The sequence below is a fragment of the Pristiophorus japonicus genome, chromosome 11 (genome assembly GCF_044704955.1).
Source record: "Pristiophorus japonicus isolate sPriJap1 chromosome 11, sPriJap1.hap1, whole genome shotgun sequence".
Taxonomy (NCBI): domain Eukaryota; kingdom Metazoa; phylum Chordata; class Chondrichthyes; family Pristiophoridae; genus Pristiophorus; species Pristiophorus japonicus.
The window spans coordinates 70,646,078-70,718,166 of NC_091987.1; the positions used below are offsets into that span (position 1 = coordinate 70,646,078).

A 72,089-nucleotide genomic window follows, 5' to 3' on the forward strand; every position below is an offset into this window, starting at 1 on the left:
TGACATAATCACGGCTCTCCCCTTCACTTAAAGTGGGGAGCCTGCGTGATCTTTAAACCTTGGTCCACTGGGCCACCAGGGAGGGGATTCGGCCGGGCAAGCGGCCTAGCACCTAAAAAACAACATGGCGGCAGTGGCAGTGTGTCCTCCCCTTTAAGGGGAGCTGCACCGTCATTGTAGAGGGCCTCAGCCTCACTGCATCACCATGAAAAAGCTTATTTTGTCACCACTGCTCGGGCGGAAGATTTTCACGGTAGAATTTTACCGTTGTGGGGGGCGGGGGTAGATCGGCGATGCGCACTGTGATGACGCACTTAGCATGGATCGGCAGCAGTGGGGGGGGGGGGCGGGGGGGGGAGTGGGGCACTGCCGGAATAACACGGGAGCGGAATTTTGATATTTGATAATGGCAGCCATTTCATGAAAAGTCGTCAGCCATTGCACTCCACAGTGCGGCTGCCACTTTCTGGCATTAGAGTCCTTAAGGAAAGGGGCAATTTCAGCCCGTTAGTTTCGTCAGTTCAAGTGATTTCACTGATTGCCGGCTATGGGGAGCATGCAGAATAAACAAGTGCAGCCAGCGGAAGGAGCGTGCGGCAAACCAGCCTCCCCACCCACCCTTTCCTCCAATGACTGTCTGTCTCACCTGTGACAGAGACTGTAATTCCCGTATTGGGCTGTTCAGTCACCTGAGAACTCACTTTTAGAGTGGAAGCAAGTCTTCCTCGATTTCGAATGACTGCCTATGATGACGATGATGGTCAGTTTCAGAGGGATAATGATGACGAGCGCTGACAGTTTCGCCATCATTACCACCGCAAAATCCGGCCCATTAACACTAACCAGACTTCCATTCGCTGACAGTCATTGTGTTGATGAGGCAGTGAATATTTTGTTCAAAACAAGTTGAGAAAAGAAAATATTCTGAAAAAGTGAAAGACATCAATAACTTATTGTTTAGCAATTTTATTTACTTACGCTTTAAAATGTGATGACTTTGTTTTAAAATCACAATCATCAAATATACTCTACTGCCACAAAATAAAGTCCTTGGGCTATGTCTTTAAAAATGCTGAAGGTACAATGGCCAGTACTCATAGGTGGCCTAATTGGGTTTTTTTTTCAGAAAACAAGTCAGTCTTAATAGTTAATAGGCATCCATCTGAAGGATGAGATGGCAAGTTGTAAATGACTGTATGAACAGATGTTTAAGAGGAGGTTCTATGTCAGCAAAGGAACAATAAGTATGTCTGTAATTTAAATTGCTAGTTAGTACAGATATGACATGCAGACTGAACAATGTTTAAAATTTTCATATCCCTATTAAGTGAATGATAGAGGCTATATTAAGGATTTTCATGAATTTGCAGTGTATGGTTATCTGTAAACCAATGTGATTATTAGCCCTAGAGGTCACGTAGCATCAATGCCTTTTCAGACGCAGGTGTTGTAGACTATTTGGTTTGAAAAAAGCTAAGTAGAACTGGTTGAAAGGAAACAATGAATAGATGGCACAATAAGGAGAAATTCACGGTAGTCATTGGTTAAAATTCAAGCCACTAAGTGTCATGTGGTGCCACAAGTGGAGATTCTCGGGATGGCGATTCCAGTTCGTCCTCTGGTGTATGAACTGTCAGGGTACATGCTCGAATACCACCAAGTGATTCGGGCACATCAAAGACTTTCTGCCACTCATTCTTTTCTGGGTCGTACTTCTGGACAATTTCTACCATACACCGATTGTTCCACGAGTAGCCCCCAATGACGTAAATGTTGTTGTTAAAAACTGCTACACCAACGTCACTCTGTCCACGTAGCATTGGAGCAATGTCAGTCCACTGATCTGTGATGGGGCAATAGTACTCGCAACACAGTACGTCATCATAGTCATTTGTCCCTCGGAAATGGTTCCCTCCAATAACATAAAGGCGATCTCCAATCGCGCACATACAATGTAGCCCACGGACGGTAGACATGTCTGTTTTATGGGACCAGCTGTTATTTTCTGGATCATAGCACTGCAGTTCTTTCTGAAATGTATCATGGGTAATTCCACCTGTCAATAAAAGCAGAGGTCATAAGCAGTTATAATTGGGAAGACTAAGAGTTACTATGATAGCATTGGGTATTATGTTTGCAGACTCATCAATTTTGTTGTTCTTCCTGAAAATCAGATTCTTCCAGTTGACTTACCCATGCTTTAGTCTTAGATCATTCGTTTGCTGGTTTACACAATAAATTACCATTGTCCTCATATAACAATAGGAATAGTTACCATAGGGTTTATCTTATTGCAATTTCAGATACATCTATCATGGACATAAGAACCATCCACAATACGTTACAAGTAGAGGTGTAAAAAATGGAAAACGGAAAGTACACAATTTATTAATTGAAAAAATCCAATACCCTTATGAGAATCGTACCAATAAAATCAATTGAAAGTTCCTTATTGTCCATCTAGTTTGCACAACAGCTAAAATGCAGATACAACTAGGATTAAAAGTGTTAAAATATTGCATCTATGTATGCATAAACGGTGATATACACTTAATCACTTTGATGTTATGACATTAGAGAACAATTATATCCACATATGTAAAATAATTTTACTTCCATTAAGTTGTTATGCTGCCATACATCACACCATCTGGTTAGTTTTTATCTACCTGATATGTACATGTATCCCCCATGAACAGTCCCTGCATGTCCATAGTGAGGCTCATTCATTCGCGTGGCATAAGTCCATTCATTGGTTGCTGGATTGTAGCGTTCAACTGTGGCTGTTAAAATACCAGAATAATAGAGGACATTAGTAATTTCCATTTGTAATTAGATAATTCTCCAGCTCATTTTCTTGAAGAAGTTAATTAACACACCAATAACTTCTTTAATCCATTCCTCATATCCATAACGCTGGGGAAAGAAATCTTCTGATCGCTAGTTTTTTGAGGGTTGGTTGCTTTGAACCTGTGCCTGCTAGTTTTGTGTTCACAGGCAAGTTAACAACAACAACAACAACTTGTATTTTTATATAACGCCTTTAACCTAGTAAAATGTCCCAAGGTGCTTCGCGGGAGAATTATGAGATAATAAAATTGACACTGAGCAGCATAAGTAGAAATTAGCGCAGGTGACCAAAAGCTTGTTCAAAGAGGTATGTTTTAAGGAGCATCTTAAGGGAGGAAAGAGAGGTAGAGAGGCAGAGAGATTTAGGCAGGGAGTTCCAGAGCTTGGGGCCTAGGCAACAGAAGGCACGGCCACCAATGGTTGAGTGATTATAATCAGAGATGCTCAAGAGGGCAGAATTAGAGGAGCATTGACATCTTAGGAGTTTGTGGGGCTGGAGGAGATTACAGAGATAGGGGATGGGGGGCGATGCCATGGAGGGATTTGAAAATAAGAATGAGAATTTTGAAATCGAGATGTTGCTTAACCGGAAGCCAATGTAGATAAGCAAGCACAGGGGTGATGGGTGAGCATGAACTTGTTGCGAGTTGGGACATGGGCAGCCGCATTTTGAATCACCTCTAGTTTACGAAGGGTAGAATGTAGGAGGCCAGCCAGGAGTGCGTTGGAATAGTCAAATCTAGAGATAACAAAGGCATGGATGAAGGCTTCAGCAGCGATGAGCTGAGGCAAAGGTGGACACAGACGAAATTACGGGGGTAAAAATAGGCGGTGTTAGTTATGCTGCAGGTATGTGGTCGAAAGCTCATTTCAGGGTCAAATATGACACCAAACTTGCGAACAGTTTGGTTGAGCCTCAGACAGAAGTTGGGGAGAGGGATGGAGTCAATGGCTAGGGAATGGAGTTTGTGGCGGGGACCGAAAACAATGGCTTTGGTCTTCACAATATTCAACTGGAGAAAATTTCTGCTCATCCAGAACTGGATGTCGGATAAGCAATCTGACAATTTAGAGACTGTGGCTGGGTCAAGAGAAGTGGGAGTGATGTAGGTTTTAAGGAGCATCTTGAAGGATGAAAAAGATGTAGATAGTCAGAGAGGTTTAGGTAGGGAATTCCAGAGTTTAGGGCCTAGGCAACAGAAGGCATGGCCACCAATGGTTGAGCGATTATAATCAAGGATGCTCAAGAGGGCAGAATTAGAGGAGTGCAGACATCTTAGGAGGTTGTGGGGCTGGAGGCGATTACCGAGATAGGCAGGGGCGAGGCCAAAGATGAGAATTTTGAAATTGAGGCTTTGCTTAACTGGGACCCAATGCAAGTCAGCGAGCACAGGGGTGATGGGTGAGCAGGACTTGGAGCGAGTTAGGACATGGGCAGCCGAGTTTTGGATCACCTCTAGATTACGTAGGGTAGAATGTGGGAGGCCAGCCAGGAGTGCATTGGAATAGACAAGTCTAGAGATAACAAAGGCATGGATGAGCGCTTCAGATGAGCTGAGGCAAGGGCGAAGACGGGCGATCTTAGTTATACTGCGGATATGTGGTCGAAAGCTCATTTCAGGGTCAAATATGACACCAACGTTGCAAACAATCTGGTTCAGCCTCAGACAGAAGTTGGGGAGAGGGATGGAGTCAGTGGCTAGGGAATGGAATTTGTGGTGGGGACTGAAAACAATGGCTTCGGTCTTCCCAATATTCAATTGGAGAAAATTTCAACTCATCCAGAACTGGATGTCGGACAAGCAGTCTGACAATTTAGAGACCATGGAGGGCTCGAGAGAAGTGGGAATGTGATAGAGCTGGATGTCATCAACATACATGTGGGAACTGACACTGTGTTTTCGTATGATGTTGCCAAGGGGCAACATGTAGATGAGAAATAGGAGGGGGCCAAGGATAGATCCTTGGGGGACACCAGAGGTAATGATGCGGGGGTCGGAAGAGAAGCCGTTGCAGGTGATTCTCTGGCTACGATGAGATAGATAAGAATGGAACCAGGCGAGTATAGTCCCACCCAGCTGGACGACGGTGGAGAGGTGTTGGAGAAGGATCAGACAAGTCAAGAAGGACAAGGAGGGATAATTTGCCATATGTCACAGTCACAACGTTAAATAACTTGCATATATCTGTGTCATTCATGCAGTTCTTTATTTTAAAAACATTGATCACTCCTCAAACTTATTTTGCCTAAATCAAATATGATGAGCACAGGAGCTTCCTTCTCGTAACATAGAAACATAGAAATCTACAGTGCAGAAGGAGGTCATTTTGGCCCATCGTGTCTGCGCCGGCTGACAAAGAGCCACACCGCCCTCGTTCAATAGCCCTGAAAGTTACATGTAAACCTATGAACTGTGAACAATGGCAGACAGGTAAAGAGCATCTGGCCCAAGCAGTCCGCCCCACACAACTGTGATACCCCATGTATCGCAACATTTTACACTCCACCCCAACCAGAGCCATGTGATCTCCTGGGAGAGGCAAAAAAACAGATAAAAACCTAGGCCAATTGGGGGAAAAATCTGGAAAAATTCCTCTTCGACCCATCCAAGCAATCAAAACTAGTCCAGGAGATCACTCTGGCCATACTCGATTCCCTGCAGTACTTACCATCATATCTGCGCCAACAAGAGGTTATCCAATCTAATCCCACTTACCAGCTCTAGGTCCGTAATCCTGCAGGTTACGGCACTTCAAGTACCTTTTAAATGTGGTGAATGTTTCTGCCTCTACCACCTTTCCAGGCAGTGAGTTCCATACCCACTCTGCGTGAAGAAGCTTCCCCTCAATTCCCCTCTGAACTTTCCACCAATTACCTTAAAACTATGCCCCCTCGTAATTGACCCCTCCACCAAGAGAAATAGGCCCTTAATATCCACTATATCCAGGGAAACCAGAGGAAGAACGGCACCTCCACGGAGTCGGCTTCGCCATCAAAATAAGCTGGTCGACCACCTCAAAGACTCCCCCTGCAGGGTTAACAAATGCCTCATGACTCTTCGACTCACTCTATCCCGGAATCAATGCGCCACAGTCATCAGTGCATACGCCCCAACACTTGATGCAACAGATGAGACCAAAGAGGCTTTTAACTCCAGCCTCGCAAAATCCCTGTCCCGCGTACCCGCGGACGACAAACTGATCCTCCTTAGTGACTTCAATGCCAGGGTCAGCAAGGACACAACCCTCTGGGGAGGCGTGATTGCAGAGAGTGGGTAGGGAAAGCCAAATCCAGCGATACCCTACTGCTGACAAAATGTCAAGAACATGAACTCCTCATCACCAATACCTTATTCCGCCAGAGGGACAAATACAAGGCATCGTGGCAACACCCTCGCTCCAAACACTGGCACCTGCTCGACTATGTCATCGTCTGAGCCAGGGATCGCAAGGATGTGCGCATTACCATGACAGGAGCTGACGACTGCTGGATGGACCACCGCCTAATCCGATCCATCATTGACATCAACATAACCCTAAAGTGGAGGGGGCAGCAGAAGCAATGCCGCAAAAATGTCAATGCCAGGACACTTAAGGACCCAGCTAAGAGAGCCCTAGACAGTCAGTACCTCACAGCTAACCTGGCATGCCTTGATGACCTTGAGATGCAGAATGCCCACAACACTTGGTCTGCCCTCCAGGCATCCATAACCAGTGCTTGCAAAGAGACGCTCGGTCACTCAACCAGGAAACACCAGGACTGGTTTGATGAGAATGATCAGGAGATCCAAGAGCTAATAGATCGCAAGCGCAGGGCATTTATGAGCTTTAAACAACAAACCAACTCAGGAGCAGCAAAGCTGCATTACAGACGGCTCAAGGCTGAGGTCCAACAAAAAACCCGCGTCCGAAAGAACAGGTGGTGGATGGAGAAAGCACAGGAGATACAGCAGCTGGCCGACAGCCATGATGTGTGAGGATTCTTCATCGCAGTCAAGGCCACATATGGTTCAAACACCCAAAGCCCCACCCCACTACGGGCCAAGAATGGGGAAACACTCATCAAGGACAGTGAGGCAGTCAGGGCTTGCTCGAAGGAGCACTTCAAAGATCTCCTCAATCGAGACTCTGCCTTTGACCCAAGTGTTCTCGACTCCATCTTGCAGCATGCCATCTTGCCACCACCTCGGCAAAACCTCAACACTGCACGATGTAGAAAAAGCCATAAGACAGCTTAAGAGCAACAAGGCTATGGGAGTGGATGAAATCCCCGCTGAGGCTCTGAAGTATAAGAACATAAGAAATAGGAACAGTAGTAGGCCATATGGCCCCTCGAGTCTGCTCCGCCATTCAATAAGATCATGGCTGATCTGATCATGGACTCAGCTCCATTTCCCCGCCCACTCCCCATAACCCCTTATCCCCTTATCGTTTAAGAAACTGTCTATTTCTGTCTTAAATTTATTCAATGTCCCAGTTTCTACAACTCTCTGAGGCAGCGAATTCCACAGATTTACAACCCTCTGAGAGAAGAAATGTCTCCTCATCTCTTTTAAAGGGGCAGCCCCTTATTCTAAGATTATGCCCTCTAGTTCTAGTCTCCCCCATCAGTGGAAAAATCCTCTCTGCATCCACCTTGTCAAGCCCCCTCATAATCTTATACATTTCGATAAGATCACCTCTCATTCTTCTGAATTCCAATGAGTAGAGGCCCAACTTACTCAACCTTTCCTCATAAGTCAACCCCCTCATCCCCGGAATCAACCTAGTGAACCTTCTCTGAACTGCCACCAAAGCAAGTATATCCTTTCATAAATATGGAAACCAAAACTGCACGCAGTATTCAAGGTGCGGCCTCACCAATAACTTATATAGCTGCAGCAAGAATTCCCTGTTTTTATACTCCATCCCCTTTGCAATAAAGGCCAAGATACCATTGGCCTTCCTGATCACCTGCTGTACCTGCATACCATCCTTTTGTGTTTCATGCACAAGTACCCCGAGGAAGGGGGTACTGTGGCACTTTGCAATCTTTCTCCATTTAAATAATAACTTACTCTTTGATTCTTTCTGCCAAAGTGCATGACCTCACACTTTCCAACATTATATTTCATCTGCCAAATTTTTGACCACTCATTTAGCCTGTCTATGTCCTTTTGCAGATTTTTTGTGCCCTCCTCACATATTGCTTTTCCTCCCATTTTTGTATCGTCAGCAAACTTGGCTACATTACACTCAGTCCCTTCTTCCAAGTCATTAATATAGATTATAAATAGTTGGGGTCCCAGCACTGATCCCTGCGGCACCCCACTAGTTACTGGTTGCCAACCAGAGAATGAGCCATTTATCCCGACTCTCTGTTCTCTGTTCGTTAGCCAATCCTCTATCCATGCTAATATATTACCCCCAACCCCGTGAACTTTTATCTTGTGCAGTAACCTTTTATGGGGCACCTTGTCAAATGCCTTTTGGAAGTCCAAATACACCACATTCACTGGTTCCCCTTTATTCACTCTGTTCGTTACATCCTCAAAGAATTCCAGCGAAGTATGGCGGAGAGGCACTGTTGGCGCGAATACACGACCTCATCTCTCTTATCTGGAGGGACAAGAGCATGCCGGGAGATCTCAGAGATGTAGTGATTGTGACCATCTTTAAAAGATAGGACAAGTCTGACTGCAGCAACTACAGAGGAATCTCCCTGCTATCAGCCACTGGGAAAGTTGTCGCTAGAGTCCTCCTCAACCGTCTTCTCCCTGTGGTCGAGGAGCTCCTCCCAGAGTCGCAGTGCGAATCTTGTCCCCTACGGGGCACAACGGACATGGTTTTTGCAGTGCGACAGCTGCAGGAAAAATGCAAGGAACAGTGCCAGCCCTTATACATGGCCTTCTTCGACCTTACAAAGGCCTTTGACACCGTCAACCGCGAGGGTCTATGGAGCATCCTCCTCCGCTTCAGATGCCCCAAAAGTTCGTCACCATCCTCCACCTGCTCCACGATGACATGCAGGTTGTGATCCTTACCAACGGGTCCATTACAGACCCAATCCATGTCCGGACCAGTGCCAAACAGGGCTGCGTCATCGCCCCAACCCTCTTCTCAATCTTCCTTGCTGTCATGCTCCACCTCACAGTCAACAAGCTCCCCACTGGAGTGGAACTAAACTACAAAACCAGTGGGAACCTGTTCAACCTTCGCCGTCTCCAGGCCAGGTCCAAGGCCACCAAAACCTCTGTCATCGAGCTACAGTACGCGGATGACGCCTGCGTCTGCGCACATTCTGAGGCTGAACTCCAGGACATAGTTGACGTTTTTACTGAGGCGTACAAAAGCGTAGGCCTTACGCTAAACATCCGTAAGACAAAGGTCCTCCACCAGCCTGTCCTCACCGCACAGCAGCGCTCTCCAATCATCAAGATCCACGGCGCGGCCCTGGACAATGTGGACCATTTCCCATACCTCGGGAGCCTCTTATCAACAAGAGCAGGCATTGACGATGAGATTCAACACCGCCTCCAGTGCACCTGTGCAGCCTTTGGCCGCCTGAGGAAAAAAGTGTTTGAAGACCAGACCCTCAAAACTGCCACCAAGCTCATGGTCTACAGGGCTGTAGTAATACCCGCCCTCCTGTATGGCTCAGAGACATGGACCATGTACAGCAGACACCTCAAGTCACTGAAGAGACACCACCAATGATGTCTCAGCAAGATCTTACAAATCCCCTGGGAGGACAGACGCACCAACATCAGCATCCTCAGCCAGGCCAACATCCCCAGCATTGAAGCACTGACCACACTTGATCAGCTCCGCTGGGCAGGCCACATAGTTCGCATGCCTGACACAAGACTCCCAAGGCAAGCGCTCTACTCGTAACTCCTTCACAGTAAACGAGCCAAAAGTGGGCAGCGGAAACGTTACAAGGGCACCCTCAAAGCCTCCCTGATAAAGTGCAACATCCCCACTGACACCTGGGAGTCCCTGGCCAGAGACTGCCCTAAGTAGAGGAAGTGCATCCGGAAGGGCACTGAGCACCTCGAGTCTCAGCGCCTAGAGCATGCAAAAATCAAGTGCAGGCAGCGGAAAGAGCGTGCGGCAAACCAGTGCTACCCACCCATCCCGCAACGACTATCTGCCCCACCTGTGACAGAGTCTGTGGTTTTCGTATTGGAATGTTCAGCCACCTAAGAACTCACGTTAAGAGTGGAAGCAAGTCCTCCTCAATTCCGAGGGACTGCCTATGATGATGATGATATCTAGGCTCCTCAAAATGCTATACACTTCAATGAGGTCTCCCCTCGGCCTTCTCTGTTCCAAGTAGAACAAACCCAGCCTATGCAATCTGTCCCCTTAGCTAAAATTCTCCATTATGGGCAGCAACCTCGTAAATTTCCTCTGCACCCTCTCCAGCGCATTCACTTCTTTCCCATACTACAGCGACCAGAACTGCATGCAGTATTCCAGCTGTGGCCTAACCAGAGTATTATACAATTTAAGTATAACCTCTGTGCTCTTGTGCTCTATGCCTTGGCCAATGAAGGCAAGCTTTCTGTATGCCTTCTTAACCACCTTATCCACTTGACCTGCTACTTTCAGCGATCTGTGGACAAGCACTCCAACGTCCCTTTGTTCATCTACACTTCTAAGTGGCCTACCATTTGCTGTGTATACCCTTTCCTTATTAGCCCTCTCCAAGTACATTACCTCACACTTCTCCAAATTAAATTCCATTTGCCACTGCTCTGCCCATCTGACCAATAGATTGATATCCTCCTGCAGTCCATGACTTTCTTCTTCATTATCAACCACTCAACCAATTTTAGTGTCATCTGCAAACTTCTTAATCATACCCCCTATATTTAAATCTAGATCATTGATGTACACCACAAAAAGCAAGGGACCCTGTACCCTGTGGAACTCCACTGGATACAGCCTTCCAGTCACAAAACCATCCATCAACCATTACCCTTTGCTTCCTACCTCTAACACAATTTTTGATCAAACTTGCCACTTTGCCCTGGATCCCATGGGCTATTACTTTTGTGACCAGTCTACCATGTGGGATCTTATCAAAAGCTTTTCTAAAGTCCATATAGACTACATCGTATGCACTACCCTCATCAACCCTCCTGGTTACCTCCTTGAAAAATTCAATCAGGTTAGTCAAACACGATCTTCCTTTAACAAATCCATGCTGACTGTCCCTAATTAATCTTGCCTTTCTAAATGTAGATTTATCCCGTGTTCAGGATTTTTTCTAATAATTTTCCCACCACTGAGTTTAGGCTGACAGGCCTGTAACTACATGGTCTATCCCTTTCTCCCTTCTTAAACAAGGGTACCACATTAGCCGAAAGGTCTAAATCTAGAATTATCTCAGTAAATCTTCTCAGTCCTCTGCAATTCACAAATATCCTTTTGAAAATGGGTATTCAAAATTGTGGACAGTGTTCCAAATGTGGCCTCATCAGTGAGTTCTGCAAGAGTAGAATAATGTTTCATAACAAAATGGAGCTGATAATATCTTTCGGGCACAGCAGGGGGAACTGTTGCTCTTTACATGCTGCATGTGTGTGTAGCACTGTGAACTGCATTTGGGCTGTAATGTGAGGTCAGCTCATTTACATAACATTGTGCCACTCCCAGTGCACAATGCATGATGCCCTGAAAGCATACTGGGGTGAAGGAGTGGGTTATCTTGCTACTGAGGGGGGAAATGGCTGCAGCAAGGCTGAATGTGTGATTGTTGTTTCAAATGTTCCATAAACCTGGGAGCAGGAAGGTTGGCAAAGTAAGCCTGCCCACATTTCGGTTAGTTTTAAAATGTTGCCATACACGGCATTTTAGCAGCACTACGCTGTATGCTAGGAATGATCCAGGAGCACAAAATGTCAAGCAGCAGTCACTTTGTCAGCCACAGTACGAGCCATCCCTGTACTCAAAGTGGCTTCTAGGTCTGCTTGAAGGACATTGCCCAGTTCTGTCATGGCCTCCCCAGTAAATTGTGTTCTCTGCATACCGACATGTGCAGGTCTGAATGGCTTTGCCTATGTACATGGGTGGTGGTGTATGGATGACAACTTCTTGATTGCCTAATATATAAGGGCACCTGCCTTGCATGCCTCCATCTCCAGCAGCTGCAGATAAAGAGCAAATCCTCATGAGATACCTGAAGGCGCTGGATAGACAGAATAAATTAATTCTCTTCGCAAGCACCCACAGACAGATGGTGTGCAGCTTTAAAAAGGTGCTTGTAGCTTCAACAGTGAAAGGAAGAAGAAGCAGATTAATTGTTGGATCAAAATACAGCTGCTTGTTTAAACTGTAAAGCAGATGCCCGTTTAAAAAAGAGCACCCGGCTTGGCTGACTTCAGGGTCTTTCATCCATCACCCATTTCATATAAGCAATAAATTTGGGGGGCGGGGGGGGGTCCTTAATAAGCTTCGTGCACACCTGATGTGCAGGCCCATCAATACAGTGTAAAATTGGGTGTGGTGTTAAACAACACCCCGTTTCTGCCAGGTGGGTTAGGTTAAAAGTAACCCCTCAAAGTCAGTGGAAAGCCCAGTTGAGGCAAAGCTAGGCTCTGCTATTCTAGTCTATCCACCTGAACCAATTGTCCTTCTCTGGATACTGCCACACTTCTCCCAGGACCGGCGAATATTGCATTTAGGTAGGGGGAGGAGGTGAATAGGAAAAGGAAAGAGCATCGGGAAAAAAAAAGCATTGAAGTACATGAATGATCTTCACGTAAGCACAGACGAAACATTCAGATGATAAACACATGAATTCATGGAAGTACTTCATAGAAAATGGGGAGCTAGTAGTGATTTAACTGAGGGGTACAAGTGACATCATAAACTGTGAGCATGAAGCTCAAGCGGCTTATAGCATATGCCTGAACGCTATCATAATCACTTCAGGTACGGGTTATTTTTATAACCGAATCAAAGTTTTGTGAGTTGGGGATAGTTTATTCAGGGCTGGTTTCATTTCCATGGCAGCAATGGGTCTTTTTGTGTACAGTGAACTCCAGTGAATCCAATGTTCCTAATGGAGGAGAGTGTTAACACTGCACGAATTATTGGCCCGAAAATTGCGGTCGGAGGCTTCCTGTGGGCGGACGCCTCCAACCAAAATTCTTTTTACGAAAATACCTGGTGGTTCTGGAGGAACGTAGAATTGCGCTCCGAGGCCTAAAAACACAGTCCAGCGTACAGGCCCACGTCTTCCAGGAGTGTATGCGTATCCTGGGATCACGTGAGCCTGGACCACCAATCACAATGTAGTATTCTTACTCATAGTAATGGGATCAATGAGACCCTTAAAATCAAATAAAACACAAACATAAATAAAAACAAAACACCACTTTTTTTAAAGTAATAGCGATTACATTAATTTAAATGTTTTAGAGAAAGTACTGTAGAATCTCTGGAGGAATATAGAAAGTTCAGAGGTGAAATTAAAAAGGATATTAGGAATGCTAAGAGAGAGCATGAAAAATTCTCTCAAGTAAATTCAAGGAAAACCTAATGATGTTCTATAAATATATTAAGAGCAAGAGGATAACTAAAGAAAGGGTAGGGCCTATTAAAGACCATGAGGGTAATCTGTGTGTGGAGGCGGAAGATGTGGGTATGGTTCTTAATGAATATTTTGCGTCTGTTTTCACAAAGGAAAGGGGCAATGCAGATACTGCTATCAAGGAGGAGTGTGAAATTCTGGATGAAATAAACATAGTGGGAGAGCAGGTATTAAGGGGTTTAGCAGCTTTGAAAGTAGATAAGTCCCCAGGCCCGGATGAAATGCATCCCAGGCTGTTGAGTGAAGTAAAAGAGGAAATAGCAGAGGCCTTGACCATCATTTTTCAGTCCTCTTTGGATTTGGGCATGGTACCAGAGGACTGGGGGACTGCTAATGTGATGCCCTTGTTTAAGAAGGGAGAAAGGGATAGGCTGAGTAATTACAGGCCTATCAGCCTAACCTCAGTGGTGGGAAAATTATTGGGAAAAATCCTGATGGACAGGATAAACCTACATTTAGAAAGGCAAGGATTAATCAGGGACAGTCAGCACGGAATTGTTAAGGGAAGATCGTGTTTGACTAACCTGATTGCATTTTTTGAGGAGGTAACCAGGGGGGTCGATGAGGGTAGCGTATACGATGTAGTGTATATGGACTTTAGCAAGGCTTTTGATAAGGTCCCACATGGTAGATTGGTCATGAAGGTAAAAGCCCATGGGATCCAGGGCAAAGTAGCAAGTTGGATCCAAAATTGGCTCAGCGGTAGGAAGCAAAGAGTAATGGTTGATGGATGTTTTTGTGACTGGAAGGTCGTTTCCAGTGGAGTTCCGCAGGGCTCAGTACTGGGTCCCTTGCTTTTTGCGGGATACATCAATGATCTAGATTTGAATATAGTGGGTATGATTAAGAAGTTTGCAGATGACACTAAAATTGGCTGTGGTTAATAATGAACAGGATGGACATGGACTGCAGAAGGATATCAATCTATTGGTCAGGCGGGCAGAACAGTGGCAAATGGAACTTAATTCGGAGAAGAGTGAGATAATGTACTTGGGGAGGACTAATAAGGAAAGGGTATACACATTAAATGGGTAGGCCACTTAGAAGCGTAGATGAACAAAGGGACCTTGAAGTGCTTATCAAGATCCCTGAAAATAGCAGGCCTTGTGGATAAGGTGGTTAGAAACATAGAAACATAGAAAATAAATGCACGAGTAGGCCATTTGGCCCTTCGAGCCTGCACCACCATTCGATAAGATCATGGCTGATCATTCCCTCAGTACCCCTTTCCTGCTTTCTCTCAATACCCCTTGATCCCTTTAGCCGTAAGGGCCATATCTAACTCCCTCTTGAATATATCCAATGAACTGGCCCCAACAACTCTCTGCGGTAGGGAATTCCACAGGTTAACAACTCTCTGAGTGAAAAAGTTTTGCCACATCTCAGTCCTAAATGACGTACCCCTTATCCTAAGACTGTGTCCCCGGGTTCTGGACTTCCCCAACATCGGGAACATTCTTCCCGCATCTATCCTGTCCAGTCCCGTCAGAATCTTGTATGTTTCGATGAGATCCCCTCTCATCCTTTTAAACTCCAGTATATAAAGGCTCAATTGATCCTGTCTCTCCTCATATGTCAGTCCAGCCATCCCGGGAATCAGTCTGGTGAACCTTCGCTGCACTCCCTCAATAGCAAGAATGTCTTTCCTCAGATTAGGAAACCAAAACTGAACACAATATTCCAGATGAGGCCTCACCAAGGCCCTGTACAACTTCAGTAAGACCTCCATGCTCCTATACTCAAATCCCCTAGCTATGAAGGCCAACATAACATTTGCCTTCTTCACCGCCTGCTGTACCTGCATGCCAACTTTCAATGACTGATGAACCGTGATACCCAGGTCTCGTTGCACCTTCCCTTTTCCTAATCTGCCACCATTCAGATAATATTCTGCTTTCATGTTTTCGCCCCAAAAGTGGATAACCTCACATTTATCCATGTTATATTGCATCTGCCATGCATTTGCCCACTCATCTAATCTGTCCAAGTCACCCTGCAGCCTCTTAGCGTCCTCCTCACAGCTCACACCACCACCCAGTTTAGTGTCATCTGCAAACTTGGAGATATCACACTCAATTCCTTCATCTAAATCATTAATGTATATTGTAAAGAGCTGGGGTCCCAGCACTGAGCCCTGCGACACCCCGCTAGTCATTGCCTGCCATTCTGAAAAGGATCTGTTTATCCCGACTCTCTGCTTCCTGTCTGCCAACCAGTTCTCTATCCACGTCAGTACATTACCCCCAATACATGTGCTCTGATTTTGCACACCAATCTCTTGTGTGGGACCTTGTCAAAAACCTTTTGAAAGTCCAAATACACCACATTCACTGGTTCTCCCTTGTCCACTCTACTAGATACATTCTCAAAAAATTCCATAAGATTTGTCAAGCATGATTTCCCTTTCATAAATCCATGCTGACTTGGACTGATCCTGTCACTGCTTTCCAAATGCGCTGCTATTTCTTTAATAATTGATTCCAACATTTTCTCCACTACTGATGTCAGGCTAACCGGTATATAATTACCCGGTTTCTCTCTCCCTCCTTTTTAAACAAGTGGTGTTACATTAGCTACCCTCCAGTCCATAGGAACTGATCCAGAGTCGATAGATTGTTGGAAAATGATAACCAATGCATCCACTATTTCTATGACCACTTCCTTAAGTACTCTGGGACGCAGACCATCAGACCCCGGGGATTTATTGGCCTTCAATCCCATCAATTTCCCTAACACAATTTCCCGCTTTATAAGGATATTCTTCAGTTCCTCCTTCTCACTAGATCCTCAGTCCCCTAGTACTTCCCGAAGGTTATTTGTGTCTTCCTTCGTGAATACAGAACCAAAGTATTTGTTCAACTGGTCTGCCAGTTATTTGTTCCCTATTATAAATTCACCTGAATCTGACTGCAAGGGACCTATCTTTGTCTTCATTAATCTTTTTCTCTTCACATATCTATAGAAGCTTTTGCAGTCAGTTGTTATGTTCCCAGCAAGCTTCCTCTCATACTCTATTTTCCGCCTCCTAATTAAACCCTTTGTCCTCCTCTGCTGAATTCTAAATTTCTCCCAGTCCTCAGGGTTGCTGCTTTTTCTGGCCACTTTATATGCCTCTTCCGTGGATTTAACACTCTCCTTAATTTCCCTTGTTAGCCATGGTTGAGCCACCTTCCCCGTTTTATTTTTACTCCAGACAGGGATGTACAATTGTTGAAGTTCATCCATGTGATCTTTAAATGTTTGCCATTGTCTATCCACCGTCAACCCTTTAAGTATTATTTGCCAGTCTATTCTAGCTAATTCACGCCTCATACCATCGAAGTTACTTTTCTTTAAGTTCAGGACTCTCGTCTCTGAATTAACTGTGTCACTCTCCATCTTAATAAAGAATTCTACCATATTATGGTCACTCTTCCCCAAGGGGCGTCGCTCACTGGTTAAGAAGATGTACGGAATGCTTGCCTTTATTGGCTGAGGCATAGAATACAAGAGTAGGGAGGTTATGCTTAAATTGCATAATACACTGGTTAGGCCACAGCTGGAATACTGCATGCAGTTCTGGTCACTGTATTATAGGAAGGACATGATTGCACTGGAGAGGGTGCAGAGGAGATTTACAAGGATGCTGCCTGGAATGGAGAACCTTAGCTATGGGGACAGATTGGATAGGCTGTGTTTGTTCTCCTTGGAACAGAGGCGGATGAGGGGAGACTTCATTGAAGTGTATAAAACTTTGAAGGGCCTGGATAAAGTGGATAGCAAGGGCCTATTTCCCTTGGCGGAGGGGTCAATTTCGAGGGGGCATAGGTTTAAGGTGGTTGGTGGAAGGTTTAGAGGGGATATGAGGGGATGCTTCTTCACGCAGAGGGTTGTGGGGCTCTGGAACTCACTGCCTGGAAAGGTGGTAGAAGCAGAATCCCTCACCACATTTAAAAGGTGCTTGGATAGGCACTTGAAGTGCTGTGACCTGCAGGGTTATGGACCGAGAGCTCCTAAGTGGGATTAGACTGGATAACCTCTTGTTAGCTGGTGTAGATACAATGGTATGTACTTTAGGGAATCTAAAACAGTAGTGTGATCTCCTGGACTAGTTTCGATCACCTGGATGGGTTGGAGACGAATTTTCCTAGATTTTTTTCCCTATTGGCCTGGGTTCTTGTCTGTTTTTTTGCCTCTCCCAGGAGATCACATGGCTCTGGTTGGGGTGGAGTGTAGAATGTTGCGGTGCAGGGGGTGTCACATTTGTGTGGCAAGTTGGGGCAGACTGGTTGGGCCGGATGCTCGTTTCCTGTCTGCCATTGTTAACCTTCAGGGCTGCTGACCGAGGGCCGTGCGGCTCTTTGTCAGCTAGCGTCGGCACGATGGGCTGAAATGACCTCCTACTGTGCTGTAAATTTCTATGTTTCTAAAATTGTATTTTTTTGAAACAAAAGAAAAATGTTTTAATTGTGTTAAAAATAAACTTACCTTCATAGACAGGGTTTTTAATATAAAAATAAATAATAACATTTAATTTTCCTACGTTTTAAAACTCTTACGCTGGTAAAGTTAGGCTTTATGCTTGCTTTTGCCAAGCGTAAGAGTTTGAAGGACATTCGCTGGGCAAGAGTTAGGCAAATAGCCCAAATCTCTGCCTGCGAATGTCCTGCTCCTGGGGATGCGTGCGATATGTCAAAAGACATTTTAACAGATTGCAAAAGCCGGTTCTCGGCACATGCGCATTGCGCACTGAGAACCAGCATTTGCGAGGCCTCTTCGGGTACGTGTGCACATCGTACGCAACCGAAAAGGCCGCACTTTTCGGGCCATTAACTTTGTTGGGATATTTTATTGCCGAACAGAGACTTGCTGATTTCATGTTGAAAATAAATACAAACAGATACGTGGCAGATATCATCAATACAAGAGATTAGCAAATAACTCTCACTGAAACACCATTACCAACACTCGAGATTTCAGCCACCAGAGACAAAACAACTAATGAGTTGAAACTCTACTGCAGAATAGAGTCAAATGTGCAAGGATCAGGATAGTGCGTGGTTAAAGCAATCAGTGGCTGAAATCAAAATAGTTGGTTCCGGCTTCTTTCATGGTACAGTCCCCACCGCTTACAGCAGGCGCATTCTTCTGAACAGGATTTTCCCAATATAGACGGCTGCCCAGTATGTTAATGTAAGTGGTGGGGCTGAATTGAGCAGACTGAGCTGCTTAAAATTCCAAGTAGAAATGCTCAGGCAAGCTAGGATCTGTATCATAGAATCATAGAAATGTACAGCACAGAAAGAGGCCATTTGGCCCATTGTGTCTTTGTCTGCTGACCTGGAGCAATCCAGCCTAATCCCACTTTCAAGCTCTTGGTCTATAGTCTTAAAGGTTATGGCACTTCAAGTGCATAACCAAGTACTTTTTACATGCTATGAAGGTTTCTGCCTCTACCACCCTTTCAGGCAGTGAGTTCCAGACCCGCACCGCTCTCTGGGTGAAAATATTTCTCCTCAAATCCCCTCTAAACCTCCTACCAATTACTTTAAATCTATGCCCCTTGGTTATTGGCACCTCTGCTAAGGGAAATAGGTCCTTCCTATCCACTCTATCTAGGCCCATCATAATTTTATACACCTCAATTAGGTCTCCCCTCAGTCTCTTCTGTTCCAAAGAAAACAACCCCAGCCTATCCAATCTTTCCTCATAGCTAAAATTCTCCAGTCCTGACAACATCCTTGTAAATCTGCTCTGTACCCTCTCTAGTGCAATCACATCTTTCCTACAATGTGGTGACCAGAACTGCACGCAGTACTCCAGTTGTGGCCCAACTAATGTTTTATAAAGTTCAAGCATAACCTCCCAACCCCTATATTCTATGCTTTGGCTAATAAAGGCAAGTATTCCATATGCCTTCTTAACCACCTTATCTACTGTTGGAGTGGATTTTTGGACATATACTGGACTAGTATACGGAACCAAACATTTGTTTTATTTTCCCCTTTAAATGAATTTTGTAAGGGACAATACTGATGCATTATGCTTTAAACAGTTAAACTTCAAGGTATAATGGCCTTGAGTTAATGGAGATAGGAAGGTGAGATAATGAACACTGGAGAGTTAAGTGTTGGGTATGTTTGTTTATACCGGTGTCAAAGGCCTGTACTTGTTTATACTGCCCTGTCACAATGCAGGATGGGTTATATCAAAAGCTTAGCCTTTGATAGTCAAAGCTTTGTAGTGCTAAAGCATGTGTTGTAAAGTGATGTAATTTGTAGGATAAAAGAACTTCACTGCAGATACCAATTTGAGTCGTGGTTCAGAGACAGGGGTCTCTAACACTTCTCCCAAAGCTTTGTCTCCGATTTAATAAACCTCTCTTTATATATTATACAGTCTCGGAAATATTTTTCCACAACAAAATGGCGTCACGAACAGGATACTGTCTGATCAGACGTGATCATTTAAGACAGTATCTGGAATCTGGTGTTAGAGACTGAAAAGAGAGGTGTACGGGCACGACGGGATAGTGTATAAGATACGAGTAAGTAGATAGCGGGAGGAGGTTGTCTAACCAGTTTGATTTTTCCCTTTGGTAAATAAGGTCGGTGCGGAAGGGAACTGATCGATCCAACCAAGAGCCGAAAAACTCCGGTGGTGAGGAAACACGCTAGCTTTGTTGCGAAGACAAAGAGTCCCCACAAAGTAGTCATGGCCGTGAATATTACAGGAACAAAGGGAAACGTCCGAGACTGACGAAGATGGAAGGTAAGGAAGGGAATGTAAAACGCGGGCCGCCCGGGTCGTTAATTAATTCCTATATGACCGATCGACAGGTCTTAATCAAGAAAATGCAAAAGGATGGTTGGGATGTATCCAGCGAAGTTGTATAGTTAAACAAAAGAAAGATAAAACTAAAAAAGCCGGAGTATTATTAGTGCATCAGTAAGCTGGACTAATTGAACAGGTTAAGGAGGTTAAAGAGAAAATGGAAGAAAAAAGTAAATAATTAAACCAGGCACAAAGGAAAAATATAGAGTGGGAAAAGAAATGCCTGGCGCTGGAACAACAGATCCAGGATCGATCTCAATGGGGGGGATCGCTGCCCCCTTACGAGAATTATCAATGCGAAGCAACCGCCCCGGGTCAGGAAGATTTAGAAACCCTCCCGGTGGCGCCGGTAACAAGAGGGGGGATGACCGCAAATCCCACTGCGACCTATAAGCCCTTTACCCCCGGCGAAAGACAGCAGATAATGGCATCCCTGGGTAAATTACAGCCCCGATGTGCGAATATTAAATTTTGGGCAGAGCTGGATACAGTTTGGGTGGGCCACCAACTACACCTCAGAGATATCCACCAACTAGTCCGAGCGGCTTGCGCGGCAGATCGGTGGAGAGTAGTGGCCGGAGGAGCCGCGGTAGCAGCCAATGTCGACTTTTCAGGGGGACGTTGGACACACGCGGTACCTTTAACCACCGAAGTAGATGGTCAACAGGCGGCCTTTGTCCCTTTTAAAACTGAGATCCAACGAGTTTTAGGTAACGCCCCTACTAATTGGGGTAAAATTACTACAACCAAACAGCAAAAAGGGGAAGGAGCCTCAGAGTATGGGGAACGATTGTTCCAGATATATCAAGAATGCTCTGGACAGGGAAACCCGGGCCGCGGTGACCGAGCATTTATCCAGGCATACAAGGACGGACTATCCACTGCACACCAGACCATTATAAAAATGGGAGTAATTGTAACCCAGGATTATGATGAACTGGTCGAGTGGGTTAGTGGCGTCCAGGGAGGGGGCGATGAAAAATCTCAGACAAAGATAAAGCAGGAAAAGGTCTCTGCCACGGGAACAGGAGGAGGGCAGAAAAGGGGGACTTGCCATAATTGTGGAAAACCGGGCCATTTTGCCAGGGAATGCAAAGGGAAAGGCAGTGAAAAGCAATGTACGTATTGTGGTAAGAAAGGGCACCTGGAAGCGACATGCTATGGTAAAAATGGCTATCCTAATAAGGCAAGGACCCTGTCAGAACAGGAATACCAGAAGTGGCAGGCGTACAAAGCCACCCGGTGATGTCCGGCGGCCCCTGTACAAAGTAAAAAGGAGACCTATAGCCTATTACTCTACCACCGAAAGGCCGGTGGTGACTGGGTTATCCAGATGTATAGCCGCGCTAGATTGCGCAGCTTGGGCGGTAAAAATAAGCGAGCCTGTGGTGATGACTGGAAACATCATTCTCCACACTAAACACACATTGGTAGAAATGTTAAACACAGGAAAACCGAGAACCGTATCTAATATGAGACGGGCAAAGTGGGAAGCAGTCCTCTTACCACCTAACAAAGCGGTAACCATAATTAGGGATGTAGGAAACAACCCCGTAGAAGGTATGATAGGTGAGGGGGAACCCCACTTTTGCAAAGAGGTATGTGAGGATATGGAAGAGGATAGAATAAAAGACGCCCCCCTTCAAACCGCAGAACAAACCTTGTTTGTGGACTGCTCACGAAAATACGTAGAGGGACTACCTCGTACCGGATGGGCCGTAGTTAACCAGGATCTAGAGACAGTTGAATCAGGGCGAATTAATGGGGGGGTCGTCAGCTCAAGTGGCAGAACTGGTAGCCCTCACCCGGGCACTGGAATTATCGGAAAATATGATTGTTAATATCTATACGGACAGTAGATATGCATACGGAGTAGTACACGATTATATGACAGCATGGGGGAGAAGGGGTTTTATTACAACTAGCGGACATCCCATAAAGCATCAGCTGAGAATAAAAGCTCTTTTAGCACCAGTAATAAACCACAACAGGTAGCGGTTATTAACATTAAAGCCCACAGGAGGGAGCCGGACCGAACCAGTCCAGATTGGCTGAGTCACCAGGGAATAAAGCTGCAGACGTAGCTGCACAGAAGGCCTTAGAACAGGAAGAGTGTGAGGAAGCCTCAGTCAGTGCCGCTGGGGTCCGAGACCAACAGATAAGTATTGAGAAACTACACCAGGACACTTCTGAGGAGGAAATAGGTATGTGGACAAAGCAGGGTGCAACGCAAGGGAAGGATAACGTTTGGAGACGAAACGACACGACAAGGTAATGGCGCCTGAATGTATACAGAATACCTTATTGGAGTTGCATCATGGCCTGTCTCATTCAGGACGAGAGGCTATGACCGGGAGTCTTGGGAGAGATTGGTGGTGGAAGGGGATGGGGAGAGATATTGCTAAATATTGCCATCGATGCGTTACGTGCGCACAATATAATCCAGGCAGGCCCATTAAAATTAAAATGGGACACCAGCCCCGTCCACGGGGGCCATGGGAACACGTACAAATTGATTTCACAGGTCCTTTGCCCCCATCCCATGGAAAAAGATATTGCCTAGTGATTATAGATCAATTTACCCGGTGGGTGGAAGCTTTCCCCACACGTGATTGCACTGCCTCAACAGTGGCAAGGATATTGACCGAGCAGGTGATTCCCCGATGGGGAGTGCCTCTTCAAATAGATTCTGACCAAGGCACCCACTTCATCGGAAAAATTGTAAAAACAAAATGCCAGCTGATGGGCATAAAACAAAAATTCCACATCCCCTACCACCCGCAGAGTTCTGGAATGGTAGAGCGCATGAACCGTACCCTTAAGAACGCCCTGGCAAAGGCCATGCAAACGTCAGGAAAAATGTGGACAGAAGTATTACCCATTATATTGATGAAGTTAAGAGCCACGACAAAAACGGACAACCGGATTAACTCCTTATGAACTAATGACAGGAAGGGCGATGCAATTACCAGAGAACATCATAACAGGGGGGGCCGATGTAGGCCCATTAAAAGACAAAATAAAACGGTATGTTTTGGAACTAAGTACTCAATTAAAAGGGATGCGTAAATTAGTTAGGGACAATCAGGAAGAAAGAGATGCGGAAGCAGAGCTTACAAAGCTCCCTGAAGTCCCGTTGGCAGGAAGTCGCATTATGGTAAGGGTCCTCCCGGGAAAACTGGGGTTTGCCCCAAAATGGATAGGACCGTATGAGGTTATAATCAGCGGGGACACTTGTGCCTGCATCGATGTGAAAGGGAGCGGACAATGGAAGCATTGGACCCAGCTTAAGGTTTTTGAACCAGCCGTTTAGCACACGTATTAGTTGTTGTTGTTTGTCTATTTACAGATTGACAGCGAGAGATTCTTCAAGCAAGCCATTTGGCCATTTTGCCTTTGACTATTTGTTAAATATAGAGTAATAAGATGATGAAATTATATATTGCGATCAGTGCGATTATCATAGTTTGTGTTAGGTCCGGCCTGCTAGCTAGACCAAAACGAGAGTTACATGTAAATACCTTTTTGTACATGTCTAATGTTTATGCGCAAAATGAGAACTTTTCTAGTTGCTGGGTATGTTCGCACATCCCCATACATAGCAAAGGAGGCATTCCTTTGAGGTCAATCTCCCTTAACATCTCGGAAGTAGCAGAGTGGGTAATGCGACAAAACGGTACAGGGGAAGTAAATGATACTTGGAACCAGAGTGGGGATAAAGAAACATGGAGATCGGGGGGTTACCTTTTGGATGCATTTGACGGATGGTACCAGCCGGAATACAATAGGTCGGTATGACCCCCGTTCCTGGTTTTGACCAACACCTCAGAAGTTGGAAGGCCCACCGCTGACATTTGTTTCACTAGAGACCTGACCGGTGAGGAAACAGGTTTTGTAGCAGGATATAGCAATTGTACGCAATACTTTAACCTCACCAGGTGGAACATAATAGCCAGCGAAACAACAAACCAGGGGTTCTTTGAAATAGAGGGTTTGAAGAGTCAAGTAGCCAGGACTGGGACCCTAAGATTAGGTGGCGACGGGGGCTGAGAGAGAGATTGGGATCGAATCTAACAGCATACAATGGCACTTATTTTGTGTGCGGGCATAAGGCCTACCCCTGGTTGCCTCAGAACTGGAGGGGGTCCTGTTATTTGGGATATGTGGTCCCTTTTGACAGACACCAGGTCGACTAAGACGAGATCTTACCCCGGTAGAGAGACTATTTGGGGTCATGATGCTCGCATTCGGGATCGGACGCACCATGGATGAATTACGTAACCTAGAGAGAGTACTGGAACAGATAGTTAACGACACTGCTGAAGCAATAGAGGGCATAACGGCTGAAATGGTAGCCATACGCACAATGGTACTCCAGAACCGAATGGCCCTAGATTATATACTAGCACATGTGCCTTAATTGGAGCTGAATGTTGCACTTACATTCCCGATAATTCAAAAAACATAACCAACCTCGTTGATCACATAAGAAGGGAAGTAAAGACATTATCCACAACAGCAGGAGGATCTGGCTGGTTTGACTGGCTGTTAGGGGGATCCTGGGGGTCCTATCTTATGCATGGAGTAATTATTCTGGTTGTAATAATAATTACTTGCTGTCTGATTATCGGGTGTTTTAATATCTGCTGTAAAGTTATGATGGCTCGACTGATGCCAGTAGCCAATGTAATCGCCGAAGAAGAAGCACACCTGATGGAAATACCTGAAGACACCAAGGATGAAGAAACAGACGACAATGACACCGACCACTATATTTGAAGGGTAGCCGAGAGCTACAGGCAAGGTGGACATACGGAACATCAGGGAAGTAACATACCCCAAAGGACGAATATATGCTACTATCATTGTGGTCATATGGATTTCGTAAACATCCTCCAGGACCAAAAGGGGGAATATTGTTGGAGCGAATTTTTGGACATATACTGGACTAGTATACGGGACCAAACATTTGTTTTATTTTCCGCTTTAAATGAATTTTGTAAGGGACAATACTGATGCATTATGCTTTAAACAGTTAAACTTCAAGGTATAATGGCCTTGAGTTAATGGAGATAGGAAGGTGAGATAATGAACACTGGAGAGTTAAGTGTTGGGTATGTTTGTTTATACTGGTGTCAAAGGCCTGTACTTGTTTATACTGCCCTGTCACAATGCAGGATGGGTTATATCAAAAGCTTAGCCTTTGATAGTCAAAGCTTTGTAGTGCTAAAGCATGTGTTGTAAAGTGACGTAATTTGTAGGATAAAAGAACTTCACTGCAGATACCAATTTGAGTCGTGGTTCAGAGACAGGGGTCTCTAACACTTCTCCCAAAGCTTTGTCTCCGATTTAATAAACCTCTCTTTATATATTATACAGTCTCGGAAATATTTTTCCACAACACTACCTTCAGGGATCTGTGGACATGCATGCCAAGGTCCCCTTGTTCATCTACACTTCTCAGTGTCCTACCATTTAATGTGTATTCCCTTGCCTTGTTAGCCCTCCCCAAATGCATTACCTCACACTTCTCCAGATTGAATTCCATTTGCCACTGTTCTGTGCACCTGACCAGTCCATTGATATCTTCTGCAGTCTTCATTATCAACCACACGTCCAATTCTTCTATCATCTTAATCATAACCCCTACATTCAAGTCTAAATCATTGATATATACCTCAAAAAGCAAGGGACCTTGCTAAGCTCTGCGGAACCCCACTGAAAACAGCCTTCCAGTCACAAAACACCCATCGACCATTACCCTTTGCTTCCTGCCTCTGAGCCAATTTTGGATCCAACTTGCCACGTTGCCTTGGATCCCATGGGCTTTTACTTTTGTGACCAGTCTGCAATGTGGAACCTTATCAAAAGCCTTGCTAAAATCCATATACACTACATCAAATGCACTACCCTCATCGACCCTCCTTGTTACCTCCTCAAAAAATTCAATCATGCTAGTCAGGCATGAACGTCCCTTAACACATACATGCTGACTATCCTTGTTTAATCCGTGTCTTCCTAAATGAAGATTTATCCTGTCCCTCAGAATTTTTTATAATAATGTTTCCACCACCGAGGTTAAGCTGACTGGCCTGTAATTACTCGGTACATCCTTTTCTCCCTTTTTAAACAACGGGAATATAAGCACATATTCTTTTTCCACTGAGAATGTATCTTACCCCAAAATGCTTGCACTCCATTTGTACAGATTTCACATTGCTTTCAAGAAAGGCCAAGGCCTATTGGGAATACCTGTAAGACAATCAGGACTTTCCTAAATCCCATTACATTCTGTGCTGGGTAAAGTCTGATGTGATTTATGATTTATATCCTAATCATAGAGTTAAACATGACCTGAAAATGTCTTCAGGTTAGAACAATAGGTTAACAGCTGAATTCTAGCAGTAAGCAATAACTATCTGGTCCCCACATTAAAAAAATCCATCAAAAATACTACATTTGTCAGATATTCTTTCCTGTATGAGTTGTATTTGGGAAAAACACATTTTAGTCTCACTGTGTCACACTTATGCCCCCGAATGTAAATTGGCCATCCAACAATATCCTACACTTTGACTTTGTTAAAATAGGAATTTTAAAGTGCCAATTGAATTGATATTTTTAAGGATATACAATTTATGTTTTTAATATTAACTGGCACACATGTAGCCAGATCTGCCGACATTTTATTCAGCAGTATGAACTAATCTGCTGAATAAGATTTTATTCTTAAGATGGGCAGAAAATGTAAGTTTCTAATGTCTATAACTCTCATATTTTTATCCAGGGTACCTAATTAAATGTCACAACACACTTACGTTGTTATTTTGGAAGACAGAGGGGTTAGCATTTCAGCTTTGGGCGCAATCGGTGAAATGAATGCAAATTGTGCCCAAAATTCTGTTACAGGGGAGTTATCCCCTGTGTCCTGGCCAATATTTATCCCTCAATCAAAATAACAAAAACAGATTATCTGGTCATTCATCATCATAGGCTGTCCCTCGAAACGAGGATGACTTGTTTCGACGCCAAAAAGGGATGAGTTCACAGGTGTTTCAATGAAGGACCTAATATTCTGGATCCTGAACTACATCTTGAAGTGTGGAAGATGCCTGTGCGTGGATTTTTTTAACGTGTGGTGGCCGTTGAGCACCAGCCATCATACGGGCTTGACAAAGCTTGGTTTTGGTCCAGTGGCAAGGATTAACCAAGACGACTGGTGACCAGCTCTGCTGCACGGACCTAGTGCGCACACATATCGCAGTGTGGGCTGACCCGTGCTGACCCTATGCCCCGAACTCTCGCCTCTCCTGGGCCCCGATCACATCCCTCTAGGAACTCTTGCCACTCCTGCTGTACCTGCCCGCACAGCAGTCAGCCATCGCTCTTCTGCAGCAGCACGTGCTGCTCCCTGCAGTGGCATGCCGCCGCACGCTGCTCCCTCTAATGGCCCCAGCCTGCTGATGGTCCTGCCGCGCTGTTTGTGGTAGTTTGCTGTGTGCAAGTTGGCTGCCGCGTTTCCCACATTACAACAGTGACTACACTCCAAAAGTACTTCACTGACTGTGAAGCACTTGAGATTTCCAGTGGTCGTGAAAGGCGTTATAGAAGGGCAATTGCTTCTTTTTTCTTTTATCAGTTTGAACACAAATGCTGGACCCACCTGCAATTAGCAGATTCTGATTGTAAGTCCCATTGCACTTGTATCAATTCGCCTCACTTTGTAAAGGGGTAGTGTTTGCTATTTTCTGTGTTTTTAGCAAACAGATTTCTCAAAGTACATAAAATATCACTGGGATTTAAGTGATTAAAGTGAACATAAATTAAAGACACTTAGAAGGTGAGTGACTGAAGATGTGACTGCTGCATTAAAAAGAAACTGCTCTAATAAAGTGAAGCCATTATGATTGTCCATTAAAAGATAATGCAATTACTTGCTTTTCCCCACTGTAAAGTGTGCCAATGTTAAGATGAAGAAGAAAGGATACTTATATAGCATTTTTTTAGAAGTAAGCCAAGATTAATCTAATCCAAGGGAAGATATTTTTGCACAGTCCCAGTTTGCAACCTACAGTGTTAAGATTTGCTAGGAACTGCAGTCCTGAGATGGGATTTGTATTCATAATCTGCTCCAAAATTCCAACTGTTACCAACTGTACCGACTGAGCAATATGTAGATGTAGATAGTTCATTATTTACCTAATTCTCCAGCAACATTCCGGCCTCCCACTGCATACAGATTCCCTTTAAGAGCACTTAAATGGAAGAAAGTTCTCTTTTCATTTAGGGAACCCATCTGTTTCCACTTGTTGTAGCGGGGGTCGTATCTATACGTTGTATCAACAGCAGTTTTTCCTTTTGTGTCATAGTTGCTCTGCCCACCAACTACAAAGAGGAAATTTCCAATCACAGCTACACCATGCTGGTAACGAGGCACATCCATGGCAGCCAAGGACTTCCACATTTGGGCATTCTCATCAAACAAGCGCAGCTCCTTGCTCACCAGAAGCTGCTGGCGGAGCACACCACCCAGAGTGACCAGGTGTGTTGAATTGGAACGGATCCTAGTCCTTTCTGACTGCATGACTGGTTGCATGTAGGGCAACATCTGGTAATTGCTAGCTTCAAGCAGAAGGTTAACACAAGTGGTATCAGTTCGCATGAAATCAACTTTCTGAACATGTTCAAGGAGCTCCTGTGGTGACATCAATGGGAAGCGAATGTTCTTCATCAGTTTTGCCGCATACTGCATTCGACATTCCTCATGCTTCAGCCACTGACAGGCAGCTTTAAACAGCTGAAGTTCCGAGCAGTTTTTCAGGCTATCATTGCCAAGCACAAAGGCAAGTTGGTCGAATGAAAACTTAATAAATTCCCCACTGTTTAACATAGTTGAGAAGTTCTTCAGTATACAGTCTTTGATATAATCATCTACTTTGATCAAGTGGTATGCATTGGCAATACGTCCAATTTCAACACAGTTTTCGAGAGAAACCTAGAAAATGTAGAAGAATTCAAGGAAGGTTAGTCAATAAGCACAAACTACCATCAATAGTTCATATTAGCTGTCAAAACTCAACGTTATCTCAGTGCCATGTGTCATGCAGTATCTTATTTCAATGTGAGATCATATTAGGATGGGGATTTCCTACATCAAAGTACTAAAGAACAGCTGTGGAGCCCATGTTTCTACGCCTTTATACTATGCATATTGGTACAGCACTTAATCAATCTGTCTGTTGGTTCATAAAGGAAACAGTAATGTATATTTGTTGCTCACACAATTATTGCAGGGGGGGTGGGGATGGTGCACGGTGAACAGAGAACCACTTAATGCACTAATGCTCCAGTTCAGAATATAATTACTAAAGTGACTACATTATCATCTGCATAGAAGACAATGACAAGAATCTCAATATAACATCAACTTCAAAATTGCATAAAACATGCTGTAGAATTTCAGTTTGGTTCACTGGGTTAATACACATGAGTGATTTTTTCTATTTGAAACTTTAATACACTAATAGCATACTGGAACCCAAACTGATCCATTATGTCATTCAGTATCCTTAGGCAGAGTTTAGCTTATTTTATTCAACAGTACAAAGCACCATTTCACACAAGTAAATAAATTCATGTGGTGATTTAAATTAATCCCCAGTGTGTTTTTAGATTTTGTTGGGGCATATTACTTATTATAAAACCTGATGCCACTTTCTCCCTGGCATAAACAACAATCATGTTTAGGAGTGAGCAATGCTGAATGAGGTGTAAAGGTGAAAAAGATTGCCAAGTTTGGCATAGGATCAAATTAGAAAGGATTGATTGAAACTAAGAGGTGTAATGAGTATTAGTATTAGGCAGTCCCTCGTATCGAGGATGACTTGCTTCCACACCAAAAAGGGATGAGTTCACAGGTGTTTCAATGAGGGACCTGACATTCTAGGTCGCGAACTATGTACTGAAGGGTGGAAGATGCCTGTGCATGGATTCTTTTAACGTGGGGTGGCCATTGCACACCAGCCACCACACGAGCTTGACAGAGCTAGATCTTGATCCAGTGGCAAGGGTTAACCAAGATGACTGGAGACCAAGCTCTGCTGCACAGAACTAGTGCGCACGCATGCTCCTACTATCCATAGATCGCAGTGTGGGTTGGCCCGTGTAATGAGTCCACGCTCATTGATAATATTTGCAGCATGACCTTCTGCTAATTGGCTGTAAGGGGCTACTTGCCTGATTAAGTGAGGCCAGGGTGCAAACGTGCACAGGTATACTTTGTGAGTGCATCTTTGTTGAATTTGCCTTTATATTCCAAGACTTTAGATCTAAGATATTTTGTGAATTTAAGAGCTACAAACAGTTCAACAATGGACTCCCTTTCAGAGGACTGTTGTCTAAATCTCAGCCTCTAAACCCCAACCGATTCTTGATTGAATCAACAGAACTCCTTGGAATGATCAAGCTCTCTTAAGAGCAGATTGGCAAAAGCGACTATAACCAACCTGAAACTGAGTAGCTTCCCAAATCTCTGACCCAGACTGTAGTGGGTCATGCCCAATGGAATTCTCTCTACACGGGAGTCCCCCCTTTATTTATTGGGGACTTGGCCTGGAGGGTGTTGCACGGAGAAGTCCTGTGCAATCGGTTTTTAAGTCAGATCACGAACTCCCAGGCTGCCTGCAATTTCTGCAGCCTGGAGGAGTCCGTGTTCCATGTGTATGTACAATGTGTGAGATTGCAGCCCCTCTTCCAATATTTGAAGGGGCTGCTCCTCAAATTCTGGTTGCACTTTAGTTCCATGCTCCTGATCTTTGGGCACCCTGTGCGGAGGGGAGCGGACAGGTCGGAAGGCCTTCCTGTAGGACTGCTCCTGGGCATGGCCAAGGGGACTATCAGCTGGTCCAGGCAGCGGGCGGTCGAGGGGGTCGTTCAGCCTGACTGCCTGCCTCTCTTCCAGGCATTCGAGCCAGGGTGTCCCTGGAGATGGAGCACGCGAGAGGTGGACACCGGAGGGACTGGAGTGCATCATCACCCCCGGCAACCAAATTTTAATTTGATTTCAGTTTCTGGTAAAAAGTTAATTTGATTAATTTGTCGGTTTTAGTGCCCCTTTTACTCAAGGGGCACTTGATTATTGTTCAACCTAAATAGTTGTAGTGGGTCCTGGAAAATAATACCATGAAGCCAAAGCAACGTAAAAACTGAAGACAAAAATGGAAGTATATTTTCAATTACTGTCCCTACTCCGCCCCCCCCCCGCCCCCCACTCAAAAAAAGCGAAACAATTATTTTATTTGGGCATCAAAGCAATAAAGAGACAAACCTGAGAAATTAGAAGCTCTTTACAGAATTCAAGGACAGGCATTATCTGGAGGAAGCTGGCTGCTTCGAGTGTGTCCTGGAGGTTATCCATATTGAGAGACAGCTTTGATGTATAGATGAACTCTATGATATTTTTCAGTCCTATTTTGCTTACTCCATGCAGTCTGATAGACATCAGCTCCTGTTCCTTCATACCACCTAAGACCAAATGAACTCGAGGTTAGATATACAATGGTTCTAGATGCTAGAGCATGCACTTACTACATTTGTTAAATATCCACAAAATCTAGCTGTTTGCACTCATTAGGAACAGATTTAAAAAGTCACAAATTCAGGTTACTTGAGTCCTTTAAGAGACAGCAGAGAGATTGAAATAAAACAAATAATGCTTGAAATACATGGGTTAATGTTTTAGGATAAAGACCTTTCCACAGAACTACAAAAAGGAAAGTTGATGAACCTCTTTATAAAATTGACCAAAACAAAGAGGAAAAGAGAAAACAAAAGGATAAAGGCTTGAAACTCTTCAGGTATCAATCCCAGCAGTAGCTTTGTGATCGAACTCCATGGTGCCCTGCAGTGCTTGAGTTTTCAGGGTCAGTGGGAGGGTACATCATTTACATGGGACAGGTGGGCACAAGCACCACTTTGGGCACATATATGGTGCCCATTTTCCCATGTTTGAAGGAAACTCTGGGGCCTACCCATGGGAGCATGGGTTGTCAATACTGCCATGGAACCCAGCCATGACCATTGCTCTCTGAGGGGGCTGATCTCCCTAAAACATTTTTAAAGAAAATTCTGGTTCTCCAGAGGGGATCAGATGGGACACTTTTGGAAACCCCGAAGAAACATCAGGCCTTTTGCATTAAATATACTAATTACAAGTACAAAGTAGCGTCCAATGAGTTTATTAGATTGTGAACTGATTTTTCTTTTCAAGATATGGAAAGAGATGGATGATATGCATTGTCCATCTTTGTCAGGCTGTGAAAAGTTATTAGAAGAACAAAAGATGAGTAAAACAGCTGAAAAGTGAATCAGAGATAGCAAGATGCAAGATGAATAGGAGAAACGGGCAAGTGAATGGGAGAAACAGGTAAGACAGGCAGTTGCGTATGGTCAACGTTCAGACAGGAAGGCTGCAGAGTGTCCATGAGGAATATGAGCTAATTTTATTGAAGTGTGGCACATCTTTGCGGGACTGGCACCATTGCAAGGTCAGGGGACAATCCCGTGTTTAGCTGGGCAATGAAAGGCACCTGCGCCATGAGGGGCTCATCTCGGAATGCCTCATCAGAGTGACCAGACAGTCCGTCTGATGAATAGCTGATCAAATAACTGGAATACTTTCTTATAACTTAGGCGTGGATTTTTCACGATGGTTCTCTTGATCTCCTGAGGTAACTTTGTTGACGATCTGTAGAAAAGGCGTAAATGAAGATTCTGCTGAAGTTGCAGCAAGCAGAATAGCAAGAAAACCCCTCAGACATTATACCCTTTGGTTTGTTGGAAGGTGTGGATCATTCGTTCAATTCATTGTTTATGTTCTTCTTGATCTTGCTTTATGGTAAAACAATGAAATCAGATGTTAGACTGCCGAAATAATAATTGGTAAAAACCCAAATTACCTGTGAACATGGCCTTAAAATAGTCACTTGCCGATGCCATCATGGCTCTGTGCACAGGAAACCTTTCATCCCCATCTTCTGGCACTAAAGTGACATCACATAGTAAACCATCATTCCTCAGGTTGTTAAATCCCTGAAAAAGTGGGAAAATAAGGGCACAAAGATTAGAATTTAATTAATGGAAAACTTCACTACAAGAATGAAACAATATCAGAAGTAAACACAAAGGGGCAAAAAAATCTGTGTCTAAAGATTACCAAACTAATTAGCGACCATTTTTAACTTTCATAGATTTTTTTATTTGTTCATGGGATGTGGGCGTTGCTCACAAGGCAAAGTATTTATTGGCCACCCTGAACTGCCCTTGAGACGGTGGTGGTGAGCTGCCTTCTTGAACCACAGTGGGTAGTTAAGAGTCCAGCACATTGCTGTGGGTCTGGAGTCACATGTAGGCCAGACCGGGTAAGGACAGCAGATTTACTGATATAAATTTTTTAATTCCTGATTTATTTAATTAACTGAATTTAAATTCCCCAGCTGCCGTGGTGGGATTTGAACTCATGTCTCTTGATTATTAGTCCAGACTTCTGAGATTACTAGTCCCGTAACATAACCACTATGCTACAGTACCCCAAATCACAGATAGGATAGACCTAATGACTGCATGATAGGATAGACCTAATGACAGGAGAGCCCTTAGTGTTACTCTTGTAACGAAACAATACAAAACATGCAAAAATATTGATATAATACTTTCTCAATGTAAGACATGTGTACAAAGAGAGATGTTACAATAATTTGGCAGATAAAAGCTCAATCCCTGACATCAGTCTGGTCAGCAGTAAAGAAAGTTTGATAAGCAAGAGAAAATGAACATCTCAAACTTTGCTGGGTATTACTTTACCTGAAAATGACTTATTTTGCTCAGAGACATAAAGCAACTGCGTGTATGACAAGCTTTTGGAATTTACCTGCAGCACAGCTGAGCTATGTGTCTCACTGTTGAAGGCTGGAGCGCTCCCAGGAGAAGCAGAAGACTGGCAATTTTTTGACACTCCCATCCTGCTACAGGCCAAAGACACTTTCAGAGGAAGCGTGTCCTCTTCGAGCAGTGAACTGAAAGGCAGAGCAATATAGACAGATGTTCAGGCCTGATGGTTTTACATTTGAAGATGCCATTGCAAATGTATCACTAAATATTATTACATCCTATGGCATCAGTAATCAGGACCATTTATGTAAATAGACCACTACCTTTACATCTACAATACAATACTCCATTTATATCTTAATGCCAGCTCTGTTGAATCTGATGTCAGTTTGGAGCACTAAAAATATAAAGGGTCGAAATTCGGTACCGCGTTTCTGAGGCGGTGACACCGCCTGAAGGGTCATTTTACCGCCAGGCAGTAATCACCGCCTCAAACTGCCAAATTCAGTTTTTCCGCCCAAAGATGAGAGAGCAGCACCAAAAATGGCATTGCATACTCATCCTCGGACGCCAACAGAGCGCTAGCTCAGGAGGCCTACTGAATTTCCCGACGGTAGGCTGCTGGCGTGCGAGTTGAAAAAAACAAAAAACAAAAAACAAAAAATTTCCGGAAACTTTTCTGACACCCACACTTCCCAACTGATGCCGTTAATACATAAATGCTGGAAAAATTAAAGATAACAACTTACCTTGATCTCTGGACGATACCGCCTCGAGATCCCCGATGTACCAACAGCTTTTTCAGGCTGTACAAACCTGCCGGTAAATGCCACTGTACCAACCTAATTTTGCAGCCACGGCACCATGGGCATTGCACGCTCGATGGCGTCACCACGTAGGTGGCGGTAGAGCACGCAGCTGTACCTGCCCAACTAAATTTCACACAGGCCAGGAACCCGCTCCCCGCCGACAGTATGTCCTTTGCCGCCCGTTAGGTGCCCCTCTCCGGCGCCAACGGGTGCTGTTATCAATCGAATTTCGACCCCTAAATCTTTTGTACTTCAGCAAACTCTGAATTGTACTGGATCAATCTCAGACTTGACGCTGACAGCCAGACCAATTTGGAGCCCTGGCCATTAAACCAGGAACTGGAGTTTTACGCAGAAGGTCTGTGCACTGCTTCTCTAACTGCCCCTGACTTCCTCATAGTCAAGTTGCTCCCTTGTACAATAGTTTTTCCTTTTCCGGCATTGGTCTCTGTACAGATAATGACTGCGGAAATATGATTTAGATTTTAAAAATAGGAAGAGGATACATGCATAAGAACTATGTGTGCATGTGTGGAGATTATGTGACAACACTGTCTACAAAATAACTCAAAAGGCTTCAAAAAAATAACTAAATCTCACAACTATTGTTTCTTGGTATACTGCCCTTGTTTTAAATGGCCATACTTCAAGTTACTCACATGCTTCAATTGTAATATTGCATATGTTATTGGTCCTAATCACATTGATTCTTTATAAAAAATAACTTATGTTTGCTTTTGGTTTGTCTATAAGGAATGACACAACACCTCAGTAACTATAAATCACCACCAGGTTTAACAAAATTTGACAAGTGACTTATTGTCAATCACCCGCCCTCATTAAAAAAGGGTAATGACTTCAGTGTAAACGAGAGGCAGGCATCTGCACTCTCATCCAGCGATATAACGCATTGTCTTCCAGCAGGTCTGCACTCTCATCCAGCAATATAACGCATTGTCTTCCAGCAGGTCTGCACTTCAGTTAGTAAGAAAACTTTAGGGGCATAAATTCAACATCATTGCACCCAATTTACGGCCATAAAATGACCGCAAAAATGCTGAATTTAGCAGTGTGACGGCTCGGCTCAATCTGTGCGTGTTTTCGGGCCACTGCTAAATTCATTAGCGCCTTTTTTAGGTAGTCCTGCTGGCTGCCTGAAACAAACGCATCCCTCATTTCAAAGTTGAAATGAGTGCCGTGTGTACATTTCAGGATCCATTTGTTAAATTCGTGAAGACCAGTTGAAGCGTGCGCTGCGCAGGCTCCAACTAGTTTTTGTGATTCTGCAATGGTCTAACCAGACGTTCTTAAAGAGACTGCTGGATGCTGCCTGATAGTGCTCCTTCAGAAATACTGTCGGTCGTTACCAGTCGACAGTCACCCCCCTCCCGTTTGCCTCCCCATCCCTCCCTGGAGTCTTCTGTGGGTCGTAGCTGGTGCGCAAGCAGGATGATTTTCCGACCGGCAGGCTGTATCAGTTTGTCCGATTGGAGGCTGCAGCTTGTGATGTTTTGTTGTTGATGGTCAAGGAACAATATCAGACGGCCCTCGGGCTCATCTCTCTTGGGCATGCAACAATCGCCGTGGCCATTTCACGCCCACATTTGGGCACTAATAGACTAGACTCTGAAAGTTTGACTCTTGGAGAACTGCAATATATTTCTTTGTTATCCCAAATTCCTTTCCTTTTCTGTCCTCTACTTCCAGAGCAGATTGGCCTGTCAGGGTACAATCAAGGTACAGGGTAGCCCTCTGATACGTCTCAGTCATCATTCTTCATGTCTGAGCCTGTACATGGAGTGTCAGCAGCTATTTATTCGAAGGGAGTGTCACAGCCGAGTCTGATCCTGTCCTTTTCTAAAGTCTACGCAACATTTTGCAGCACAGAAGATAATGATTAGCAGCAGGAACCTTGACTGATTGCACCCATCACCAGCCCAATTGTAATAATGCAACCGTTACCTTGCCCGACAGAATGCCGACTCTTCCTGATCTGTCTGGCTTAGTGCCAACTCAACTGCTGCCTACTGCTCACTGAACCATTGCTGTAGCTACAGTAAGTCTTCTGAGTCAAAACAATCAGGATGAGACTATAACTAATGACACTGGACCGGAAATTCCAAGCAAGACAGGAGCAAATCTCTAGTCAAGGAACCAGAAAATTGGGTAGAAACAGGTTGCACCTGGATTCCACCACATTTTCTAGCTCCAGACTTTTTCAGTAGGAAAAGCCAGGAGCAGATCTTCTGCCCCGCATCCCGTATAAATTATGTTTAAAATTCTGGCTTGCAAAAGTTAATGGAAATATTTTCAAAACAGATATCAGTTATCAGTTATTTAGTCGTGTTTTCGAACTAATCCTATGTCATGACTCCATTTATTTTAATCATATAGCAGTCCACCATTGTTTTAGCTCTGTCTTTATATACTGGTGAATCTCATCTGCCAGCAGCATGGATCAAAAAAATCACAAGAGTGCTGCCCACAATTTTCCTGCTGTAATGGACTGAAAATCATAGGCAATGTGCCCACAATTATCCCACATGCGCTACCAATAGGTGAGCTTCTCTGCTGGCACCACCACATTGTAATATCTCCACCGAAACTGAGATGATGCATCAGTTCCGCTGAGATGAATGTGTGCAACAGTTTGGGTTTTCTTTATGTAACAATTATTGCAATATTTACTATAGGAGTGCAATGGAGGAAGCATTAGGGTCTTATGGACTTTTTATTTTTGAATGTTGAGGAGCCAATGAGAATTAAAAATCATGGGCTATGCATTGCCTTCATTATCATACCTTTCACACACTAACTTTGAAAATCCTCTGGGGCTGGATCTGGGACCGGAGTGGAGTTTTCCTCTCCCCTCATCGATGTACCCTGGGGTATGGGGCATTTGTCTACTGATGGCAATATCTGTGGCATTTTTAGCACAATCGAGGCATTTGCCTCAGGTGCGGGGTTGGGAGGGATTTCACTGCATCACAGTGCAGTTCTTGTGGCTTGTGTTCCTAAGAGCACAAATGATGTAATTATATTGTATCACACATTTCTCTCATTTGTATGATGTCATAATAGGCCTGGTCCAAAAAAACCAACAGAATTTATGAAAGGAGCAAAAACTTTGCCCAAAATAAAGTGTGGTTGATTTTCACTATTGGTGCAGGCAGTAAATAGACAGTTGTAGATAGACTGCCCTGCCAATCTTCAGTTCTATTGAAATCAACGTAAGGACAACCAGGCGGGTATAATGGGCAGCGGATCTGCAACCATCTGTTTACCGCCTGTGTCCAAAGCGAAAATGACTGGCAACTGCTTTGCACCCCCAGGGCTGTGGAATTTCAGACCGATGTTTAATCCTCATTCACATTTGCTCTTCATTATCCTTGTACCCTATGTATAATCCACATCTCCTGTTACCATTACATATTACACTTCATCCTCATTAAAAACTATTAAATATTTCCATGACATAAAATTTCTTCCTCTTGTAAACATAATTATTAACACGAGCTAATCAGAAATCCAGCTTTTAAATGGATAATCTTGAATGGTTTGTGGCCCTTAACTTGATTTATCTCCACCTATTGCTCAAACCTGACATTTCATTAGGTACAATAGTCCTTCACCATATCCGCCCTCCTTTGAAGGCAAGGCACAGACTTCATCTTTTTCAGATTAAACTTTATTGCATTGGTCAATGAGCTCATTCACCCACTTTTAATTTTGATCAAATCTTCCTATCACCTTCATATTAGTGAAGGCGCAGAATAATTATAATATGGTGATGGATAAAAGAGAAATATAAATAGCCTACTACCCGTATCCAATGCAAGCCCGTTGTTATGAATGTAAATGGGCAAACATCTGAAGTACCTCAGATCTTGACACAAAACAGCAGGTGTTACAAGCTCAAAGCAATGTGGGCAGCCACCAACTCATGAAGTTCATAATGCTCTGTGGCAGTTATATGATATTGAAGATTTATTCTTTATACTGAACAATACTATTATCATCATTTTATTTTGGCACCGAAGCCTTAAAATGAGTTTGACATCATTAGCAGATGAATGTAGTCATATGACATACCTATTTTTTCGAGGTGTTAGCCTGTTTAAGGGGAAGGGTTGGGCAGAGTCTCACTGGTAGGAATGGGGAGTGGGGAACGGTGAGGGCAGGGGGGCCCGAGACAGCATGGGTCCAGATTTTCCTGGTGGGACCCAATCAAACACTCCTTTTCCTCCTGACCCCACAAAGGAAAGTTTAACACTTGCCTTACCGTATAGGACTTCTTCTTTCAGATCAGGTTTCGCCGGCAGTGGCCGATGTCCCGCCCAGTTGGTGGTTAAAATGCCATTGGAGTCCCGTGAACATCATAAATATATGAGGCTCCTACCTGAATAAGCCGGGCATCATGGCCAGCCGAGAAAACAGCAATGTTGGAAGCCTGATGGACAGGAATGGAGTGGGAAATGAACTTGCTCCATTTTAACTCCTGCTCCATCCGATTTCTGCAGGGCGGAGGAGTTAACATTCCCCCGAAATAAAACGAGTGACTTCCTACTCCCATCTACACAACTTATTATGCCTTCTAACTTAGTGTCATCTTCAAACTTAGAGTTGAGGTACAGATCCGCCATGATCTAATTGAATGGCGGAACAGGTTTGAGGGCTGAATGGCCTACACCTGTTCCTATCTTCCTATGTTTCTATAAGCTCACTCAGCTCAAATGAATATTGTTGTGCAATAAGACCTGATTAATATGAATTTGGGTTTTACTAGACTAAACATTACCAATATGCTGCAATAAGGGGAATTTTTTTTTATCGTTCATGAGATGGCCAGCATTTATTGCCTATCCCTAATTGCCCTTGAGAAGATGGTAGTCAGCCGCCTTCTTGAACTGCTGCAGTCTGTGTGGTGAAGGTGCACCCACAATGCTGTTAGGGAAGGAGTTCCAGGATTTTGACTATGAAGGAACGACGATAAACGTCCAGGTGAGGATGGTGTGTGACTTGGAGGGGAACTTGCAGGTGATGGTGTTCCCATGCGCCTGCTGCCCTTGTACTTCTAGGTGGTAGAGGTCGTAGGTTTGGGAGTTGCTATCAAAGAAGCCTTGGTGAGTTGCTGCAGCGCATCTTGTAGATGGTATACACTGCAGCCACGGTATGCCGGCGGTGGAGGAAGTGAATGTTTAAGGTGGCGCAAGGGGTGCCAATCAAGTGGGCTGCTTTGTCCTGCATGGTGTTGAGCAGCTTTTGAGTGTTGTTGGAGCTGCACTTATCCAGGCAAGTGGAGAGTATTCCATCACACTCCTGACTTGTGCCTTGTAGATGGTGGAAAGACTTTGGGGAGTCAGGAGGTGAGACACTCACCACAGAATACCCAGCCTCTGACCTGTTCTTGTTGCTACACTATTTATGTGGCTGGTCCAGTTACGTTTCTGGTTAATGGTGACCCCCCCAGGATGTTGATGGTGGGGAATTCGGCGATGGTAATGCAGTTGAATGTCAAGGGGCGGTGGTTAGACTCTTGCTTGTTGGAGATAGTCATTGCCTGGCATTTGTGTGGCGTGAATGTTACTTGCTACTTATCAGCCCAATCCTGAATGTCTTGCTGCATGCGGGCATGGACTGCTCCATTATCTGAGGAGTTGTGAATGGCACTGAACACTGTGCAATCATCAGCGAACATCCCCACTTCTGACCTTATGATGGAATGAAGGTCTTTGATGAAGCAGCTGAAGATGGTTGGGCCTTGGACACTGCCCTGAGGAACTCCTGCAGCTGTGATGATTGACCTCCAACCAACTTTGTGTTAGGTATGACTCCAGCCAGTGGAGAGTTTTCCCCTGATTCCCATTGACTTCAGTTTTACTAGAGCTCCATCATGCCACACTCAGTCAAATGCTGCCTTGATGTCAAGGGCAGTCACTCTCACCTCACCTCTGGGATTCTTTGTCCATGTTTGGACGAAGGCTGAAATGAGGTCTGGAGCCGAATGATCCTGGCGGAACCCAAACTGGGTATCAGTGAGCAGGTTATTGGTGAATGAGTATATTCCTCTGCAAGGCTGTGTAATGCTAATGAGTTTGACTTCTGAATTGTAATTGTTTTGTTGTTTTTAGTACCTATGACTAATCAAACACCTTCTCAAGACTGGATCAGTACTGAAATAATTCAGAATCTGTGCATTGTAAACTATAATTGATCTTATCTGTGTAAGGTAGGATCTGTGGCTCAATTGGTAGCACTCTTGCCTCCGAGGTAGATGATTGTATTTTCATGTCCCACTCCAGGGACTTGAGAACAAAATCTAGGCAATCACTCCAGTGCAGTACCAAGGGAGTGCTGCACTGTTGGAGGTGCCGCTTTTTTGGCTGACCTGTTAAACCAAAGGCCCTTGTGCCCTCTTTGGGGTTTGTGGGACCTTGCTGTATGCAAATTAGTTGCTGTGTTTCCTGCATTACAACAGTGATTAAACTTCAAAGATATTTCATTGGCTGTAAAGTGCTTTGGGGCATCCTGAAGTTGTGAATGCAAGTTTTCTGATGTATTTATTAAATGCTATTTTTGGTCATTTATTACTGGTGAGATTGGTGGCCTGGGTCCTTGAAGAATTGTGTCGGTAATTCATGCAGTTAACATTCGGAATGCCGATGCTCATTATGCCAGTGATTTAGGGCCTGAGCCCAAGTGCTGCCCAAAGGACCGCCGATGGCCACCGGGAGACCGGGCAGTACTTTGCCAGGAAGATCCCTCTAAAAGAGGTGACAGTACTGCCTGGCGGCAAAATAGCGGCTTTCGCCGTCAATCTGGGCAGCAGCGGGCGGGAGCTCTCAATCTTGGCGGCAAATGCGCTTGCCGCCCAAGTGCCGCCGAGGATGGAGTCGGGCCCAGGGAGGGTGAAGGAGCTGAAAATAAAAACCATTACCAAAAAAATAAATAAACACCGGAACACCTTCAGGGGACCCCATCCAGGTAAGACACTGTAAAAAAATTTTTTTTAAAGTTGTTCGCTAACCTTTTTTTGCAGGTCTTCGTACTTACCGTCGGGGTTAGACCTGCCTCCACGCAGCGGTCCTTCCCCCTACTGGCGCTGACTCCCGCCCGCACCAATCTGGCAGCTCGGCGGGCGGGAGGACACTTGCTACTTGGCTGCCAGCAGCTGTCAGCGGGCGGTGCCCGGCAGTACTCCCCTTCCGCCCACTGCAGCCCGAGTGGAAACTGGCACAGAGGTGTGACCGGCGGCAAAACTCAGCGGCAGTCGGCGGCAGTGGACGTTAAGACCACGAATATCGGTGCCTAAGACTTTAATTTGCAAGGAGTGAGCTAAGTAGAAGCTAATTTTGTTTGCGTGACATTTTGTTCAAGGAAATTTTATTCAGGCTCAGAATGTCATCTCAAGACTTCCGTGTATACAATAGAAATGAGATAGTCAGCCAGCTGATATAGAACGTGTTAGAGCTGAGAGATTACACTGTCAACTTAAAGAGACATCCTTCTAGCGAATGTCATAAAATCTTAATGCTATGTACAACTGAAGAAGAGATTCAGCAAAGTTAGCTCTCTGTGTGAGACATTAATCAACCATTGCCACCTTTCGGGTTTGCTGCATTGACTATCTTTAAAAAAAATTAATTGGTGAATACAGGAAAGATGCGGAGATACAGCATCTTAAGCTTTGTAGGACCCATTTAAAGATCACTATTAGTGAGTTCAGCGCAACTACCAACCTGCTCGGTTGAGGAAGCAAATATACATTGTGTTCTTTCATTCTGCTGCCACTGAAACAATGGAGTAGATTTTAACTTTCACTATTGGGTGGAAAACAGGCAGTAATGGATCAGCTTCCCGTTACAGACTGGGTGTATAGCGGGCCTCCAATCTGCTACCGACAGTTTTCCACCTGCAGGTGAAAATTAAAATCTACCCCAATGTCTGCAGCAAATAGATAACAGACTAAGGGCTGGATTTTCTGCTTTGCTCATATCGGGGCGGTAATGATGGCGGGCCGATAAAGTTTATGCCTGGGAACAGTTTGCACCTCAGTCAGCAAAATTCATCATCTGGGCCCTGAGTGTGGGGCGGAGCAGTAAGGGAGGCGTTACACACCTCTCTTAGAGCGCTGGGCTGGCTGAGCAACTGAAAATCCCGAGCAAAACAGCCGGCCTCGGAACGCTCTAAGAGAGGCCTGGGGAAAAAAAAAACAGGAAAAAATACACCAAAATATTCCCAATAAATAACTCTCATTACGACGACATAAATTGCAAAAAAAATGTAAATAAAAACCACCACATTTACTTGAGGTTGACATTACTTATCTCACTGCAGCCGCTACAGCTTGGACTGCCCGTTTTCACAGCGGTCCCAGCACGCTGCGCTACGGATCGGGTGGGAACCAAACATTTGAGCCGTTGTCGCAACCAGGGGCGTTGTACACCGGCTCGCATCTTCCGGGCGGTAATGCTCCGTTTCCCGCCGAAACCAACCCCAAAAATCCTGGCGGGGCGCTGGAAGCTGGTCACCCACCTGGAAGAGCTTCCCGCCCCCATTGCCGCCTCGCCGGGGCAAAAACAGAGGCAGCAACACGCCAAAAATCCAGCCCCTTGTTTTAAAACATGAAACTGTTTTTGTTTCTTGTTTGTAAATGATTTCCCCATCCCAGGACTTAGCTCCCATCTTCTCATCTTTGCTGCTCATGACTTGACCAATAGAGAGAACAGGTGACTCCAGACTCACAGCAATGTGGTTGACTCTTAACTGTCCTCTCAGTTGTACCAAACTGCTATGGCAAAGTCAACACTATGGGAGTACCTTCACCACAAGGACTGCAGCGGTTCAAGAAGGTGGCTCACCACCTCCTTCTTAAAGGCAGTTAGGAATGGGTAATAAATGCTAGCCTTGCCAGCGATGCCCACATCCTGTGAACAAATAAATCATTTTTTAAAATTTTGTGCCCTCATAATAATAATGAGACAAAACTTAATAGTTGTGTTGGATTAATTCCAAATAAAAGTGCTTTGTTATCAATATATTAATCTCTGGAGAGGGAAATTGTGCTGCACACATGTTAAAGCCCATTTGCCAGCAATTATGGCTGAGCCACAACAACAGTACTTTCCACATCTCTGAATTACATTTAAGCCACTTAATCAAAACAAGCTTACTGACTGATTCAACCAGTTGAACAAGCAGGAAGTGAGACCTTTGTTTTCCTAAAAAGTTACCATGATGTAATGCCAGCAACAAATGTGTGTTTGAAACTGAATTCAACTAAAATTGAAGAGAAAGTATACCTGTGTCACTGTGTCCTTGTATGGATCATTATTTTAGCAGTCACTTTCCAATTTGCTGACCATCTAGCTCTTACTAAACGAAAAGAGGCATTGCCTCCAGGAATAGAATCCCTCCGATGGACACATATGTAACTACAAAATATATTATTGGGAGAGAGCTTTTCTTTGTGCACTCTGTATAACAAAATTGTAAATCTGTTCTTTCTAAGTGGGTTTACAATTTTGTAGTGGACAGAGGAAACCTATCCCCTTAAACCAGCCACCTTTAGACCATTTCTTGAAAGGGAATGAATGCCAATTGTTTCCAGGTAAGTTCACCCTTTCCTTGGGTCACAACATGTCACACATCTTCCTTGTCTAAGAGCGTGAGTGAACAACCAACTTCCAGACCTCTGCCAAAACAGCTTTGAAATCAGGAATTTCAGAACTGTTCAAGAGTAGCTCAGATAATTGTCCTTCTAATTTTTCCTGCCTCTGCTTTGAAAAGCATCTGGCCTCAACCTGTCACACAAAAACACAGCTGAGCTTGCTGATGTGGCATATAAATGTGCACCTTGCAGCTCCATACAGAGGCGCTGATCTACTTTGGCATTACACACCCCTTTCAACCCTACTGGATTCTGTGATTATAGAATGCCAGGACATGCTTGATCAGTGCTTTTTAAGTTCAAATTGGGCTGTGCGAGATTAATAACATACTGGCGAATATATTCTTATAACATTATTGTCACAAATTAACCCATTTTTAAGCAAATAGATTAACACTTTCATTACATTAGTACATAAATGTGTTTTGTACAAATATATCAAGGGGATCAAGGGGTATGGTGAGAAAGCAGGAATGGGGTACTGAGGTTGCATGTTCAGCCATGAACTCATTGAATGGCGGTGCAGGCTCGAAGGGCCAAATGGCCTACTCCTGCACCTATTTTCTATGTTTCTATATAAGGTGTTCATTACTAATACTGCATAGGACAATGTCAACTCTTTAGAAATATCAGTAACAACTCTCTGGTGTGGAATTTCTTAGAGACTTATTGCTTTCTGAAATGTAAAAGAGTGACACAGGGTTAATATTTCAAACCTGCAGTAATTTGGTAGATGATTGAAATAGCAAAAGCCATACAATATATTACACAGAACGTGACTAGCATGGCTTGCAGACTTAATAAAATATGAAATCGGAGCAAAAATACATTTACTTAAATTGGACTGAATATATTGGGTGTAGATAGAAAACGCTCTATTAATTTCAATTATCTGATTGTCACTTACATGGAATGCAATTACAGGTATTTGCATACCAGCAATTTACATTAGAATGTCAGTGCTGTTGACTCCAGTGGGTGAATGTACTTGCTATGCAAATTAGAAATTGATTTGTCAGGAGAATTCAAATTAAGATATCAGAATCCAATGTCTGTCGAATGTTCTCTCCCCTAAATTTTAACCTAGTGCTTCTCTCACTGATGAACCAGCTGTACATCTCCAGTATTGAAGATGTTTATTTAAGACATATCAGCTGGCTGTCTGGAGAATAAAGTGTTTGCTAAAATATTTTAATCGTTTAACATGTTAAAATCATTATTGTTATTCATTCCTGTTCAGCTGACCATTTTTAGAATTGTTCATTTAAAAATCACCATTGTCTTCAAAGAGCATAATTATACAAACAGTTCTTCCATTCACTGAAAAACAACCTCCACACATTCCTGTCCAACTAATTAAAGAAAAAGCTTGGCCTGGTGCCAAACTGTAGCTGATATGTTTGTGGTGGCAAAAATGCAATTTATTGTTGCTAAAAATATTGTCCTACCTATGCCGTTCCACGTTGCTTTTCAAACTTGGCCCAATTATATCGTAGCAATGAACTGATTTATAAATCAGGAACTACCACAGATTCTACTCATTATTGGTATGAAACATTTTTTTAGTGGTAACTTTTTTGAAAAATGCTTAGTGCTAGGGCCACAAAATTACACCTGGATATTGTGAATGAAGAACATTAGATAATTCAGAATAAATTGGCAGTAATAAGCTAATTTAGGTATTTTCTTTTGAAATAATGTAGAGTTTGGGGGCCTTGGCTAGTTCACAGTCAAATCTTGTTGTGTTTGATCCTTTGTCCGAGATCCACCCTCCATCACTAACTGTAATTAAGGTCACTGATGCACAGTTTTTCAGCTTTATTTAACAGTTTACTGCTCGGGCCAAAACACTATTTTAAAATTGTACTGGAGCACACTTTCTTCAACTGTAATGACCAGGTGTGAAACTATCGTTCTCTGTTGATAAACTAACATAATGGTAATAGTGTTTACATTTTGCATTGATTACACTAATTGCATCATAACTAATACATATTCAATGCAGACTTAATCATTTTATAGAGCCACCCTTGCCGGCTCTACACTTATTCTTTTGATTGGCATTAAGTTGCATTTTTGTATCTAGGTATTATACAACAGAGCACGAGGAAAACTGCTGTGTTAGAACACAACTCTCAAACTTACTTTGCACAAAATCAGTCAATCTTTTAGTTAGTTAGGTCTTACAAATCTATGGGGCCGATATTAAATGTTCCCAGCAGGTGGGAAGTCAATGGAAAGGAAAATCGGGAGGGGTGTAAAAGGAGGGGGCTGAGCCACTGCCGTCCATTTCCCATCTGGCAGGAATGGTTAAAGTCGACCCCATCAATAGTAGATGAAGTATTAAAAGTTAAGGGGAAGCTAGATAAACACGAGGAAAAAGGAATAGAAGATTATGCTGATAGGGTTAGCTAAAGAGCGGTTGGGAGGAGGCGCGTGTGGTGCATAAGCAGCGGCATGGATCAGTTGGGCTGAGTGGCTCTGTGCTGTAAATGCTATGTAAAATATTCAAATACCCAGTTTTAGACTTATTGGAACTTCGTGGCAAAACAAGCTCTACCACTGAGTGGTGGGAAATGTAATTTTATCCCCTCCTCTTCTCAAGTTGCTGCCTAATGCTGGGATATATTCCATGGGCACCATGGTATCTTGCCCAAGTAGCCTAGATAGTTCATTTTTGCAGACTACATGACTGTGAGGGGTATCAGATCTAAACCCAATCTTGTCTTCACCTTACATCCATATATGCGCAATTACAGCAGGATTAATTGGATTGTGACCAGGAGTTGGAACCCTGGCTAATTTCTTCCAATTTCTAACCCAGGGGCATTGTGGCTAACTGGTGCATCTCCATTACTACCCCTAGCTGTGATTATTGAACCCGCAACTTCTCGATCTGTGTAGCTTAGCTCCACACTGAGTAGTGCATTTATTTGCTGAGCCATCAGCTGAGTTCAGGTGCCTGCTCTTGTCTGACATATTGAGGGAAGCAGAGAAGTCAAAAGAGGAGAGAGAGAGAGCAAAAAAAGAGTCAAGTGATTCCAGGGATTTTCACAAAGTTCCTCTCATGTCCAATCACATAGCACCATCTGCAGATTCTATTGATCAGGTAATTGTACACAACGGATGGGGGAGCAGGGTAACAAAGATAAAATGGAAATCTAATTTGTTACTGTCGCTCTATATAAAATAAGCAAATGTACTTTAACCAACTGTTAATGGACATCCTGTAAATGGGTATGTTTGTTAAAAAAACGATTCCTCCTATATTTCACGGGTTTGGCTAAGTAAAAGCCACTGGATAGATGCAAAATGTTTGCTCACCATTGCAATGTTGCCATTTAAAGACATCCACTATAGTTTTTTCCAAAATAAAGAAGTCTGTACAGTTGTGAACATATAAAAAGAGAGTCGATAGTCAAAGGATTAAGAGACCTACTCAAAAATGCTAAGATTGACATTTAAAAAAAATGTAATCTTAAAAACTACCTTCATAAATACAGACCACAGTGGCTCAATTTCATGAACAGACCATCACAGAACAATTACAGCCTCATCACGCCAAAGGAGCAGCGTGAAATCTGATCAACGTTAATCAGAATCCTGTCAGCCGCTTAGAATGGCATTGCCCGTTGGTGCCACATTTTAGTAAGCAGTCAGTGAGAAAGAGCCGTGTTATCAAAATCATTCTGTACAATTTATCCTTGCCCAAATACTCCTCATTACATTTTTTTTACATATTTTCTGTGATAGTTTATGCGGATTTCTGATCAGTTACTTATTGCTCCTTCAGTCGTGTTCTGATTATCTGATCACAGAAGCATGCTGCCTGAAGAAAAATAAAATTCCACTTACATGTACGTTGGAGAGAGTGTAGCTGTCCTGGAAGCCTTAAGAACAGAAACCAAGAATCTTCTTTCACTGGGGCTATTACACAGTTTCCATTTCAACGGCATGGTGAGTTAGATAAGGCAGCAAACACTGCCCATGCATTTTTATTTACAACAGAATCTGTTCTCTCACTCCCTCAGATTAGTCCTTCTCCCCTCTAGGTAACTTAATTCTGAAGCATATTCTATAAATAGCAGGACATGATCCAGTTAACGCCGTCAGCTTCTAAACCTGGCAGATTGAGGAACATAAGCCTGCTATAGTCAGAAGCTTTTCTCACTGGCTCCCTCTTTCTTTACTTCCCTATCTGGGTTATTGACTAACTGTTTACTGTGGATTCTATGCAAGTGAACATATGATAGTTGTTTCATCAAAACCAATCAGAGGAAGTGGAACATTTCCTAAGTGTTCCCCTTTCGGACTTCCTCAGGACAGAAAGGGGAGCTTTGAAGAATGACAGTTGTTGGTAAGCAGTGTACGTATGAAATACAGAGAATATTTGATATGCCTATAGGAATTTGACCATTAAATAATCATGGGGAAGAAAACTTTGAACCATTTCTGTCAATGCCCACCGTATTCAGCATGGACTGGTTGGTCTGAATGGCCTGTTTTAGTGACATATATTCTATGTATTCATTCTCGCTAAATGAACACCATTTCATCAGATTGGGCACTTGATACGGAAATATTTCTTGCAAGTGAAAAGGATTCAAACAAGAAAATAAGAAATATCCCTAGTAATCATTGTGGTAACACATCTGCTTCCTTCAGTGAAAAAACACACAAAGCACGATTAAGAGATCAATATGGGATTTCTTAGATGTTAGATATTAAAACACCGAAGGAATCTTTACAGATTTGGCCAAATTTTTCTTTAGAATTTCCTACATGTTGGAGGAAGCTGTGCGAAAGCAACTGCCTATCAACTGCTGGTGTTTGAGTACCTGCTTAAACAAAAAGATGCACAGTTTCTGCTAAACTTTGAGGCAAACCTTTGACCCTCAGTACTGGTGTGCTGCTAATAAATTCTTGTTCTCATGAGTGTAAGTTTGTTATTTTATTCAGCACAAGATTTATTATTCCAATTGTAAATCTCCATTGCCTCCAGCAGTCTGTAAACCTCTTCTGTCGTTGCTGGGGAGCAAAATTCACTAAAAGCACAGGGAATTCTCGAATCATCTGCCCAGCATCTTATAGTATATTAAACATGACCATAAATGGGTACCTTGGACACTGGTCCCATCGTTTTCCTTGGAGATTTCAACATTTGTAAAAAAAAAAAAGCAATTTAGATGGCATGAGGCAGTGACTAAAGCAACAAATCTGTGTTACACAAAGAAAAATTACTAGTAACATAATTAGGGGAATTGAATTTAATTAGTTGCAAAGGCCGAAGTAATCTATAATATGCTTAAGGTGTCAACTTGGTTCAATTAGTAGTGCACTCACTTTTGAGTGTTTAAGCTCCACTCCGGGACTTTAAGACAAATGTAATACTGAGGATGGGCTGCATTATGGAAGGTCCATCTTTTGATCGAGGCCTGTCTGCCTGTTCTGGTGGTTTAGATGGACATCAACGATTCCATTGCACTATTTGAAGAAGAGCAGAGTGTTTTCCTGGTCTCTTAGCCAATATTCTTCCTCAACCAAAACCATCAAAAAATAAACTAGTCATTCATTAAATGTTTGTGGGATTTTGCTCTGTTTGGCTGTTATGTTTACCTATACAACAACAGTGACTGCACTTCAAAATGATTCAATGTATGTGAAATGATTTGGGATGTTTCTGATAGACATGATAAGGTACTATTTAAATACAAGTTTTTTCTAAAAATGGCAATGTTATTCCCTCACCTTCTTCACTCACAAATATTCATACAATGGGGCAGCCAGAATTGGTTTCCATTGATCTGAAACATGTTTTTTTTAATAGGCAGTTGATAAAGTAGAGATTTTTTTTAAAGTGCAAATGTGGAAAGTCAGAAGTAAAAATGGTGGGAAGGCACAACTGGTTAATCTGAAAGAAAACAAAAGGTTACATTTTGGGCGTGTCCCTTTATCAGAACAGTACCTCTACATAACACCTGTCGTTGCACTCCAAACATAATTAATTGTGTGAAGCACTTTCAGACATTACAACCTGATGTGGCACCATATAAATGCAAGCATTATGAAAGACATTAACCTTTCAGATCCTGCAATGCATTTCCAGCATTTCTTCTGTTTTTATTTCAGTTTATATTGTATTTATATTTTACGTTGAAAGGGCCAGGACACTCAGCACTGTAGCTCAACTGTGAAGGGTGCTTTTAGTCTAAGCAGCCCATGGCTTTCAGTTCCAGAGCTGAGTGCTACTCAGACAGTCTTCCTTGGCAAAGCCTTTGTCCTAGATAATTCCATCCTCCTGGCCGGGACACAGCTCAGCAGCCTGTGGCTCTGTTGAGATGCTGAGAGGGGAGGAAAAGAACAGATAAGTCAGCAGAGATTCATCTCTGCAACAAGATGTTCAGTAAAAAAATCTGCTTTGGCTCATTGGATTAAACAGACGCTGACCAATCAATACATTTCTAATACAATTAAGGCAGTGTGTGGATTAAGTAGCAATTTAGTGAGGTGTGATTAGTTAGAGATCCAACACAAACAAAAGAAATGCCTGGTTGCCAACAAAAGGAAGTTATGATAAGGTAAACAGCTCCTTTAAATCAAACAATCATGAACTGGATTTAAAATAGCCATCATGGGTGGGGTTGAGGGTCAAAATAAACATCTCAAGTACCTCCGCAGGATCCATTATCTCCTATGGTGATGGATGGTTTAGATCAGGGGGCAATCTGATTATGGCTTTAACAAATTATTAATTCAATTTTCAGTGTGAGCAATTTATGAAACTTGAACAATTGTCATCATTCATTTAAATTAAAGGCCATAGTTGCAGCTTTCCCCCTCCTTTAAAATAAAATGAAGCAGGATGAATCAGAGAGCTTGCTTTCAAGTTTCAGATTCCCGTTCGGATCAAGATAATCAGAAATGGAAGTTCAAAGGGCAAACATATCCAGCAATCATTTTTCACTGGTTTACAAACAGGTGCTATGATGGCACAAACTACATTTAAGCACTTCATCAGGCCACATGGCTCTGTGGCTTCTATCCCTATTGAAAAAGCCCAGAAAGAAAAGGCAGTGACGACTGTGCTCCTTTAAGACAATTGCGATGCCATTTGACACAATAAAGATGGTTTTAAGTGTGCACATTGCATAGCAAACCTTCTATCTGCCGATCACTTCAAAAATGTGAAGTAATCTGGCAGGGGAGATTTATTTTGTTTGCTATTTGCAGTGAAAGTGTGAGCATCACTATAAATATATGTTCTACAAATTTTCCACAAATACTGACAGGGAAATCTTCATCACATAATCTTTACTGTAAAAACTGTGGCAATGCTGTGGTAACCTTAGAATAAACACTAACTACCATGAGGGTATGGTTTATGGACTGTTCCAAGCTGTTACCAACAGTGACTCACCCCCTACCCTTTCTGCTGTACAAATTATTGCCTTTTATTGTTGTCAGCTCTGAATCTGCACTAACCGAGTACCTGCTGGCACGAGTGCTGCACTGCGAGCCCAGCACACTGCTGCCATCTATCATTTAGTCACTAAGTATAGCTGTCAGAACAGGTTTGATCATATTTCTTTTCCTCAGGGTCAGTGTCACAGTTTTCTTGGAGATTCTCAATGGTCACAGCTGATTTATGATCTTGGACTGACAAGTCAGAAAATGTAGTGTTGCATAGCACAGTTTCAAAGAGAAATCAAACACAATCATTTCTGCTTACGAACACATCCATTCAGTTACACTCCAAGCAAAAGTAAAATTATGTGTAAAATTGCCAAATTTACATAAGCTGGATTTCATACCTTATGGCACAGAACAATACATATATATCCCAGAAAAAGCCTATCTGTGTAGGTCACTTATAGGTCTTCTAGATTAGTTACAAGACCAGAGATTGGGATGTACCATTTCTTGGCAGCCTATTAGAGGCCCCATCAATGTTTGTGATTGGGCCTCATTTAATTTTGAATGGCGAGCGGTCAGTGCTAATCTCGCCACTTGGGAGGGCAGGATAGCCGGCAGGCCTGCTTCTTAAGGCAAGCCTGCACCTCTTAATGTGGAAGTGGTGTGTGGAAAGCACCTTTCTGGAGTAACAGGTGTCATTTCAATGGCCAGTCATTTTTGGATATTGTCATGGGGGACTGTATTAACTGGGGGGTGGGGTCTGGACCTACTGAAGTACTTGCCTGAGTTGTTTTGTGGAGCCTGAAGGAGAACTTGTCTTCTTCCCGGTCCCACAAAAATAATAAAAACTTACCTTCCAGGCTGTTGTGCAGTTGGATTGCCAGCAGACATGGCGCATACTACATGGAAATTGGGGTCCTAATTGCATCGTAGGACCTTAATTTGCATTTTAAAAGGCCTACCACTTGACTCAGTTAGGCATCCGATGCCCAGAGGTAGGGCCTTGGGCCTGGGAATATAGCGTGGCCACACTGTCTGTGAGAACAAAGTGGTAAGTCATTCCCCACCTTGTTTCCACTAGGTGGGAGACTACAACATCCTAAAAATGTGAGGAAAACATTTATCACAAAAACTAACCTGCAGAGAAACCAAGATGGTGGACAACAGTTATGAGATTTTTCATAAAGGGACTGTGTGAACAATTTCACACTCTGTCTACAAAGCCACCCGGTGGCCAGATTATGTAGTGAAAGCTCACTTTAGCAAAACCCACAATAAACGTGGACGTTGGAATTTATAATGGGGGAAAAGTTGACACAAAAAATGTGACAAAAATGTGACAACAGGAGGTCAAATGGTGTGGACAGAACGTGTGTGCAGCTGCAAGATTTTTAATAAGATATAAATAGATATAAGTAATGTATCACCCAGTTCGGCTCTTTAAAATAGAACCAAATAACTGTTCACCCAGTCTTAGCCCATTTAAGGCACTGGATGAAAACTAATCTCCGAAGTTAAACTTTACTTATCTGCTGAGATGTCTCACCATTATTGTGACCATAAACCCAGTTTGAGCTTTTTCTATGCTCCAAATGAGGTTGACAGAACATTAATAACAATGCACATCTAAACCAAACATTTAAAAAAAGCAGTGAGATTTTAAAAAGCTAGATTAAAAGCAACAATGTTCTGAAACATTGGCCCAAAATTTGCTGTGAAAGGCCAACGAATGGTGCCCGTTGTTAGTTAGACTTGCCCTTGTCCATTTAATCTCCATGATAGCGAGGGGATTTGAGTACAGGGGCAGGGAGGTGTTGCTACAGTTGTACAGGGCCTTGGTGAGGCCACACCTGGAGTATTGTGTACAGTTTTGGTCTCCTAACTTGAGGAAGGACATTCTTGCTATTGAGGGAGTGCAGTGAAGGTTCACCAGACTGATTTCCGGGATGGCGGGACTGACCTATCAAGAAAGACTGGATCAACTGGGCTTGTATTCACTGGAGTTCAGAAGAATGAAAGGGGACCTCATAGAAACGTTTAAAATTCTGATGGGTTCAGACAGGTTAGATGCAGGAAGAATGTTACCAATGTTGGGGAAGTCCAGAACCAGGGGTCACAGTTTAAGGATAAGGGGTAAGCCATTTAGGACCGAGATGAGGAGAAACTTCTTTACCCAGAGAGTGGTGAACCTTATGGAATTCTCTACCACAGAAAGTTGTTGAGGCCAATTCGCTAAATATATTCAAAAAGGAGTTAGATGAAGTCCTTACTACTAGGGGGAATGGGGTACTGAAGTTACATGTTCAGCCATGAACTCATTGAATGGCGGTGCAGGCTAGAAGGGCTAAATGGCCTACTCCTATTTTCTATGTTTCTATGTTTCTATGTTTCTATGATATTTTGTGCTGCAAGTAGCTGGAAGTGTGAGATGGAAGTGACACGGTACTCTCCACAGGGCCTCTGGGATCTGAGAGAGCAGGGCAAGCAACTTCATATCTCCTTAACCAATCAGATTAAAGGATTCTTGAATGCCCAGCGCAAGGTCTGAACAAGGAAGTGTAATTTAGAATGGTGAATTCAATGTCAAATCAGGTTTAGAAAGAGAAATAAAGAGGGAAAGAAAGATTGGACTAAGAGAGAAAGAAAAAAGATACAGAAAGTAAAACTTAAAAAAAAAATGTATGTTTAAAAAAAAATCTCCCAACAACAGTTATAACCTGAAGGAATGAGACTCCACACCTGTAATAGTTAATTCTCAGTGCCAGAGTGGCTGACTGACAGTAATTAACACTTATGACATCTTTAAAAGGAATTAGACTTGAAATGACTCAACTTAACTTTTTGTGGTGAGTTTACTTCGCATCTCGCACAAAAGTACAACAGCTTCACACCGTCAATGCATCCGAATGAGGAACCATGTGGTGAACCGTGAATGAACAACGCAATGCCATTTTCGTGAAGCTAACGGCGGAGTGCTGCCTCTCCAACAGCAATGTTTAGTTTCCGTGTTTAATCGAGCACCTGCCCTCGCCTGAAGTTGCTGCAGTATTTGCATATAAATAATGGCGAGCGCTGTTAGCATCTGTCAAGCCCGTGTGATGGCTGGTGTGCAACGGCCACCACACATTAAAACAATCCACGCACAGGCATCTTCCAATCTTCAAGATGTCGTTCAGGACCTGGAATATTAGGTGCTTCATTGAAACACCTGTGAACTCATCCCTTTTCGGCGTAGAAGCAAATTATCCTCGTTTCGAGGGACTGCCTATGATGATGATGATATTTTGGCAGCAATGTTTGGGCCGTTATCATTGTTGGTCACTCATTTCCAACAGTGGGTACGGTAGGGTAGTGCTTATGTTATTGGACAAGCAATCCAGAAAACGTGAGGTCAAATCAAGCAGTTTCATAGATCACCAAATAGAGCATATAAAGGTTATTTTAGGCACTAAAACATCTGAAAAATAAAATATGGGTTGAGCAGGCCGCTAGTTTCATCCACATTGATGAATTTTATTTCTGAAACTTGTGGGGTGATTTTAACTCTCCCTGATCATCGGGAAAGAAGTGCATGAGAAATAAGAGTCAGCCTTGTTTATTCCCCAGCTTCCCTAAGGATCCTGGAATGTAAACCATCAGGTGCCTGTGATTTATCTATCTTTAGTCAACAATACATTACCATTTGAAATATGGCCTGTACTAACAGTTCTGTAGTTTTACAATCCCAATATCCACCTCACCTGTGAACACTGAGCAAAGCATCATTCCTCATTTTCTACTCCAAGCTTACTTTCTTCATTTTGTCGCAACTTTAAACATAACATAACAGAACTGTCCTAAATATAACACAATTGCCCCACAAACAACTGTTCAGACTATGAGCTACCAATCCAGTTCAATTAATTTATCGTCTTATCTAAATTCCAAAATAATAGGCTGCTCGACTGTAAACCTGTCGCGTCTCACTTTATCCGGTGACATGTCACTTTTATATTTTAAAAATAATCCTTTTTTCTGTGTATTTCACCGTAATTATTTCAGTGGGCTTTCAGGCAGTCATTATTATTTCTGAGAAATTCAGTTTGCCGCGACTTGACCTGAGTCTGACCAAACTGAACCATACTGTGTGTGTGCCAGTTACTGGAGTGCTTGTTCAATTATGAAAATAATAAAGCTGCCAAAAATAAGCATTCAAATATGCAGAAATGTAAAATCCAAACAGGAAAGTAATAAACATTTATTTGTCACCAAGCTGAATTGTTTAATAATGTCAGTTACACCAAGACACTGATAAATGAGCTCCTGGAAAGGTTATCCTCTATCCAGATATTGCTGTAAGGCATCTTAAGCTTCCAATTAACTTAGCAAACTTTAGATATTAATGTCGCCACAATAACATCAAATTAAATGAATTTTCAAGAATTGACCGGGCCCAACACATTTTATATTTATTAAAGATTGATTTATGGGAATAGGCTCCTTTGAAGTGTGTGAGTTGTTAATAAATAGAACAAGGAACTATATCAACAAATAATATGCTGCCTATAGCACTTTAACCTCCTCCAGAAGTAAAAGTAAGAGGCACCTGTGGGATAGGACCAGCCCAGGGGAAGTTGAAAGAGATCTCGGGGTGCTAGCTGCTTAATCACACAGTGGGAGTTCATTTTGACTTTGGCTGATCGTGTAAAACAAGCAATGTCGATTCAGCGTTATACACCTCTGCCAATTATCATTTACATTGACTTCAAATAGTGTGAAGCAGCAATAAACAAAGGAAGAGGATAGTGGCTCATATTTGGGAATTTAGAACAGATGTCAGGAAGTGGCACTTTACACAGAGTGTGTCAACTGTTGGAATGGGTTGTCAGGAAAGGTGGTTAAGGCCAGGATACTGAACTTGTTGATTGCACTAGTGTCAGCCGTGGCTCAGAGGGTAGCATACTTGTCTCTGAATCAGAAGATTGTGTGTTCAAGTCTTGAGCACATAAATCTAGGCTCACTCCAACAGCACTCAAGAAGCTCCACACCATCCAGGACAAAGCAACTCGCTTGATTGGCATCTCATCCACCACCTTAAACATCCACTCCCTCCACCACCGGTGTACTGTGGCTGCAGTGTGTACCATCTATAAGATGCACTGCAGCAACTTCTTCGGCAGCACCTCCAAAACCTGCTACCTCTACCATCTAGCACAAGGGCAGCAGGCACATGAGAGCACCATCACCTGCAAGTTCCCCTCCAAGTTACACACCATCCTGACTTGAAAGTATATCGCCGTTCCTTCATCGTCACTGAGTCAAAATCCTGGAACTCCCTTCCTAACAGCACTCTGGGAGTTCCTTCACCACATGGACTGCAGCAGGTCAAGAAGGTGGCTCACCACCACCTTCTCAAGGCAATATATGCTGGCTTTGCCAGCAACGCCAACATCCCAGGAACGAATTTTATTGACACTCCATGCTGAAGGAGTGCTGCACTGTCGGAGGTGCTGTCTTTTGGATGAGACGTTAAACCGAGACACGTCTTCCTCAGGTGGACATAGAAAGATCCCATGGCACTATTTTGAAGACGAGCAGGAGAGTTATCCCCGGTGTCGTGGCTAATATTTATCCCTCAATGAACATAACAAAACAGATTATCTGATCATTATCACATTACTGTTTGTGGGAGCTTGCTGTGCACAAATTGGGTGCCGCATTTCCCACATTACAACAGTGACTACACTCCAAAAGTACTTCACTGGTTGTAAAGCGCTTCGAGACATCCGGTGGTCATGAAAGGTGCCATATAAATGCAAATCTTTCTTTCCTTTCTTTTTTGTTCAGGAGAAATTTTGTCTCAGGAAAACTGTAGAAGTACTAGCCACTTGGAGAATAATTTACTTATAATAAAAGTTTATTTGCATCCAGTTCAATACTAAAGATAGGAGATGCTCCCATATCAATGCAATAGTGAATTGGCTGCCCATTTTATTCCCGCATCATTTTCTCTCTCATTGACTTCAATGGAAAAGAAAGTTGGATAAGAGAGTGAAGTGGGCCAAATCACTATAGCCCAGTTTGTGCTACTGGCCAAGATGCTGTGCCCACTGTGTCCAGAGCTGGCAGAAGTGTAGATAGTGGAGGAGCAGGTGTAGAGCTGAAGAAAGCAGTCATTGACAAATTGGATGTGGATTTTGTAGCTCAGTTCTGGATAGAAACATAGAAAATAGGTGCAGGAGTAGGCCATTCGGCCCTTCGAGCCTGCACCACCATTCAATAAGATCATGGCTGATCATTCACCTCAGAACCCCTTTTCTGCTTTCTCTCCATACCCCTTGATCCCTTTAGCCGTAAGGGCCATATCAAACTCCCTCTTGAATATATCCAATGAACTGGCATCAACAACTCTCTGCGGTAGAGAATTCCACAGGTTAACAACTCTCTGGGTGAAGAAGTTTTGCACGATTTGGTTTAACCCAAGCAAATGATCAGTGGTGGGTATAGAATCATTGGCATGGAAGCAGAGTATATGACGGAGTTAAAAAATGATGGCCTTGAAACTAGATCACTCCCCGCGTCCGGTACTGCGCCCGCTGTATGTCCCCCAATGAGCCAGTGGCAAGACCAGGGCAAATTGGTCTGCCGCTTCATTAGTTTAACTGCGGGCGTTATTCGCAGCCCCAGAGAAACCAGAGCTGAGGCAAAAGAAGGGGAGGCGGGGCGGTGAGCAATGGTTGGCAGCTTCTGAAGCATTGGTTCTCCTGGGTCTTATGCAGCTGGCAGCAGCAATCCCAAGGGAAACATGCCAGGTTCACGAAAGCTGGGACGACGTGCTAAGATGTGTAAAAATAGTTCTGTAACTTAAGGGTTAAATTGTTTGTGCCAGTGCTGTCCTCCCACTCAGTGCTATCTGCAATCGTTATCATATGTATTTTTGCAGATAGGGTCGAGACGGCTGGGCTTGTTCAAACCACCAGCCTACTTCAATTTCCTGTGTTATTCTGCTGCAGCCGGAAATGGTTCTATGTTTCTCAGTAATGTTGGTTTTATTCATTGGCCTCATTAGAAGGCTCTCAGAGTACAGGCCTCAATTATAAAGCCACTGCTCATTTGCTTCTTTTGTTCTCATATTCAGGTTTAAGTAATATCCCTTTGTTATGGGGCATTCACTCTTCATTATAATATACAAAAGTTTCAATTCCCAATGAACGTGGCCCTGTAAATTATACCGAGGGATGTTAATCAGATTAATGTTCCCATCAAAAAAATGGCAAGAGTAATTTCAGATGAACACATAAATTCATATTCTAGTATCCCAATAGCGTCATTTCAGGGCCTATATTAATAGGATGGTGCAGTATCTAATGACATGAGGCATAAACACTTTTATCTGCTTAAATACAGGAAACAAGTAAGATCATCTGAAAAGAGTTGTTGACAGACAACATTTCTTTAAGAAAGAAAGACTTGCATTTATATAGCACCTTTCATGACCACCAGATGTCTCAAAGCGCTCGACAGCCAATGAAGTACTTTTGGAGTTAGTGCCACAGCCTTCTGACTCGTAGGCGAGTGTGCGACTCATTGAGCCACAGCTGACACTATTTAGCAGTTTCTATTTTTAATACCGATATCTAACAATTGGACTTTTTCTTTACCTTTATTAATCTGTTATTTTTCTGACACAGTGGATAAAAAGAAATACTTGCATTTATTTAACACCATTCATGACCTCAGGACGTCTCAAAGCGCTTTACAGCCAATGAAGTACTTTTAGAGTACTGTTGTAATGGAGGAAACCCGGCAGCCAATTTGTGCACAGCAAGCTCCCCAAACAGCGATGTGATAATGACCAACTAATCTATCTTTAGTGATGTTGATGAGGGATAAATATTAGCCAGGACACCAGGGATAACTCCCCTGCTCTTCTTCGAAAAAATGGCATGGGATCTTTTACATCCATCTGAGAAAGCAGACGGGACCTCGGTTTAATGTCTCACCCGAAAGACGGCACCTCCGACAGTGTGGCACTCCCTCAGCACTGCACTGAAATGTTAGCCTAGACTTTTATGCTGAAGTCCCTGGAGTGGGACTTAAACCCACAACCTTCTGACTTAGAGGCAAGAGTGCTCCCCACTGAGCCGCAATGCTACACAACAGAGAGCATTGGCTGTCAAAGGCAAGTTATCCATAGTTAAATTCTTCTCAACCCATGAAGGGTATAGATTGGGAAGGGTTCACGTTGGTTTAAAGCCAGTGGGGGAAACTGGTGCAAAATTGATGTTGGACTTGAAAGGGCTCCCAAAGCCGTTGGCCTGAGGCCCGCTGGAAATCGGGCCTCGGGCTCATCTCCATAAAACCATCGCGCTGTGGACGCCAATCCTCATGCAGCTTGCTGTTGGCTGGTTTCGATGCTAAGCCGGCCTACAGGCACGTCCTGGGAGGGAGTGAATGAAGCAAAAGGGATGAATGGGTTGGGGGCAAACGCGGTCTGACAGCAGCTCGCAGTCATTTCGTGGAACCAGGAGGCGCATTCCACAAAAATGAAACTGGAAAAGGTATTCACTGACCTTTCTGTCGGCGGCCTCCAGAGATCACTTTAAGGATTGCAAGTTAGGCCACTTTTGACCCGGAAAAACTGAGTGGAGCATGCACTGTGTATGCTCCGCCCAGTTGATGATATTCTTGGTGCAGGGTCCCGAAACCAACACTTAGACTCTGGTTTGCACATTCAAGGTGCCTAATGCCTGTTTCAGATGGATGCCCTGGACAGTTGGAAGTCTTCGGAGGAGATCGGGCATGAAATTATGATATGAAATTGGACCTTCCCAACACAAATTTCTTGCCCAAAATATGGGCACAATGAGGACCAATTTCTATCTCACTCCGTTAACATTCAGGAGGTTTGATTTCTGCAGTAGTCAGGCGGGATAATCACCAAAGTAAAACTCATGCAGAAGTAAGAAAGACTTACATTTATATAGCACCTTTCATGACCACCGGACCGCGCAGAACACTTTACAATGGAGTGTAGTCACTGTTGTAATGTGGGAAATGCAGCAGCCAATTTGTGCACATCAAGCTCCCACAAACAGCAATGTGATAATGACCAGATAATATGTTTTAATGATGTTGATTGAGGGATAAATATTGGCCAGAACACCAGGGATAACTCCCCTGCTCTTCTTTGAAATAGTGCCATAGGATCTTTTACGTCCACTTGAGAGAGCAGACAAGGCCTCGGTTTAACATTGCATCTGAAAGACAGCACCTCTGACAGTGCAGCACTCCCTCAGCACTGTGCTGGAGTATCAGTCTAAATTTTTGTGCTCTAGTCTCTGGACTTAAACTCACAACCTGCTGACTCAGAGATAAGTGTGCTACCCACTGAGCAACAGCTGACACTGTTTCACAGAATAAGAATATCAATACAATTCTACTATGTCCTTACTATACAGTATAAATGCACACGAGGCCCATACTTGAGAGAAGGTCACTCTGTGACCAGTTACCTTTATTAGCCAGCACTGAAGTGATGAAGGTGGGTGGAGCTTCCCCTTATATACCTGAAAGTCCAGGTTAGGAGTTTCTCCCACAAGTTCACCACCTTGTGGTCAATGTTCTCACGGTGTACCACTTAGGTCAGTTTATACATGGGTTACAATGACAGTTAAATACATGACATCACCTCCCCCTCCAAAGTCTTATAGGGATCACAGGTTAAGTCTCTCCGGTGGTTTACGCTCCCTTGTTGAGCGCCTGAGTTGGGGCTCCGGTTGTTGGGCGCTGGCCTGAGTGTCTGCTGTTTGCGGTGCCTCAGGCCTGTCCGGACTACCCACAGTGACTGGGCTCTCCTCCACTTGGTTCCGGTGTTCGATCACCTGTGGTGGAGTGAACTCTACATCATGCTCTTCCTCTGCTTCTTCTATGGGGTTGCTGAACCACCTTTTTGTTTGATCCACTTGTTTGCGGCAGATTTGTCCATTGGTAAGTTTAACCACCAGAATCCTATTCCCCTCTTTGGCAATCACAGTGCCTGCGAGCCATTTAGGTGCTGCAGCATAGTTGAGGACAAAGACAGGGTCATTGACATCAATACATCGCGCCCTCGCATTCCCGTCATAGTAGTCACATTGTGACTGGCGCCTGCTCTCAACAATTTCTTTCATGGTGGAGGTATAAGGGATAACCTGGTTTTGAACGTCCTTTTCATTAGCAGCTCTGCGGGTGGAACCCCTGTGAGCGAGTGTGGTTGGGATCTATTGGCCAACAGGAGGCGTGATAAGCGGCTTTGTAGGGAACCCCCTTGGATTCTGAGCATCCCCTGTTTGATTATCTGCACTACTCATTCCGCCTGGCCGTTTGAGGCCGGCTTGAACGGTGCCATTCTGACATGTTTGGTACCATTTCCTGCCATGAAGTCCTGGAATTCAATGCTTGTAAAGCACGGGCCATTGTCACTGATCAAGACGTCCGGTAGGCCATAGGCGGCGAACATTGCCCGTAGACTTTCTACCGTGGCAAAGGATGTGCTTGAATTGAGAATGTCATACTCGATCCATTTGGAGTAGGCGTCTACTACAACCTAAAACATTTTTCCCATGAAAGGACCTACGTAGTCCATATGGATGCGTGACCATGGTTTGGCGGGCCAGGACCAGGGGCTAAGGGGGGCTTCCCTGGGTGCATTGCCCAGCTGGGTACACTTGTTGCACCTGCGAACACAAAGTTCCAGGTCTGCATCTATCCCTGGCCACCAAACGTGTGACCTGGCAATTTCCTTCATCATGACAATGTCCGGGTGCTCAATGTGGAGTTCTCTGATGAACATCTCTCTGCCCATCTGGGGCATGACTAGCCGGTTTCCCCACAGTAGGCAATCGGCCTGAATCGAGAGTTCATCCTTGCATCTGTGAAATGGTTTGAATTCCTCAGGGCATGCCCCATACGTGGCTGTCCAGTCCCCATTCAGGACACATTTCTTGACTAAAGAGAGTAGCGGGTCTCTACTTGTCCAGACTTTAATCTGAAGGGCTGTGACTGGTGTGCCTTCGCTTCCGAAAGCTTCAACAGCCATGACCATCTCAGCAGCATGTTCGGTTGCCCCCTCGGTGGTGGCTGGTGGGAGCCTGCTGAGTGCATCGGCGCAGTTTTCCATGCCTGGTCTGTGCCGAATTGTATAGTCATAGGCGGCTAATGTGAGTGCCCACCTCTGTATGCGGGCCGACGCATTTGCATTTATGGCCTTGTTGTCGGCCAAAAGGGACATTAGCGGTTTGTGATCTGTCTCCAGCTCAAATTTCCTGCCAAACAGGTACTGGTGCATTTTTTTTACAACATATATAAATGCAAACGCTTCCTTTTCTACCATCCCTTGGCTCCATTCTGCCTGGGACAGACTTCTGGAGGCATAAGCTACCGGCTGTGACTGACCCTTGACATTAACATGCTGCAAAACACACCCGACCCCATAAGACGACGCGTCACACATTAAAACGAGTTTTTTACATGGGTCATATAGCGTTAACAGATTGTTGGAGCATAACAAATTTCGTGCTCTATGAAAAGCCCTTTCCTGGCTGTCCCCCCCAGACCCATTCACGACCTTTGCGTAGGGGCACGTGTAGCGGCTGTAACAGCGTGCTCAATTTGGGAAGAAAGTTACCAAAATAGTTCAGGAGCCCCAGGAACAAACATAGCTCCGTCGTGTTATGGGGTCTGGGTGCTCTCTGGATCATTTCTGTTTTGGACGCAGGAGGTCTGATCCCGTCTGCTGCTACCCTCATCCCCAGGAATTCTACCTCTGGAGCTAGGAAGATGCACTTTGCCTTTTTCAGTCGCAGACCTACCCGGTCCAGTCTGCGTAGCACCTCCTCCAGGTTGCGGAGGTGTTCTTCAGTATCACAACCCATGATGAGGATGTCGTCTTGAAAAACCACCGTCCTTGGAATTGACTTGAGGAGACTTTCCATGTTTCGTTGAAAGATCGCGGCAGCCGAGCGAATCCCAAACAGACATCTGTTGTACTCAAACAACCCCTTGTGTGTCGTGATGGTGGTCAGCTTCTTCGACTCACTTGCCAGCTCCTGGGTCATATAAGCTGAGGTCAGGTCCAATTTTGAAAAAAGTTTGCCACCGGATAGCGTCGCAAAGAGGTCCTCCGCTTTCGGTAGCGGGTACTGGTCTTGGAGTGACACCTGATTGATGGTGGCTTTGTAATCACCACATATCCTGACCGACCCATGCGCCTTGAGCACCGGCACAATCGGGCTCGCCCAGTCACTGAATTCGACTGGCGAGATGATGCCTTCCCTCAGCAGACGGTCCAATTCGCCTTCTATCTTTTTCCGCATCACGTACGGCACCGCTCTGGCCTTGTGGTGTACTGGTCTGGCGTCTGGGTTTATGTGAATCACTACCTTGATCCCCATGAAAGTGCCAATGCCGGGTTGAAATAGTGAGTCAAGTTTGTCCAGGAGCATGAAGAAATTGGATTAACATCGCCCCATTTCCAGTTCATGACAGCCAGCCAACTCCTCCCCAGCAGTGTGGGACCGTCCCCCGGGACAATCCAGAGTGGCAACCTGTTCTCTGAATTTTTGTGGGTCACAACTACCGTGGCGCTGCCTAGCACAGGAATGATCTCCGTTGTATATGTTCGTAGCTGTGCGTCAATTAGCAATAATTTTGGCCTCCTGGCCTTGGATGCCCACAACTTGTTGAACTGTTTGATACTCATCAGGGACTGGTTGGACCCAGTGTCTAGCCCCATTGATACTGGGATGCCATTGAGGAGCACTTTCATCATTATCGGTGGCGTCCTGGTGTATGAACTGTATATGTGCTCCACATGAACTCGCTGAACTTCAGCTTCCAGCGATTTCCCCCAGTGTCCATTTGGCCTCGTAGGGCTTACATCGGGCCCGTCCTCCTCGTACATCAACCTGGCTGCAGGCTTCCTGCATATACGCGCCAAGTGACCGCTGACATTGCAGTTTCTGCAGGTATATTGCTGATACCTGCAAGCTCTGGCTGTGTGTTTGCCTCCACACCTCCAACATGAGCCGTTGTTGGAAATAAAATGTCCATTACAAGTCGATCGTCTCTGACTGTCTCTATAACTGTCCTTAAGCGCACCATTGATAGGTGTTGATGGCCCCATTACTGGCCGCATTGTCCCTTGCGATGGCATGAATCGCCGTTCAGCTAGCCATTGTCTCTGTTGAATTCCCCCTTTGGGTTCGACTACATGCTCAGGCATGTCCGATTGCCCCTGTCTGCCTGGAGAACTGTGTGTTGCGTTAACAATGTTGACACCCTGTCCATTTGCTGCATTTAAACCAAGATTTTTGTCAAACATTATTCTGGTCTCTTCCTCCCCTGAGATAAATGTCGGGGCCATCAAAGCCACCGTTTCCAGGGTCAAGTCTTTGGTCTCAATCAGTTTCCTGAAAACCCCATCGTGCCCGATGCCCTCAATAAAAAAGTCTCGCAGCATCTCCGTTCTGCATGCGTCTGGGAACTTACATAGGCTCGCCAGTCACCGGAGGTCTGCCACTGAGTCTGGAATGCTTTGCACTTCTCGCCGCCGGTGCGTGTAAAACTAGTGTCTCGCCATGTGCATGCTGCTCGCCGGTTTAAAGTGTTCCCCGATCAACTTACTGAGCTCTTCAAAAGTCTTGTCCGCTGGCTTCTCTGGCTCTAGAAGGTCCTTCATCAGGGAGTACGTCCTGGATCCACAAACCGTCAGGAGATGAGCCCTGCGTTTGTCGGCCGATTCCTGTCCCAGCCATTCCTTAGTGACGAAACCTTGCTGTAGTTTCTCAATAAAATCGTCCCAATCATCACCAACACAGTACCTCTCATCTGTGCTGCTAGTGGCCATGCTCGTGTGGTTTAAATCCCAGTTTCTCGTCGCCAATAATATGTCCTTACTATACAGTATAAATGCACACGAGGTCCATACTTGAGAGAAGGTCACTCTGTGACCAGTAACCTTTATTAGCCAGCACTGAAGTGATGAAGGTGGGTCGAGCTTCCCCTTATATACCTGAAAGTCCAGGTTAGGAGTTTCTCCCACAAGCTCACCACCTATTGGTCAATGTTCTCACGGTGCACCACTTAGGTCAGTTTATACATGGGTTACAATGACAGTTAAGTACATGACAAATTCAATCCTGGATCACTACAAATCAAGGAAACAATTTAAAGTCAGATTCAATCAGGAAAACAAATCGGTTGCATCCCTAATTAAATATAGTGGGAATTCGATAGTCAAGTAATTAGATAAGTATGTGGACACAGGAACAGGAGGAGACCATTTAGCCCCACAAACTTGATCCACCATTCAATTCGATCATGGCTGAACTCTACCTCAGCGACATTTTCTCGATTTTGCTCCATATCCTTTGACACCCTTACCGAGCAAAAATCCATCAATATCACTCTTTAAAACTTCAATTGACTCAGTTCAACTCTTTTTCTAATGCATTTCCCTCAGAATTATTCACCACACCAAAATGATAGAAGGGTTATTGTGAGAAGGCTATGTGATTTGCAGATACTAACCAGTAGAAATTGGACCTTGTTGTGCTCATTTTACAGGATGTAAAATGAATGCAATGAGGCCCAGTTTTGGCGACCATTGTCCTGTGCCCCAAGGATGCCTGAAAAATGGTCGACCTGGCGGCATTCTTCAAGCATCCCTGCCTGTCACCTAAAACACGCATTCGGTCCATTACATCTGTAAATGAGGAGCCTAACGCCTGTTTTAAGTCCCCTGATATTAATTGTCCAGGGATGAGCGTTGGGCCTGTCCCACTCAGGATTCTGGCTGCGACCGCCAACTAAAAGTACATTTTTTTTTACTGTCAATTTTTACAACAACCTTCCTCTGGAGCCTGATGTGGCAGGAGTCCATAGTCCTCACGATTGCTCCTCCACCGTTGCCCAACTCTAACACCCTCCCAGGATTTATCTTCGAGCTACTGTCAGCGAGGCAAGTGGCTCGACGTTCGTGCTGTTCAAATGCGTAAGCCGCCTGTGGAGGAGCGACAAAATAATAATGAGACCCAAGGCCCAATACCAGGCCGGCCTCCGGCCTGTTAGTTGTGGTCGAAAATGAGCCATTTCTTCATTGGCCATCAATACACAGTTCACTCTCTAAAATGAATAGCTTAATAGTGAAGTCACCCACAACACTTTGGTTAAGGGGGTTCACTAACTGCACCTGACAGCTACAGTGCAATTTGCAGTGGGCTCCCACCGAACAACCATCCAGAGGTCAATTGGTGACTCCTCCACAATGGGAAGCACAGATTGCTGCTTTGTAGGCAGAAGGGGACAGATTAGATAGCATGCTTCAGACTCTGGGGGGGCAGGTTGCTGCCTATTGTATTTCAGGGATTTCAGGGATAGCCGTGATTGGACCAGTCAGCCCACTGATCACTGGGGACACAGATACAGGGCCCAGTGCATTAATGGTAGCTGGAATCAGCCTGTCTGTTACTACTGTTTCTTAGGGCAGCAGCATTTGCCAAGCATCTGATGTTCCCCCATACAGCATCACGCAAGTGGTACATAAAAGGTGACAGCAGACGCCAGAGATGCAACCAGCAGTGGCTCCCTTCCAGAACTAGGTTTGTCTCTTCAGTGCATGCAGAAGTTGTAGCCTCTAATAATTATCATCAATGCCTTCATTTTGAATCTGTTTTCTTTAATGGTGAAACTTGCCTAAAAGGACATGTTTGATATTCACCATTGACTTTCATTCAACAACCTATGGGGAGGAAATTGGATAAGACCTGAAAACGAGCACAGGGATTGTGATGCGTGATTAACCCATGCCCGTTCACGGCATTGCAGGCGGTGCATTAAATTTGCGCTGCCTGCTTGACTTCTGCGTGTAGCCAACGCTACCTCTGCTGTTCATTGGCTGCACGCATCAGCGGAGGGCACAATATCGCGAGTGTCTAGTGCTGCTTAAAGGAAATCTGCATCTCTTAAAGGGGAGGTGCAGTGTGGCTGCAACCAGTAATGAAACTCAATCAGTGCTGAATTAGTGCTATGATACTTAGTGCAACGGCTAAACATGTAAGAGAGCGTGCACTAAGATTTTCAGACAATGCACTGGGGGTCCTGGTAGAAGAGGTTGAAAGGAGAAAAGATGCCTTGTATCCACAGGGGGTGAGGGGCAGGAGGTCCTCTAAACACATGCTCAAGAGGCAGTGGGACAAAATAACAGAGGATGTCAATGCCAGGAGTGTTGCTCATTGAACATAGAGGCAGAGCAGGAAGAAGTGTCATCTCTTCTTAAGCAGTCCCTCGGAGTTGAGGATGACATGCTTCCACACTAAAAATGAGTTCTCATGTGACTGATGAGACCGATGCGAAGTCTCTGCTACGGGTGGGGCAGATGGTGGTTGAAAGAACGGGTGGGTGTGGTGCTTGGGTTGCCGCGTGCTCCTTCCACTGTCTACGCTTGGCTTCAACTTGCTCTCGGCCTAGAGACTCAAGGTGTTCAGCGCCTTCCCGGATGCTTTTCGTTCACTTTGAGCGGTCTTGGGCCAGAGATTCCCAGGTATCGGTGGGGATGTTGCATTTTTTCAAGGAGGCTTTGAGGGTGTCCTTGAAGCGTTTCCTCTGCCCACCTGGGGCTCGCCACGTTGGAGCTCCGAGTAGAGTGCTTGTTTTGGAGTCTTGTATCGGGCATGCGGACGATGTGGCCCGTCCATCGGAGCTGATTGAGCGTGGTCAGTGCTTCGATGCTGGAGATGTTGGCCTGTGCGAGAACACTGATGTTGGTGCACCTATCCTGGCAATGGATCTGCAGGATCTTGCGGAGGCAGAGTTGGTAGTACTTCTCCAGTGTTTTGAGGTGTCTGCTGTATATAGTCCATGGGGCTGAACTTGGTGGACTCACCGCCCGCTGCCACCTGCTGCTGCCGACTGCCGACGAGTTTTCTGGGCGGTCTCCCCGCTAAGCAAATTTGGCGGAGGCCTCCCGCAGGTGGGAAGGGAAGACCGCTGGGGACCTCCCGCTGACGTTCGCTGGCGTGCAACTCACGTAACAATCCTCCCTCCCGCCGAGCTGCCAGTTGGTTCCGGGCGGGAGTCCACTGCAGAAGGGGAAAGGACCACCGTGTGGGGTAGGTCTAACCTCAACGGTAAGTATGAAGGATTCCCAACCACCCTTTCCTTCAACCACTGTCTGTCCCACCTGTGATAAAGACTATAATTCCTGTATTGGACTGTTCAGTCACCTAAGAACTCACTTTTGGAGTGGAAGCAAGTCTTCCTCGATTTCGAGGGACTGCCTATGAATGAAGTATATAGACCTGCAAAAAATGATTAGTAAACTTCTTTTATTTTTTTTTCGAGTGAATCAGGTGGATGGGGTCCCCTGAAGGTTTTCCAGTGTTGCTTCTTAAAATTTTTTGGAAATTTTTACTTTTATTTGTTCCCCCTTCCCTGGGCCCGACTCAATCCTCGGCGCTACTTTGCCGAGGATTGCATTTGGCGCCCAGATTCAGGGACTAAGTCATTTTTTTGCCGCCGGTCGGTCTTTCCAGGACTTTTCCACTAAACTCCCGCCCAAAGTACCGTCAGCTATCTCAGCAGTCCTTTGGGTGGCACTTGGGCGGAACTTAGCTTCCACCAAGTTTGGGGCCCATGACTCTGAAGCTTATGGGAGGGCGGGTATCATTACATCTCTGGTAGACCATGAGCTTGGTGCTGAGTTTGAGGTCCTGGTCTTTAAACACTCTCTTCCTCAGGCGACCGAAGGCTGCACTGGCACACTGAATGCGATGTTGGACTTCGTCATCTACGTCTGCCCTTGTTGGCAGTAGGCTCCCGAGGTATGGAAAATGGTCCACGTTGTCCAAAGCCTCATCGTGGATTTTTTTACATAACAAGTGGTTAGGATTTGGAATGCACTGCCTGAGAGGGTGGTGGATACAGATTCAATAGTAGCTTTCAAAAGGGAATTGGATAAATACTTGAAGGAGAAAAAAATGCAGGGATATGGGGAAAGAGTGGGGGGGGGGGTGGTTGGGGTGGTGGAGTGGGACTAACTGGATTGCTCATTGAAAGAGCCAGCATAGACTCGATGGGATGAATCGTCTCCTTCTGTGCTGTACTATTCGATGATTCTGCAATTCTATGATTCTGTTTAGGTTGTCAACATACTGACAAATATTACCACTTTGAACCATTTATTTAGACTTAGTGATTTATTTAATTTTGTTGAAATGTTTTTTTACTTGGATGCCCCTTTCTCTGAAAGAAAGTAACCCCTGGTAGTGGTAAGTGATGCAGGCAGATGTGGGCTTATGGTTATTGTTAAGTTTCGAGAACTCACAGATGCCATAGAAATAGAGTACAGCTAAATTGCAAGCATATTTAGTGCATATTATCCAATGATAGTGGGTCTGGTTTTGTAATGGTTTAATATTCAGCTAGGACCTGAATAAGAAAACATCACATATTATTACTTCTTCTCAAAAATCAGTTACAGATTATAACTCTTTGAGAACTCTGCTCCGTTAACTCAGGCCTTTTGTGCATCCCCCACTCCCTTTATTCCAATCGTTGGCAGCCGTGCCTTCAGCCGTTGAGACCCTACACTCTGCAATTTACTGCCTAAACCCATCCGCCTCTCCAGCTCGTTCTCCTGCTTTAAGATCCTTCTTAAAACCCACCTCTTTTCTCAACCTTTTAGTCACCCCTCCTAATATATCCTTCTTTAGCTCAGCATCCATTTTGGTCTGATTACGCTCCTGCGAAATGCCTTGAGATGTTTTTCTACGTTAAAGGTGTTATATGAATGCACGTGACTGTTGTTGTTGATTGATATATTCTTCCTCTCCCTCGCTCTCTCTCTATAATTCTACTGATTTTTGGGGGAATATTTTGTTAATAGAATGAGTTTTATTGTCAAAACAGGGTAAAGCTATCTCAAAGGAATTAACATGCCTGACTGAGTGGAAAACATGAATTGACATATACACAGTAGAAATAACATTGATTCCTGATGTACCCCAGGCTATAAACTATATCTAGACTAATGTTCAATCAGCTTCTTGCTTAGGCATCCTCAGTGACTAGATATATGGGTCTAGAAATTCAGTGACACTGCAGGTTTCATAGGTGTAAAGTGGGTGGGTGACATGTGCATGTGCATTCCACGCCAGAAGTGCACCACCCACCATATTGGTATAGACATCAAAAGAAGCATCCAGGGCCTACGCTTGAAACAACATACAAAAACATACGAAAAATGACAGACAGATAAAGGCCCTCTGCTCTATCAAGCAAATTGCAAAGTGCTGCAATACAGAGGGACCTGGGGGTTCTTGTGCATGAAATGCAAAAAGTTAATGTGCAGTACAACAAGTAATCAGGAAGGCAAATGGAATGTTGGCCTTTATTGCAAGGGGGATAGAGTATAAAAGCAGAGAAGTCCTGCTACAACTGTACAGGGTATTGGTGAGGCCACACCTGGAGTACTGCATATAGTTTTGGTCTCCGTATTTAAGGAAGGATATACTTGCACTGGAGGCTGTTCAGAGAAGGTTCACTAGGTTGATTCCGGAGATGAGGGGGCTTGACTTATGAGGTTGAGTAGGTTGGGCCTATACACATTGGAGTTCAGAAGAATGAGAGGTGATCTTATCGAAACATATAAGATAATGAGGGGGCTCGACAAGGTGGATGCAGAGAGGATATTTCCACTCATAGGGGAAACTAATACTAGGGGACATAGTCTCAGAATAAGAGGGTTTCTTTCTGTTCCTCCCAAGGATTATGACAGGGCTCTCCGGCGGCCAGCTGTTATCAAGAAAACCAGGTTGGCTGTGCCTCGGGCCTCACCATTCAGGCATAGGGATTGATACATGCACCCCCATGAGCCCAAAGATTTCTGTGTGCAGCTTTTTAGGCTTTTCCTCTGCTGGTCGCACATTTTACAAGTGAGAAACAAGCAGCCAGGTGCTGAAAATCCCCACCCCATATCTGTCAATCATTTCTCTCTGTGGAAACTCATTAATTACCAACAGAGTCTATTTTTGCTGCTGGGTTCTGT

General features: G+C 44.1%; 1 protein-coding gene across 1 annotated transcript; it reads right to left on the reverse strand.

Moving 5' to 3' along the window:
* Positions 1-964: 964 nt before the first annotated feature.
* LOC139275754 (kelch-like protein 13) lies at positions 965-48,717 on the reverse strand. Its single transcript, XM_070892953.1, has 7 exons — positions 48,467-48,717; positions 34,173-34,317; positions 33,202-33,334; positions 31,572-31,768; positions 28,445-29,240; positions 2,670-2,783; positions 965-2,056 (listed from the first exon to the last, which is right to left on the reverse strand). The coding sequence occupies exons 1-7, from the start codon at positions 48,565-48,567 to the stop codon at positions 1,560-1,562; spliced, it is 1,983 nt and encodes a 660-aa protein (XP_070749054.1). The 5' UTR covers positions 48,568-48,717; the 3' UTR covers positions 965-1,559.
* Positions 48,718-72,089: the final 23,372 nt, after the last annotated feature.

Excerpts from the sequence above, each read along its gene's own strand:
- LOC139275754 (XM_070892953.1), bottom strand. The coding sequence starts at position 48,567 with ATGCCGTTGAAATGGAAACTGTGTAATAGCCCCAGTGAAAGAAGATTC. Across the intron at positions 34,318-48,466 it reads ACACTCTCTCCAACGTACAT|TTCACTGCTCGAAGAGGACA; the intron begins GTAAGTGGAATT and ends TCTGCCTTTCAG. Across the intron at positions 29,241-31,571 it reads AAGAGCTTCTAATTTCTCAG|GTTTCTCTCGAAAACTGTGT; the intron begins GTTTGTCTCTTT and ends TACATTTTCTAG.